The 72089-nt window shown below is 36.8% G+C and overlaps 1 protein-coding gene across 1 annotated transcript; it reads left to right on the top strand.

The window, feature by feature from the left end:
- The first annotated feature begins 35708 nt into the window (after positions 1-35708).
- On the top strand, positions 35709-37620 carry LOC114683075 (histone deacetylase 1-like). Its single transcript, XM_037198815.1, has 2 exons — positions 35709-35716; positions 36771-37620. The coding sequence occupies exons 1-2, from the start codon at positions 35709-35711 to the stop codon at positions 37618-37620; spliced, it is 858 nt and encodes a 285-aa protein (XP_037054710.1).
- The last annotated feature ends 34469 nt before the right edge of the window (positions 37621-72089 follow it).

Raw genomic sequence — 72089 nt, 5'->3', positions numbered from 1 at the left:
CTGATATTTGGGCTAGGGTTTTTGATCTTGTTTCCTCAGTCAATTCTATTTCATCTGCATTCTACCATCCTAGATATCCTTGAAATATCTGGTCTATTATTTATTCCCTTTCTGAAATCTCTAGCAACAACATAGATTTCCATCCACTCCAAAACAAATTCAGTAATTATGAGGGGACTTAGGGAAGAAAGACAAATAGATTTGTGTGTTTAATTTTCCTTGTAAAACTGAGACTCCTTCTCCCTATATATAGTCATCTATTAGTGGGTATCTACTTTGTGATTTGCATATTAGACAGAATAATGCCAACTTTGTTAACTATTCTAGTTCAAGGAGCTTTCTCAGCACAACACAATGATCTTCAAACCTATTTGATTGCATAATCAAATGAGTGCATGGCTTTTTTCCCTTTGTCCAATCATCTAATCTACATCAGTCCATTTATACTTTTATTTATGAATGGTACAAAATAATGAATTTTGGTATAGCACATTCTTACATGTATATAAGTACTATGACCATATTAATTCCCAGTATAGTTTCTTATCCCCAATTCTCTCCTTCTTATCCCTTCCTTTTTCCAGGTAACTCTCCTTCTACTTTATATTCCTTTATAGTCCTTTGATTTAATCTAGATTATTCATATGAATTAAATATGTACTATGTGTCATGATTCTGACTATTTTTTTAAAGATTTATTTATTTATTATATATACAATATTCTATCTGGATGTATGTCTGCACACCAGAAGAGGGCACCAGATCTCATTACAGGTGGTTGTGAGCCACCATATGGTTGCTGGGAATTGAACTCAGGGCCTCTAGAAGAGCAGTCAGTGCTCTTAACCTCTGAGCCATCTCTCCAGCCCCGATTCTGACTAATTTGAATTAGCATTATGTTCCTTAATGCTATCCATTTTCCTGCAAATACAAGATTATGTTTCTAATTTGAGGCTTTTGTGATTTTTTTCCCCTGGTCCCCTAGGCTTTTACCTCTATATTTTTTTTTCTAGAGATTTTGCTGTTTCTGGGAAGCTTTGTCTTCTATTATGCTGTGTTTCTCATGGTGTATTTTTATTTCCCTTTTGATTTCTTCATTAATTTGTCAGATTATCAAACGTGTGTTTTTATATCTGTACATATTTGTGAATTTTGGCATTTTATTTTAGTTGTTGATTGTTAGTGCTATATCATTGTGGTTGCAAAAAATACATGTATCATTTCAATCTTCTTAAATTTACAAGACTTGGATTTGCCCAGAACATTATCTCTGTGTGTTTACTTGGGTTGAAGAGGCTGGCTGCAAGGCCACAGGAGCTGAACAAAACCAGGAAAACTTTAGCTACAAATGGCACCCAAAGGCTCAAGTTTCCACCAGACAAAATTAAAAAAAAAAAAGATTCTAAAACAGGGCTAAAACAGCTTCCTAGTTGTCTGTCTCAAGTTAACCACAGCCTACATGCTTGAACTACTATATGGCAGGTTCCTGGTGCACTTGCGCTGCAGTATGGCAGTAATGAGGTGTCTCCAAGCCACACATTATGCTGCTGCTATGTGTTGGATTTAGCCTTTGCTAATACATTTTTTAAAAAGTGGTTTCTGGGCTACACAGTTCTTGGATAGAATCATAGACCCACTATGGCTCCCAGTGCTGGTGGTGAATTATCGCCACCATGTTGAAAAGCTAAATTAGGCAGAACTAGCAGCCAAGACGTCTGCTTCTGTACTAACCACTACATTTTAAAGCAATATTTACACAATAAAACAGATTCAGATGGAACAAGACTTGAAATGGATTAAAACGTGTGTAAAAATGTATGTAGGCTTACAAGAGAAAAGAAAAGGAATATAGACAGTTATATTAAATAAATAGAAACTTTTAAAAAGTAAAGTCTCTAAAGACAAAGTAAAAGTAATATAAAAATAAGTCATGTAAAGATGAATATCACACAGAGAATCTGGATTGTGTTGTTATTGGGATTTTTAACTACAGAGAGACATTTGATTGTAAAGACAGATGAGTTAAACCAATATGTATATTTTAAAGGTACCTTGACTTCAAAATTCGGATTTAAGGATATGTTGCTTTTGAAAGTCAGCTCTGCTTTTGTTTCTACAGAAAGCAAGAGGCTATGAATTTGTTCCAGATTAAGATACATCAGGTTTGACCAGCCAAGACCACCTGAAAGGTCTCCGATGACACCATGGCCCAGATGATCCAACATCCAGAATGGTTTCAAGGCTACTGGCTCAGACAATACAGCCTCACAGACTACTCCATAATCCTAAAATTTTTCTTGGGCTGAGAATTTAGAAGGCCCTGGGTTTGGTCCTCAGCTCCTGGGGGAAAAAAAAAAAAAAAAAAAGACGATATGAACCAATGGTTGAAGGGGCCCCCAACTGGATCAGGCCCTCTGAATAGGTGAGACAGTTGATTGGCTTGATGTGTTTGGGAGGCATCTAGGCAGTGGTTCCAGGTCCTGGGCTCGCTGCATGAGATAGCTGTTTGAAACCTGGGACTTATACAGGGACGATTGGCTCAGTCTGGGAGGAGGGGACTGGACCTGCCTGGACTGAGTCTATCAGGTCGATCTCAGTCCTTGGGGGTGGCCTTGATCTGGAGGTGGTGGGAATGGGGGGTGGGCTGGGGGAAGGGAAGGGGAGCAGGAAGGGGGAGAACAAGGGAATCTGTGGCTGTTATGTAGAACTGAATAGTATTGTAAAATAAAAAAAAAAAATTTTCTGTATGTCCCCATAAGAATACAACACCCTCATCTAACAGGAAGTAGTATAAGAAACAATGTCCAAATTCCCAAATGTAACAAGCTGGCTTTGGAGATGGAATTGGCTCACTCCTTCTCTAAACCCAAGCATATTCCTAAAAGAAAAGGTTGAGAGATTCTTGTGTACCATATCAGAAGAGCCCTCTGGTATAGGACAGAGAAAAACCAATATTTTTATTTAAAGCAGGTTGATTTTATATGTGATCTCTTTCTAAAGAAGAAAAGGGGAGGGGATATGATATAGATATAATAGGATGAAAGGGTAGCTTATTAAACATACTTTTAAAGAACAACTTGTTTAAAAAGTTTTACATTGGTATATATTTTAGTTTATTGATACACATTTAAAGTTGATTTTGTTATACTGTATGTATATTTCTACTCTAATTTGAGGTATGTTTATGTAACTCATTTTAAATGTAATGGATAATTAAGAAATACAGATTAATATTTAGTCTTCGATGATAGTCAAACTGATAGTCATGTTATGTTTTCCAGGTATTCATAGATATAATTAAATTAGGTAGGTAGTCTTCAAACACTTCAAAGACATACAGAATATGGCATTTAAAATGTTTTAAAAATTTAGACATTCTAGACAATGAGACATGTCTGCTCCTGGCAGCACCAATTTACTTCATAGAGGAGGATGGGCATTGAAGACACTCCATATGGAGTTTATCTTCTTGACAAAAATAGCCATTTGGGCAAAAAACTGTTTTTGCCTGGACTGCTTGATTGACTGGAAATGCAGGAACCATGGGAAGGTGACCACTGAACTTTGCTTGGCAAAATGGTCCTTTAGGTTCCTGCTTCACAGAACAGACTGCCAGACATTCTACAGGACACAGAGAGAAGTGACTGAGAGACTCTAGGCCTATGGGCTGAAAACAGATGTCCCAACTTAACAAAGGAACTCTGGATGACTGTCCAGACTGCCAGCTGTCTCTGTCTACTCTCCCAAGACTCCTAAAAGTTGCTTGTGTCCTTCTTCCATTTCTCAGGTAATATTATATCCTTCTGAGGTCTTTGATATAGTTGAAGACTAGATAGTTATAATTTCCTCAGTTATGATAAAAGACAAGTTAGATATGAAACCTTAGACTCATAAATATAGGATAGATAGGATATCTTCTTTAATTTTGCAAAATACAAATAGACTAGGTATTATAAATAGACTATATATTGTAACTGTAATTCTTGCTTGATAATTGTTTTGTTATATGTAATTTTACTATGTTAAGTTAAAAACCTTCCTTTGTGAAAAAAAAAAAAAAAGAAAAGGAGAAGTGCTATGGATGATTAATTGATAAAGTACTGATTGGCCAGTAGCCAGGCAGGAAATATAGGCAGGGCAAGGAAAGAGGAGAATTCTGGGAAGTGGAAGGCTGAGGCAGAGAGAAACTGCCAGCCACTGCCATGAGAAGCATGATGTAAGATACTGGTAAGCCATGAGCCATGTGGCAAGGTATAGATTTATATAAATGTGTTAATTTAAGATATAAGAACTAGATAGCAAGAAACTGGCCACAGCCATACAGTGTATAAGTTATTTAAGTCTCTGTGTGTTTACTTGTGTTCAAGTTGCTGGCTGCAGGGCTGCAGGAGCTGAGCAGAACTAGGAAGACTTTAGCTATAAGTTACCACATACAAATAGTCACTCTGTATTTTTTAGTCTTCATTTGCATAGACTGTCTCTGTGCATCTTTTTACTTTCATCCTATATGGTCATTTTTAATAGTGAAGTGAGTCTCTTATATTCAGTACATTGTTTGATTAAAAATAATTTTATTTTATATATATGGATAATTTTTCTGCATGTATGTATATATGCCATGTGCATGACTGGTGCCTGAGAAGGTTAGAAGAGGATGTGGCATGTCCTAGAAATGGTGTTATTAGTGGTTGTGAGTCTCTTTGTGGGTGCTGAGAATAGAACCTGGTATCTGAAAGAGCAGCCAGTGCTCTTAACAACTGAGCTTTCTCTCCAACACCCTTAATTTTTGTTTTCCCATCCATTCTACTACTCTGTATATTTTTATCAGGGCATTTTTTCATTTAAATTTCATTATTGATCTCTAAAACCTTACTATTCCTATTTTGTTCATTGTTCTCTCTTTTTGTAGTTACATTCATTATTTTATTTTATTTTAAGACAGGGTTTCACTGTGTATCCCTGGCTGTCCTGGAAGGTGTTATTTACCATCTCTCTTTTTTTTGGTTCACTTTTTGGTATTCCACTTGGAATAGTGAGGTTTCACTTCTACATCACAATTTCCCATCAAGTCTCTACTGATATCTTTTTTCTCCTTATCCCTATGGACGAATTAAAGAACAGAAATGCTGTGGGATTTATTCATGTTTATCTGGGTTAAATTTATTAAATTTAAATTATTTTTTTTCAATTTATATTACAGATATTGTTGTGTGTGTGTGTGTGTGTGTGTGTGTGTGTGTGCACGTGCACATGCTCAAATATATAAACTCAAACATCCATGGTGTGTGTGGGGGGAGGTCTGAAGACAACTTGTGAAACTCACTTCTTTCCTTTCACTGTGGGATAAAGGAATAAGTTGAGCTGTCATGCTTGGAGGCAAGCAAGCACCTTTATTGTTTGAAACATCTAATTAGATCTATTTTTTGTTTTTGTTTTGTTCATTTGTTTGTTTGTTTTACTAGAATTTCTCATTTATGTTTAAGGCCCATAAATATCAAATATGGGGTTTTCCCCTAGGTTGTTAAGTTTCATTAAAGAATAAGCTTCTTTGGTTTTGCCTGGAAAGTAAATTCTTGTCTTTCTGTCTTAGTTAGGGTTTCAACTTCTGTGAAAAGTCACCATGACCACAGCAACTCCTATAAAGGAAAACATTCATTGAGGGGGTTCAATTATAATTTCAAAATTCAGTCAATTATAATCATGATGGGGAGCATGGTACATGCGGTGCTAGAACTGATATTGCTACATCTTGCAGGCAACAGGAAGTTGACTGTCACACTGAGGCAAGTTTGAGCAAAAGAGACCTCAAAGTTTGTCCCCACAGTGACACACTTCTTCCAACAAGGCCACACCTCCTAACAGCTCTACTCCCTGCGGGGGACATTTTCTTTCAAACCAACACACTACCTCTTCTGCATGTGAATAGAAAAGATTTGTGAATTGAACCTGGTTTAAAATCTTCAAAAACAATTGTTGCTCTTTAGAATTTCATATATATCTACAACAAAATATGGCCTTATCTACCCCCTATTTTCCCCAACAATCTCTGATATCCTACTCTCCCTAATTTCATCTTTTTGGTATGATTATTAACTAAGTCCATTTAGTACTGCCCATATGTGCATGATGAGAGGCAATACACGACCTTGGGAATCCTACTAGTGGCTGCACCTTCCAAAACCAAAATGATTATACCTAAGCAGAAAGTAAGAGGGTTTGCATAGAGATTCATCTATTCCATAGATGCTGGAATTTTGGCTAGCTTTATCGTGTGCAGGTAACCTCAGATGCTGTGTGTCCATGGATGTGATAATCATGTCATATATGGAAGACAATACATGTCATATATGGAAGACAATACTTTTGTAGCATTCTTCCCCATTCTCTGGCTCTTATGTTCTTTCTACTTCTTCTTCTGAGATATTCTGTGAGGTTTCATGGGTGACAGATATCTCTTTTAGAGTTTTACTATCAGCATCTTGGCAAATTATGTATCTCTCTCCAATGATGGTTGCTCAATGTAAAAATGAAACTTCTCTACTACACTTCTTGGTGCAGACCTATGGTCCCCTAGACTATCCCCCAAAAAGCCTTTCTAAGTTCCTAACTTGTACTTGTGTTTCAGTTTAAACACATAAATCCAAATGCTTTAAGCTAAGATTCACATGAGTGAGAATTTTCAGCATTTGTTTTTTGGATCCCTGTTAAAATTACACTTAGTTTATTTTTTAGCTTCATCCATTTACCTGAAAATGCCAAAATTTCATTTTTTCTTTACATCTGAATAATATTCTATTGTGTAAATGTACCAAATTTTTATTATCCTTTCATTGGTTGATGGACATCTAGATTGATTTCAGGTTTTAGCTATTATGAAAAGCAGTAATGAATAGAGATTTATACATGTCTCTGTAGTAAGCTATAAACTCTGATGGGTGTATAACCAGGGGTGGTATGGCTGAGATAACATGGCAATCCCATTCATGGATTTTTTGAAAAACCTCCAGAATGATTTTTTTTGAGACTCACTATGTAGTAGTTCTGGATGTCCTGGAACTGACTTTGTAGACCAAACTGTTCACAGAAATCCACCTGCCTCCCAAGTGCTGGGATTAAATGTATGTACTACCATGGCTTGCTCGAGAATGATTTCTAAACTATGGTTTTGAATCTTTTTTCCTGATACTTATTTTTAGTTATGTGCATATGTGTACAGGTGCCTACGGGTGCCAGAAAAGGGATTTAGATGACCGAGAACTAGAGTTATAGGCAACTGTGAGCCTCCTGTGAATGCTTGTAACTGAACTCCGGACCTCTGGAAGAGCAGAAAGAGTTCTTAATCCCTGTACTATCTCTCCAGTCCATTGTTTCAAATCTTTTTATTATTGTTATTATTTTAAACATAAGTATATTTTGATCATATTCTTCCCATTCCCTACATCCTTGTAGATCCTCTCCTCTTCCTCCCCACCCAAATTTAAGTTCATTCCCAAAAAATGACAAAAAAACCAATACAACAAAATCCTCAAACTCAAGAAAACAAAATAAAACAACTCCAACCCCCCAAAAAGAAACCCCAAAATGATCACTGATTTATAACTGAGTCCATTATGTGTTGACCAACTACTCCTGAATATGAGGCCTGCCCTGGAGTGGTTGAGATATCCACTGTCACTCTATTGGAGAAAACTGATTATTCCTCTTCCAGCAGGTATACATAACAGCTCAGTTGTTAACTTTTCCCTACTGCCCAGGTTTTCATTCATTTATTCAATCATTCTAAAAGTATAACAAAATATAAGATAAAAAAATACATGGACAAGACAAACCAACAGAAAGAAAAGAGCTCTAGAGAAGGCACATAAATCAGAGACACACTGGTTCATTGCACACCCAGGAATCCCACAAAAACACTAAACTGGAAGCCATAATATATATGGAGATGACCTGTTATAGATCTGTGCAGGCCCTGTGCATGCTGCTTCAGTTTCTGTAAGTTCATATATGAATCGCTCATGTTGACTTTGAGGCCCTTGTTTTCTTGGTGTCCTTTATTCCCTCTGGCTCTTATACTATTTCCACCTCTTCTTCCATGGGTTTCCCTGAGCTCTGAGGGGAGGGATTTGACAGAGACAATCAATTTAGAGCTGTGTGTTCCAAGGTATCTTACTCTCTTGAGTAATGCCTGGCTGTGGGTGCCTGTATTTGTTCCCATATGTTTCAGGAGGTAGCTTCTCTGATGATGGATGATCAAGGAAGGCACTGGCCTATGAATACCAGAATATCATTAGGAGTCATTTTATCATTATATATTTTTACACCAGTATTATTTGATTTTTGGTGCACGTCCTTAATCTTAGCACTTGAGAAGCAGAGGCAGGTGGATCTCTGTGAATTCACATTCAGCCTCATCTCCATAGCAAGTTCTAGGACAACCAGAGGTACATAATAGAAAGACCCTTTTCTCATTCTTAAGGTAAGCATGTTACTTTCAGTTTTTCTCATCCTTGCCTTCTTTGGTACATTTTTTTTCAAAGGTTGGGGTTTTCTGGCCTTTAGAAGAACAGGACAATTTTCTCATTAGCCACTTCAAACAAATTCTACTTTACACCTTCTCCATCCCTGGCTTTTATTCTCCTAGAAATTTATTACTTTTCCTTTATAGAAAGTGGGAAGTAGCTTTGAATTTATTAGCAGAGAAGACTTTCTGATGAGAAAATGATTAATACAAGCACTAAGATCAATAATTAATAGATGAGACCTCATGAATCTGAAAAGCCTCTGTGTGGTAAAGTACACCATGATCCAGACAAAGTGACAGCTTACAGAATGGGAAAAGGGTTTTTGTTTGCTTGTTTTTATACCATCCAATAGAGGGCTAACATCCAAAATTTATAAAGAACTTAAAAAAACCCTGAACATCAAGAGAACAAATTACCCAATTTGTTTCTCTTCTAAATAAATAAGCCTGTCTTGTTTTTTAAAGAGAGAGAGAGAAAGGTGTGGAGTTGGGTGATTGGTCAGATGGGCAGATCTAGGAGGAGTTTAGGCAGGATAAAATGTGATCAGAATATATTATATAAAAATATTTTAATTAAAAATAAAAGAGAAGGTATTCCAGTCAAATTCTAGAGTAGATTTCTTGAATCTTCCTAGGATAGAAAGATGGATTATTTGGGTTTGTTCTCAACATTTCCACATGGACATTACTTAATTTAAATGTATCCTAAGTAACAATGCCTAACTAAATGATGGAGGGAAACTAGGCAACATGGAACCCTGCATTAACTATTGTAAATAAAGATAAAAAAGAATAGCCAAATCCTGCTATTAATGGCTGATGTACTTCCTGACATAGAAACTTGGGCTACGTTACATTGTCCAAGCCTGTGATTTCTCACATAAATAATAACTACTATAGTTTACTGAGCCTCTATATGGAACCAGCATTTGAATCATTCAATAAAACAATTGTAGGAAGCTAGCTCTACTACTATCATTTCTAAGGCAGGATAATTTAACTGACTTAACCAGGAAGATATAGCTATTACATGGTTTAGTTGTTTTTGGTAATCTTACCCCAGATCCTAGGGTCATTATTAACTGCTTTACTAATTTACCTCCTTTAATAATCCAACTTTAATATTCTATTTCCAACACCATTCATAAACCTATATGTAAACCTAGCACTGTGTATTATAGAATAGGTGAATATGGTAATTTGTTTAATTAGTGACTAATCTCCCCAAATTTTAAGAAAAACACCCTTGTCCACAATGTTGATGTACAATACCTAAACCCAAGTATTTTTTTCTTAACATTATATTTTTCTTTTGTTTTTGAGATTACAATTACATAATTTCTCCCTTCTCCTTTCTCCCTCCAAATCCTCCCATATAGCTCCTTAATGCTCTCTTTCAAATTTATGGCCTCTTCTTTTTTATTAATTATTTTTACATATATATATATATATATATATGTATATGTACATGCATATACACACATATTTCTAAATATAATCTTCTCAGTCTGTATAATGTTACTTGTATATGTTATTTTGTTACAGACCACTTAGTATTGGATAACAAAACTGTTTGCTCTTCCCCAGAGGAGACTATTTTCATACTCTCAGCATTCCTTACTTTCCCATACTTCTTTGTGTAAGGTTGAGGCCCGATGAGTTTTTAAATACAAAATAGTATATCTAATGGTGTTGTGCTTGTTTAACTCATTGAAAACTGCAAGTATTATGAAATTATTTTAAAATAAGATAAGATGTATATTGTTTTGTTCAATAGGTATATGGTTTAAGTTATGAGCAATGAATAAATTCTAGAAATTTTCTGTACACTGTATTTTATACTCAAAAGTTTAACAGGTTAAATCTCATGTAAAGTTCACTAAAAACCAATAGGAATAAATAAAGTTTAGAAGGTCTAAAAATGCTTTAAGATAACATCATAGGGTCTCCTTTTGATAATTGCTTCCATTCTTCAAGCACTGATCAGTGACATTTGCAGTAACTAGAAATGTGTTTTAGGATTATGAGAAAATCATCTTATCTCTGTAAAATGAGTTTAGAATTATAATTATTAGCCACAGACAAGAAAAGGGAAGTGAGTGGAAAGAGAACTTTCAGGGGAAATATCAAAGAAGATTTATATAAGAGGATGTAAGGGGGGAAATGTAGATTCACAAGAAAATATATCCCCAGAAATGAATGGCAAATGAGATCACATTTAGCAATAAGAGTAAATAAGTAAATGGTAAGAAGAATTATAAAAGTCACCAGATGATTTATTCATTGGTTCTTGATGGAGAGCTCCCTCCTGCAATCCCATAATTATGGAGGCTAAGGGAGAGGGTCCCATGCTAGAGTCCATCCTGTGCAGCAAGATGAGTTCATGTGACTCAGTGCTGCATAACAAGACTTTATCTCTAAGAACAAAGAGAAAGCAATTAGAAAACAAAGCAAAATAGTTTCTGAAACAACAAAAAACATCTGGTGCTGCTCCAATATAGTAGAAAACAGCAATCTCTCTTCTGTTTCTTTTAATTTGGGAATATTATAAATTCTGGAATCTGGAAGATGAATCAAACAAGTGTTCAATTTTTTCATTTTTCATATTACTGCCAGTGTATTTCTTCCCATCACTTTCTCACTTAAAAATCAATCTGTCCTTATATATAGTAATATATTTGATAAACAAAAAAAACAGGCCAAATGTGATTAGCCATTGACTAAGCTACATGTAAAAATATTTCAGGACTGTTTAAAATTTATCCAAAATACAATTGAAGAAAATAATCTTTTATATGATACCAGGATCCTCCTCATTTTCAGTGTGCTCAGCAAGAAATTTCTTTTCGTTGTTGTATTTGGGGGTGGTATTTTACAAAATCCATAGTGAATTTTAATTATTGTTTTTAAGGAATTTCAGAAAGCTTAAGATGGTAAGGCTTGTGCTCCCAAACTATTTTGTGTACCAATTCAAATACCTATCACATTTTCTTTGCTGTTTTTATAAAATAAAAACTACTCGGAGATTAATTACATATTGAATGGTTAACTCTTCAGTGTGGGACTAATGAGTACAATTAATACCTCAGAAAATTGAGTTACAAAATAAGACAAACTTGAGAAGTACTTTAGAACACAGGCAAAACAAAAGGATTAGAAATGAGAGTAAGAATGGCAATTGCAGAGCTTGCATGGGTCTGAGCTAGGTACTCTGCATACATGCTGTGGTTGTTGGCTTAGTAATTTTGTGGAACTCCTGGCAATGGGAGTGTGGTTGTCTCTGATTCTTGCCTGCTCTTGAGATCCCTATCCTCTCACTTGGTTCCCTCACGAAATCTTGATGTGAGGGTTTGTGCCTATTCTTTTTATTTCTTCTTGCGCCTTGTTTGGTTGATGTCCCTGGGAGGCCTATTCTTTTCTGGAGAAAAGGAGAGGTGGGAGGAGTAGATGGAGGGGTAACTGTGGTCAGGATGTAGTGTGAGAGAATTTTTTTTTCATTTTTTAAATTTATTTATTAAATTTAATTTTACATATCAGCTAAGGATTCCCTTGTTCTCCCCCCTTCAGCCCCCTACCCTCCCAACCCCACCTCCACCTTTCCCCCAGCCCACCCCATTCCCATCTTCTCCAGGGCAGAGACTTTCCCAAGGATTGAGTTCAACCTGGTAGATTCAGTCCAGGCAGGTCCAGTCCCCTCCTCCCAGGCTGAGCCAAGTGTCCCTGTATAAGCCCCAGATTACAAACTGCCAGTTCATGCACTGAGGACAGGACCCGGTCCCGCTGTCTGGATGCCTCCCAAGCAGATCAAGCTAATCAACTGTCTTATTTATCTGGAGGGCCTGATCCATTTGGGGGCTACTCAGCTATTGGTTCATAGTTCATGTGTTTCCTTTTGTTTGTATATTTGTCCCTGTTATTTTCCCAACCTTGGTCTCAACAATTCTCACTCATACAAACCCTCCTCTTTCTCACCAATTGGACTCCTGGAGCTCCACCTGGGACCTGACCATGGGTCTCTGTATCCGGTTCCCTCAATCATTGGATGGGGTTTCTAGCACGACAATTGGGATGTTTGGCCAGGTGGCCTTCAAATGCTTCAGAGATCTATTTACAGGGCCTGATCCAATTGGGGGCCCCTCAGCCTTTGGTTCATAGTTCATGTGTTTCCATTCTTTGGCTATTTGTCTCTGTGCTTTATCCAACCTTGGTTTCAACAATTCTCACTCATATAAACCCTCCTCTTTCTCGCTAATTGGACTCCCAGAGCTCCACCTGGGGCCTACCCGTGGATCTCTACATCCAGATTCTTCAGTCCTTGGATGGGGATTCTGGCATGACTATTAGGGTGTTTGGCCATCCCATCACCAGAGTAGGTCAGTTCCAGCTGTCTCTCGACCATTGCCAGCAGTCTATTGTGGAGGTATCTTCGTGGATTTCTGTGGGCCTCTCTAGCACTTTGTTTCTTCATTTTCTCATGTGGTATTCATTTACCATGGTTTCCTATTCCTTGTTCTCCCTCTCTGTTCTTGATCCAGCTGGGATCTCCCGCTCCCAGAGGCTCTCTTTCCCTTGACCCTCACCCTTCATTACTCCAACTCGTGTCCAGGTTGTTCATGTAGATCTCAACCATTTCTCCGTCATTGAGCGATCCTCTTGTCATTCTTGGGGTCCTGTTTTCCAGGTAGCCTCTTCTCCCTGGTGTTGTGAGTAGCAGTCAAGTCATCCTTGTTCCACCTCTAGTATCCTCCTATGAGTGAGTACATACCATATTTGTCTTTCTGATTCTGGGTTACCTCACTCAGGATGATGTGGTGGTAATCTAATTGTACTGAAATGTGATTTTGATTGTATGTTAATAAATAAAGTTGCCCGGGGGTCAGAGCTATTAGAGCCATATCAAGAGTGTGGTGGTGGTGGCACATGCCTTTAATCCCATAGATCTCTGTGTGTTCAGGGATACAGCCAGCATTGGAGACATATGCCTTTAAGACCTAAGGGGCTGTACATTCAGACAGTGACGAGGCAGTCATGTGTTTGGGTTTACAACCAATGAGAAGGCAGAATGACTGGAAAATCGACTTACAGACAGGAAGTAGCTCTCTTTTGCGAAGCTGGGACAGCAGGAGGAAGGGTCAGATTTTAGCTCTGAGCTCTGACCTCTCGGCTTTCTCTTTTACATTGTTTCTGTGTTTCTTATTTAATAAGACGGTTGATTACATCAACAAATGGCACCCAACGTGTTGGCAAGAGTTTCTACCTAAAACCTGAGAAAAGATTCTAAAATGGAGCTAAAAACAGCTTCCTAATTGTCTCTCTCAAATGAGCAGCAGCTGCCGGTTTGAGTTCCTGGCGGGTTCCTGGCGTGTGTGCTCGATCTGCAGTATGGCGGGAATGAGGTCTCTGCAAGTGACACATTAAGCTGCGTGGTGGATTTAGCCTTTGCTAGTACAAAACAAAAAAAGAGGTTTCTGGGCTACACGCTACTTGGATAAAAGCATAGACCCACGATGGCTCCCAGAGCTGGCAGAAAACATACCACCGCCAGGTTGGGAAGCTGAAGTGGGTGGAGCCAGCAGCCACAGCACCATTTCAGGCTTAAAAGGCTGCAGTTTAAAGCAATAGGCTAAAGGTAATATAAAAAATAAGCCACATAAAGATGGCTACCACACAGAGAATCTGGATTATGTTCTCTTTGATATTTGTAACTGAAGAAAAACATTTGATTGCAAAAGCTGTTGAGTTATGCCAAAATGTATATTTTAAAGGTACCTTGACTTCAAAATTTAGCTATAAGGATATGTTGCTTTGGAAAAGAGGCTCTACTTTTGTTTCTACAGAAAGCCAGAGGCTATGGATTTGTTCCAGATTAAGATACATCAGGTTTGACCAGCCAAGACCACCTGAAAGGACTCCAATGACACCATGGCCCAGATGATCCAACATCCAGAATCATTTCAAGGCAACTGGCTCAGACGATACAGTCTCATGGACTACTCCATGATCCTAAAATTTTCTTTGTGTCCCCATAAGATACAGCGCCCCTCTCCAGCAGGAAGTAGTAAGAGAAGCTACGCCCAAATTCCCAAATATACCAAGCTGGCTTTGGAGATGTTTAAAAGTTAAAACCTCCCTTTTTAAAAAAAGAAAAGGGGAAGTGCTGTGGGATGGTCTGTATGTCAAATCTGTTGCTCTGATTGGTCAATAAATAAAACACTGATTGGCCAGTGGCCAGGCAGGAAGTAGGAGAGACAAGGAGAAAGGAGAATTCTGGGAAGCAGAAGGCTGAGGCGGAGACACTGCCAGCTGCCACCATGACCAGCAGCATGTGAAGATGCCGGTAAGCCACCAGCCACGTGGCAAGGCATAGATTTATGGAAATGGATTATTTAAGCTATAAGAACAGTTAGCAAGAAGCCTGCCACGGCCATACAGTTTGTATGCAATATAAGTCTCTGTGTTTACTTGGTTGGGTCTGAGCGGCTGTGGGACTGGCGGTTGACAAAGATTTGTCCTGACTGTGGGCAAGGCAGGAAAACTCTAGCTACAGGATGATTTTTTCTAGATCTATCCATTTGCCTGCAAACCTCATGATGTCATTGTTTTTCTCTGCTGAGTAGTATTCCATTGTGTATATGTGCCAAAATTTATTTATCCATTCTTCAGGTGAAGGGCATCTAGGTTGTTTCCAGGTTTTGGCTGTTACAAACAATGCTGATATGAACATAGCTGAGCAAGTGCTCTTGTGGTATGATTGAGCATTTCTTGGGTATATGCCCAAGAGTGGTATAGCTGAATCTTGGGGGAGATTGATTCCCAATTTTCTAAGAAAGCGCCATATTGATTTCCAAAGGGGTTGTACAAGCTTGCATTCCCACCAGCAGTGGGGGAGAGTTCTCCTAGTTCCACATCCTCTCCAGCATAAAGTGTTTTCAGTGTTTTTGATCTTAGCCATTCTGACAGACATCAGGTGGTATCTCAGAGTTGTTTTGATTTGCATTTCCCTGATGATTAGGGATGTTGAGCAATTCCTTAAATGTCTTTCAGCCCTCTGTTGAGAATTCTCTGTTATATTCTATAGCCCATTTTTCAATTGGACTGTTGAGCATTTCGATGTCTAATTTCTTGAGTTCCTTATATATTCTGGATATCATATTCTGTCAGATGTGGGGTTGGTGAAGACCTTTTCCCGTTCAGTAGGCTGTCGCTGTGCCTTGTTGACCATATCCTTTGCTGTACAAAAGCTTCTCAGTTTCAAGAGGTCCCATTGATTGATTGTTTCTCTCAGTGTCTGTGCTACTGGTGTTATATTTAGGAAGTGATCTCCTATGCCAGTGCATTCAAGACTACTTCCTACCTTCTCTTCTAGCAGGTTCAGAGTAGCTGGATTTATGTTGAGGTCCTTGATCCACTTGGACTTAAGTTTTGTGCACAGTGACAGATATGGATCTATGTGCAGCCTTCTACACGTTGATATCCAGTTACGCCAGCACCATTTGTTGAAGATGCTTTCTTTTTTCCATTGTACAGTTTTGGCTTCTTTGTCAAAAATTATATGTTCATAGGTATGTGGATTAATGTCAGGGTCTTCAATTCGATTCCATTGGTCCACATGTCGTTTTTTTGCCAATACCAAGCTGTTTTTATTACTGTAGCTCTATAGTAGAGCTTGAAGTCAGGGATTGTGATGCCGCCAAATGTTGTTTTATTGTACAGGATTCGTTTGGCTATCTTGGTTTTTTTGTATTTCCATATGAAGTTGAGTATTATTCTTTCCAGGTCTGTGAAGAATTTTGTTGGTATTTTGATGGGGATTGCATTGAATCTGTAGATTGCTTTTGGTAAAATTGCCACTTTTACTATGTTGGTCCTGCCTATTCATGAGCATGGGAGATCTTTCCATTTTCTGACATCTTCTTCAATTTCTTTTTTCAGGGACTTAAAGTTCTTGTCATATAGGTCCTTCACTTGCTTGGTTAGTGTTACCCCAAGGTATTTTATGTCATTTGTGGCTATTGTAAAGGGTGATGTATCTCTGATTTCCTTCTCAGCTTCTTTTTCTATTGTGCATAGGAGGGCTACTGATTTTTTTGAGTTGATCTTGTATCCTGCTATGTTGCTGAAGTTGTTTATAAGATTTATCAGTTCCTGGGTGGAATCTTTGGGGTCACTCAAGTATACTATCATGTCATCTGCAAATAGGGAAAGCTTGACTTCTTCCTTTCCAATTTGTATCCCCTAATCTCCTTATGTTGTCTTATTGCTCTGGCTAGAACTTCAAGTACTATATTGAATGCGTATGGGGAGAGCAGACAACCTTGCCTCGTTCCTGATTTTAGTGGAATTGCTTTGAGTTTCTCTCCATTTAATTTGATGTTGGTTGTTGGCTTGCTGTAAATTGCCTTTATTATGTTTGGTATGTTCCCTGTATTCCTGATCACTCTAAGACTTTTATCATGAAGGGGTGTTTGATTTTGTCGAATGCCTTTTAGCATCTAGTGAGATGATCATGTGGTTTTTTTCTTTGACTTTGTTTATATGGTGTATTACATTGATGGACTTTCGTATGTTGAACCACCCTTGCATCCCTGGGATGAAGCCTACTTGATCATGGTGGATAATTGTTTTGATGTGTTCTTGGAGTCTGTTTGCCAGTATTTTATTGAGTATTTTTGCATCAATGTTCATGAGGGAGATCAGACTGTAGATCTCCTTCTTTGTTGTAGCCTTGTTTGGTTTAGAAATCAGGGTAATTGTAGCCTCATAGAAGGAGTTTTGTAATGTTACTTCTGTTCCTATTGTGTGGAACAATTTAGAGAGTATTGGTATTAACTCTTCTTTGAAGATCTGGTAGAATTCTGCGATGAAACCATCTGGTCCTGGGCTTTTTTTTTTTTTTTGGTTGGGAGACTTTTAATGACTGTTTCTTTTTCATTAGGGGTTATTGGGTTATTGGACTATTTAAATACTTTATCTGGTCTTGATTTAACTTATGTATGTGGTAACTATCCAGAAAATTGTCCATTTCTTTTAGGTTTTCCAGTTTTGTGGAGTAGAGGTTTTTGAAATATGACCTGATAATTCTCTGGATTTCCTCAATGTCTCTTGTTATTTCCCCATTTTGATTTCTGATTTTGTTGATTTGAATTCTCTCTCTGTGTCTTTTGGTTAGTTTGGATAGGGGCTTGTCTATCTTGTTGATTTCCTCAAAGAACCAACTCTTTGTTTCATTAATATTTTTGTATTGTTCTGTTAGTTTCTATTTTATTGATTTACCTCTCAATTTGATAAGTTCCTCAGAGATTTTGCTTCTTCTTGTTCTAGAGCTTTCAGGTATGCTGTTTAGTCACTGGTGTGGGATTTCTCCAACTTCTTTATGTGGGCACTTAGTGCTATGAATTTCCCTCTTAGCACTGCTTTCATAGTTTCCCATAAGTTTGGGCATGTGGTGTCTTCATTTTCATTGATCTCTAGGAAGACTTTAATTTCTTTTTTTATTTCCTCCTTAACCCATTGGTGATTCAGTTGAGCATTATTCAGTTTCCATGAGATTGTAGGTTTTCTGTAGTTTTTGTTGTTGTTGAAATCTAACCATGGTGGTCTGATAGAACACAGGAGGTTATTCCAATTGTTTTGTATCTGTTGAGATTTGCTTTGTGGCCAAGTATGTGGTCAATTTTAGAGACAGTTCCATGGGGTGCTGAGAAGAAGGTATATTCTTTTTTGTCAGGATGGAATGTTTTGTAGATATCTAGTAGGTTCATTTGGTTCATGACATCAGTTAAGTCCTTTATTTCTCTGTTAAGTTTCGATTTGGGAGATCTGTCCAGTGGTGAAAGTCGGGTGTTGACATCTCCCACTATTAATGTGTGGGGTTTTATATGTGGTTTAAGCTTTAGTAATGTTTCTTTTACATATGTGGGTGCCCTTGTGTTTGGGGCATAAATGTTCAGAATTGAAACTTCATCTTGGTGGATCTTTCCTGTGATGAGTATGTAATGTCCTTCTTGATCTCTTTTGATTGATTTTAGTTTGAAGTCTATTTTGCTGGATATTAGGATGGCTATACCCACTTGTTTCTTAAGACCATTTGATTGGAAAGTCTTTTCCCAGCCTTTTATTGTTAGGTAGTGTCTGTCTTTGAATTTGAGATGTGTTTCTTCTATGCAGCAGAAAGATGGGTCCTGCTTTCGTATCCATTGTGTAAACCCATGTCTTTTTATAGGTGAATTAAGTCCACTGATATTAAGGGATATTAATGACCAGTGATTGTTCATCCCTGTTTTTTTTTTTTTTTTGGTGGTAGTGTGTGTGTACTTCTCTTCTTTTGGGTTTACTGCTATGGCTTTATCTATTGCCTGTGTTTTTGAGGGTGTATCTGACTTCCTTAGGTTGGAATTTTTTCTTCTAGTGCTTTCTGTAGGGCTGGGTTTGTGGATAAGTATTGTTTAAATCTGGCTTTGTCTTGTTCCTTCCGTCTATGATGAATGAAAGTTTTGCTGGATATATTAGTCTGGGCTGGCATTCATGGTCTCTTAGTGTCTGCATTACATCTGTCCAGGTCCTTCTGCATTTCAAAGTCTCCATTGAGAAATTGGGTGTTATTCTGATGGGTTTGCCTTTATAGGTCACTTGGCCGTTTTCCTTTGCTGCTCTTAATATTCCTTCTTTATTCTCTACATTTAGTTGTTTAATTATTATGTGGCGAGGGGCTTTTTGGGGGGGGGGTTCTAATCTGTTTGGTGTTCTATAGGCTTCTTGTATCTTCATAGGCATTTCCTTCTTTAAGTTGGCTAAGTTTTCTTCTATGATTTTGTTGAATATCTTTTCTGTGCCTTTGAGTTGCTATTCTTCTCCTTCTTCTATCCCTATTATTTGTAGTTTTGGTCTTTTCATGGTGTTCCAAATTTCTTGGACATTTTGGTTAATGACTTTGTTGGCTTTAGTGTTTTCTTTGACTGATGAATCTATTTCTTCTGTATCTTCAACGCCAGAGATCCTCTCTTCCATCTCTTGCATTCTGTTGGTTATACTTGCATTTGAAGTTCCTGATTGTTTACTCAGATTTTCTATTTCCAGCATTCCCTCTGTTTGTTTCTTCTTCATTTTTTCTATTTCCCTTCTCAGGTCTTGGACTGTTTCCTTTATTTGTTTCATTGCCTTTTCATGATTTTCTTTCAGTACTTTATTTTTTTCTTCCAGGACTTTATTGTTTTCTTCTAATTTGTTTGCCCTTTCCTCTAGTTGTTTATAGCGTTCTTCCCATTTTTTTGTCTTTTCCTCTATACAAGCCTCTACCTTCTTCATGATGTTATTCATAATTCTTTTTTCTTCTGCTTCTTCCAATTTTTGATGTTCAGGTCTAGATTTTGGAGGTGGGCTAGGTTCTGGTGATGTTGTATTGCTCTTCATTTTGTTGTATGTACTTCTGCCTTGAAGTCTGCCCATCTCCTTGTGGTTCTTTCTTGGTCTTATCAGAGCACTTGGTTCAGATAGAGCTGACAGATTCAGGAAATCTCTCTCTCTTGTTCAGATGGGAGCTCTCTTGTCCAAATGGGAACTTCAGGGCTGTATGGGAGCTCTTGTCCAGACAGGAAGTCCGGGGCAGGATAGGTGCTCTTGTCCAGAAGGGAAGTCTGGGGCAGGATGGGAGCTCTTGTCCAGAAGGGAAGTCCAGGGCAGGGTGGGAGCTCTCTCTCTGGTCCACAAGGGAAGTTCAGGGTAGGATGGGAACTCTTGTCCAGAAGTGAAGTCCAGGGCAGGATGGGAGCCCTCTCTGGTCCAAAAGGGAAGTCCGGGGCAGGATGGGAGTTCTATCTCTCTCTCTCTGGTCCAGAAGGGAAGTCCGGGGCAGGGTGGGAGCTCTCTCTCTGGTCCACATGGGAAGTTCGGGGTAGGATGGGAGCTCTTGTCCAGAAGTGAAGTCCAGGGCAGGATGGGAGCCCTCTCTGGTCCAGAAGGGAAGTCCGGGGCAGGATGGGAGCTGGGGGCTGGTCTCTAAGTCTCAGGAAGTGGCTGGGGTTTCAGGTGGATGGGTGTGGGGGCAGGGCGTGGAGATTGCATGGTCTGCCGGCGGTCTTGGAGAAGGGGATCCTTCCTGGTGGGGCTAGAAGGGAACCTGCCATGTGGCCAGAACCTGGGGCCAAGTTGGGCAGGTCTTCCCCAGAGTGGCTGGTGCCCAGTCATAGGGTCCGGGCTAAGCTAGGACACTGAGCTCTGGTCCAGAAGGGAAGTCCGGGGCAGGATCAAGAGAATAATTTTTTAAATGAATGTGATGGCAGTGAATATGATCAGGAAGGATAATAGATGTTAGGGAGTAGCAATAGAGAAGAAATACAAATGAGATAGTGTTTCCTATCTCAAGGATGTAATTCAGTCTAGAAATAATAGCATTTATTGGGTTCTATGATATTAATAAAGCAGAATCACATCATATATAGAAATTAAATGTCATGCACAAAGAATAGTGTTGTTATATAGCATCTCCATCCTACCAAAATGAAAAAAATCAGAGCTAGTAATAGTTAAGATATATGATAAGATAAGCTACCATCTTCTCTAAAATACTAAATTAAAGAAGAGAATAGATCACAACCATGAATATGAAAAGGAGAAAATGCATATGCCATGTTTTGTTGAAATCCATGGGAGGCCTGCCCTTTCCTGAAGAGAAATGTAGGTGAAATGGGTTGGAGAGTAGAGACAGAGGGGGTCAGGGTTGGGATTTGTCAATATTATTGATTTTCTCAAAGAACCAACTCTTTGTTTCATTGATTTGTTTTTGTATTTATTTTATTTTATTGATTTCAGGCCTGAGTTTTCCACCTTAATTTCATCTCTTAAATTTTAGTATGTTGTGAATTGATTTTCATTCAATTCTAGAAAGTCTTTAATTTCTTTCTTAATTTCCCTCTTGACTCATTTTTCATTGGGTAGTGAATTTTTCAGTATCCACAATTTGTAAGTTTTACATACCTTCTATTGTTGCTGATATTCAGCTTTAATCCATGGTACTTATAATCCTCTTGAGGCACAGGAGTGGCCAGGCTTTCCCCCTGAGGACCTCCAACTTCTAGATTCCACCCATAGAACACTAACTGCCCTAACAGCTAGACCCATCCCCTCCTCTATGGAGTAAAAAGCCCAATCTCTGGAAACCATTCCAATCTCCACCCTGGAAAGCTTTACCCTGAAAAGTTCCATCACCTTCCCCAAGCAATTCTATATGAGCCCTGCCCTATGCTCGAATCCTTGCCATTTCCTGCCCTAGCTTAGGCAGCCACCCTTCTGTTTTTTCCCCCTTAGAATAAATCTCATGTGAGGTTTGTGTGCAGTGTGACTTCATGGTAATATTTGGTTCCTGACTGCACCAAACCACAAGAGTACCCTGGTTCATAAAAGAAACACCACTTTAGCTTAAGTCACATATATTGGCCTTTATACACTGATAGTGAGAGACTTTAATATCCTACTGTCATCAATAGATAGGCTGTCCAGACAGAAACTAAATGGCAAAATGCTGGAGCTAACTGATGTTATAAACCAAATGGACCTAACATATATGTACAACATTTCACTCAAACACAAACTAATATACATTTTTCTCACACCCACCTCTTTCTAATGTTGATGTAAGCTTGTGACTAAGCCTTCAATGCCTCTGAGTGCCATTGAAGATCCAAATCACTAATAGTCCCTGGAATAAATAATTTTGTTCAATTCATTCTGTTATGTGCAATAGGAAGCCTATAACAAAAAAAAAGATAATGGAAGAAAATAAACTGGCTTCAATTTGATCTGTGTCTCAGGTCTTTAATTGTAACTAGCCTACCCACTCCCTTTTTAATGTATTCATAAAATGGGGACAAAACAGATTCTTATGAAGATCAAATTGAAGGAGAATATATAAAGCATCTAGCATATAAAAGATGCCCACTGTGGATGTATCTTTTATCTCCCCAGCTATAGTTGTAATTAATGGAAAATTATTTACATACTCATCAGGTTATAGTTGTTAAAATCACTTACTTTTATAAATGAAGGGAACCAGCCATATATCTTTGGATTATAGGTGTAAGATGGAAGCTGTGATTTCCATAGAACATGCTGGCAGAAAACAAGCTCATGTGAGTAAATTCATAAAATCTAGGATGACTTTTTACAGCAAATTTTTATAAATCAGTAAGCTTTTATTGAACTATGCAATAGATAATATATCACCCTTAAGTTTCAGTAGCTTCCAGTAGTACAAGTTTATTTCTCTCTCATCTTTCTCCCTTTGATTTGCCAAATGCAAGGCTACTCTGTATCTTCTTTCTGAGAAAAAAAAATGAAAGAATAGTCTAAGTTCAGAGAGAGAATGAAAAGAACCATATATATAGCATAATGTCCCTTGAAGTTTCTGCTCAGGAGTAGCTCATGGTACTTTCCCTAATGTTTCATTGGACAAACCATAGTCCCAATGAAAAAAAAACAGTCTTTTTGTGTAATTTGTAGAACCACAGTTGAAAACATTGTTTTCTTTAGTTCTCAGTGTCTTATACTGAGACACCAATATGCTATGATCAGACAATGGCCAGAAAACAGATACACTATATTTCCCTCTTTGTACATTCATTACTAGAAATCTGTTTGCCCAACTTATTGCCAAAGTATAGTCACTACCTTGTGTCTGATGCTCTGGTATAATGTTATGTCTGTCTTGACTTTGAATGGTTCTTGTTCTGCTTTATTCTGTAATTGTCCAGACTTTCATTTTTAGAAGTTTCTTTCTGTGCCAAGGCTTAGAGGAGCAGGAGATCCCAGCTGGATCAAGAACAGAGAGGGAGAACAAGGAAAGAGATACCATGATAAATGAAGAACCGATGCGAATAGGAAGAAGCAAAGTGCTAGAGAGGTCCCCAGAAATCCACAAAGATACCTCCACAATAGACTACTGGCAATGGTCGAGAGAAAGCGCGAACTGACCTACTCTGGTGATCAAATAGCTGAACTCTAACTGTCATGATAGAATTCTTATCCAATGACCAATGGAAGCAGATGCAGAGATCCACAGCCAGGCCCCAGGTGGAGCTCCAGGAATCTAATTGGCAAGAGAGGGGAGGGATTATATGAGCAAGAGATGTTGAGATCATGATTGGAAAAAGCACAGGGACAAATAGCCAAACTAGTGGAAACACATGAACTATGAACCAATAGCTGAGGAGCCCCCATGGAAGTAGATCAGGCCCTCTGGATAAGTAAGACAGTCGATTAGCTTGAACTATTTAGGAGGCCCCTTGGCAGTGGGACTCGGACCTGTCCTTAGTGCTTGAGCTGGCTTTTTGGAACCTGGGGCCTATGCTGGGACACTTTGCTCAGTCTAGGTGAAGGAAGGAGGGCACTGGACCTGCCTCAACTGAATCTACCAGGCTGAGCTGAATCCCCAGGGGAGTTCTTGCCTTGGAGGAGGTAGGAATGGGAGGTGGATTGGGGGAAGGGCAGGGGGGTGGGAGGAGGGAGGACAGGGAAATCCATAGCTGATATGTAAAAATTAATTATAAAACAAAATAAAAAAACAAGGTTACTTTCTTAAGCAGTGTTTTTCATGTTTCTCCATGCTGTGGCAAATGTCAGCATTACCTTTGTCTTTGTAAGAATGAATAGAATTTTATTGTCTTTATATATGTCACATTGTCTTCATCTATTGATTCATTGATGTAAGTAACACAAAAGTGATAACATCTTTTCAGCACAGTGATTTCAATTCCTGTGGAGATGTATACCCCAGAGAAAGAGTGGCAGATCATGTATTATTTTAGTTTTAGGCTTGTGAAAAACGTATATGCTATTTTTTAAAAATTATTCTCTTATATATTACATCTTGACTGCAATTTTCCCTCCCTCCAATCCTCCCTTCCTTACACCTTCCCTCCCCGTCATCCACTTCTCCTCTGTTTATATGGCATAAGTTGCAATAAGACTAGGTACTTACCCTCATATCAAGGCTAGACAAAACAAGCCACTAGGAGGAAAAAGATACCAAGAGCAAAAGAAAGAGTCAAAGACAGCCCTGCTCCAACTGTTAGGATTGCCCCAAGAACACCCTGTTATACAACCATGACATATATGCAGAGGACCTAGGTTAGTCCCATACAGGCTCCCTGATTATAACTTCAGTCGCTGTGAGACTCTTTGAGCCCTGCTTAGTTGATTGTATGGGCCACATTCTATGCAGTTTTTGTAATGGCTATTCAAATATACTTTCCCTTCAGAAAATATACAAATGTTTCCATTTTGCAGATCCTTACTAGTTCTTATGTCTTTTTAATAAAATTCAGTCTTGCTGAAATGAAATGATACGTTATTATGACTTTAATTGACACTTCCATTTTGAATAGTGATTCTGAGTATCTTTTCATATACCACTGGCTATTTGCTTGTCTTCTTTTGATTAAAGTGTGTTTTTGTCATTTGCTCATCTTAATTTGGCTTTCTTGATATTGAATTTGACTTCCTATTTTTTCTATTAACTATATATATATACCCACTATATGGTTGTCAAGTATTTTCCCACTCTGTAGGCTGTTTCTTCACATTGTGATTTTCTTTATTTCTATTGAGAAACATTTTTTAATCACATGGAATTACTGTTTTCCTTTAAGTGTCATAAAAATCACTGTGAAGACCAATTTTGTAGAGATTTTCATCAGTGGCTTTACTTGCCTAATCCATTTTCAATTAATTTTGTATATTATCAGACATGAAGTTTTCCGAGCCCAATTTTTTGAAATGTCATGTTTTCCCATTGTTTGTTATCCACACCTTTACAAAAAAATCAATTGTTCCTAAATGTGTGGGTTTATTTGTAATATTTCTATCTTGTTTCATTGGACAATGTGTCTCTTTTATGCAAGTATCATATTGTTTTGATTATAGTAACTTTATAATATAGTTTGAAATTTAGAAATTTGAGGCTTCTGATTTTGCTCTTTTCTGCTTCAGATTGTTTAGATATTTGAAGTATTTTGTGCTTCCATGAAAATTTAAGTATTATTTCATGAAGTACCCCATTCATATTTTGATAGGAATACTTCCACTCCTTGACAAAGCTAAAATTTGGAAGTATTTCATATACAGTCTGGAACAAAGCAAGGTTGCCCACTTTTATTATTCCTTTTCAACACATTGTTGTACTACTTTTATTCAGAGCAGTTAGGCAAGATAGAGAAATGAAACATATCCTGATAGGACTGGAAGACATATTTTTGCATTTTTTGTTGATGACATAATGTTGTGGTCTAAAAAATGTCAAAATTTTCCACCAAAAAATGCTAGAACTCACAAGTCGCAGGATCAGGATATATGTAAAATCAATAATTATATTTTTATATTCTAACAACTGTTGGAAATGAAGAACCAGTTCTACATATAAGAACATCAAGTGAAAGTATTTACATGTAAATTTAACCAGGAAGATGCAAGGTCTGTGAGATTTAAATTACTGATTAAATAAATTGAAGAATATGTGAATTAATGAGTGTATATCTTATGCTCATGAGTTGCAAGAATCTTTTAATTTTGGAAGTTATACTATTATTTTTATGTGTGGTAAAATATAAAGGACAATATTTCCAATTTAATTAATATTATGTTTCAAAAGGAGCAAAAACTTATTTAAAAGTAAAATTTAACTAGGTACAGGGATACAAAGATCAACACACATATTGTATTCCAAAATTAAGCCTTTGTCAAAGCCTTCAGAGACCCATGCAGTTGGCCACATTTAGTAAAAGAATTAAATGAAAATGTGTGGACCTTTCTGCACACTAATTCTAACCACATATTTTGAAATTCCATTATGATTTTGATTTATCTATTGTGTGTCAGTTTCCCTTTCATTTTAAAATGGAAATTTTGATGTAAGTAAATTTAGCTATGCCTTTTATTCAATCAAAGGTCAATTATATGCTCTGATTATACAGGAAGTTGTCACTGCACTTGTGATACTGGCTTTGAAAACAAGGATGCCAGAGACCCAGATATTAGGTGAATCTGTGCCCTATAAATAGCAAAGATAATAAGGCACTTCAGCTTTCTTCTAGTAAAACTTTACACAGGGTCTCAGTGACTAAAATTATAGGCATTTAAAATGTCAGGAAGGGGGAAAATCTTATTATGGTAAGTTTTGCCTCTCTGTAATAGTTATGAATTTTTTCCCTGCTTAAAATAACGTGATTTTATGAACTTATAATACCTGCTGGAAATTAATAGGAGTGCTGCACATTGCAGCTCATTAAGTGTTGATTATGTAAGTATTTGCTAGTATCAATTGAATTTTCCTCTAAAAGCAGAACTGATGGTTTTTCCCTACTGCTTTTTAAATATTTTCTACACTATGTGTTTATAAAGTACATAATTCCTCTTGGTTATTATCATGAGTATCCATTTTCATATCTGTTAACAATCTTAAGTCTGAGTAAATTAGCAAAAGAAGAAATAGAGAAATAAATGTTGTTTTAACTAGAATTAGCATTTATGAATATTTTAGTTGACTATTCTATAACTAGTACCATGATCATCACATTATTTTCTGTTATATATTAATCTAAATATATATTAGCATGAATGAATTTAGTTTTCAATGGAAAATATTTTAAGTAATGTTTATAGCTCTGTTATTTTTTTCTTCAGATAGAAAGTGAATAAATGATGGTGGAACCCAAGATGGCTTCTTCTTAGACTAAAAACCAATTATTACCATCTACTCCCCAGGGTATAAAGTATTTAGAGTTTGAGATTGTAAGAAGACAGGCTAGCATTTCTTCAACAAGTAGATGTAAATTAGCATAAGTGCATCACTGTATGTTTAATCATGAGACAGATAGCTGGCCAAGTGTCTACCTTGTCCCAGACTCAAACATTTGTTCACAAGGCCTTAAAATTCTGGTGGCAAAACTCAAGTAAATATAAACAAAAGGGAAAATGTAGCAAGTGATACTAGACATTGTAAAGATGACCTGATAGGTGGAGTTGACCAATAATATGCTAATGCCATATTGTAAAGTACAAAGCTTGATAGAGGAATTTACATATTTTTGGACAATATCAACATTTCCTTTAAGTGCAGGTAAGCATAGAATGCCCCCATTTGCACCTTTTCCACTCTGTTTTGGTTTTTGCAGCATTCTCAGATATGCATACAAAATATTTCAGGTGTATTGAATACCTTTCTCCTTCTTGTGCTTCTCTGCCTATTCATTTCCAAGACTAGAACTCCTTTCTGTGCCAACTGCTTTTTCATGCCAAAGCACTTATTAGTTAAATTATGACAATACCATTCTAATTAGTCTCCCCATTTCTCTAATGTCACATTCATACTTATACAAGTTATTCAGATTCTGATATCATGGACTGAAAATTACAATCCACATATTGTTTTTAATAGTTCATCTTTATTATTAGTCCTACTAATGGCATTTTAAGTAGCAGAATAGCAATAGTCTTTATTTAAGGTGCAGAGGGGAGTGCTACACAGGGACAAGTTAGCTAAGTCCCATGATTTTGTACCACTTCATTTTTATCTCTCTTACACTCTCCTAAAACATTATTTTGTAAAATTTGACTTTGGAATCTTGTAATTCAATGATCTCACAATCTAAAAACATCTTACTTCTTCCTAAGAATATGTTTTTATATATTTTTAGTAAAATATAATTATACCACTTTCTTCCTTCACCTTTCTCTCTCCCACTCTCAAGTCCACTCCTTCCAACTTCATCCATGCTCCCCTACTTCCACTTCTTAATTTTGTCCCCCGTTTAATTCTTCCTGGTAATTCATGCTCCAAGTTTACCAGATGATTGCTTCCTTCTAACATTCTAAGGACTGTAAAGCTCCTGTATATTTGCCTATGTTTTCTCTCTGTCTAGAATAAATATTACTCTTTTCCTGTGTATGAAAATGTTTATAAATTATATTTTTTCAGGTTTTAGTTATGTTCTATTTCTATCATTAAACTCCCCAGGTCCTCCTGGAGAGGGTTGAGGACATTTTATTCTATGTTCTCACAAAATCTGATGTGTATTTCTAATATATTTTAGTATGTTTTTGGTCTGTTGTCTAATACAATCATTGATACACTTAGTTTTTCTTTCAAAAGTCTCTATAGTCAGGACTATATATTTTTAATAGTGTTTGCTTATTCTTTGAAAATTTTGTATATGTATATAATATAGTTTGATCATATCCACCCTCAACCAACATGTAATTTTTGTTACCTAATAAGGGGCCTAACATAGAAAGTTTCTTAATGAAAGTATGTTAAATGTGAAATAACTACTAGATTTATTTAAGGTAGTATATCTAAGTTATCAGGTTGATCTTTACCATCTGTAATTAGTATGTAAAGGCAATCACCCCACTCCCAACTCAGGATTATGATCCTACCTTTTAACCTCCTAATATGCATCGTGTACTTTGAACATTGTAGAGTAATCCACCCTTAATTAGTTTAAGTTTCATTTTCCTCATTCCAATTATGTATTAACAACATGGTCCAAAAAGATTAAATATAAAATTCTAGAAATGTAGAATTTATGAGATTTAAATAATATACTATCTTTGTAGTTTTTGGAACCATGTGCCATCTAGACCCATCCCAAATGGAAGGTCTATCACCCTCTTCCTCAGCATATACACATTTTGTAAAATGCTCACCTGTTGGTAACTCATTATTCCTCTCAGTTGATTGGTTCCTATCATATCATGCTATTTATGTATTGGTAACCCTTATTTTATTCAATATTAGTCCAAAAGTACACGAATAATGATGCCAGCAATTCAGATATGCCAAAGAAATGAACTTACTCATGGGTGTTACATTTTAATCATTAACCAAGAAAATGACTCACAAGACAATATGGTAGAGATGATTCCTTAGTTGAGGTTCCTTCTTCCCAGATAACTTTATTTTATGTCACATTGGAAAAAATAAAACAACTAGCCATCTAACACATATATACATAGGATTTGCTACTATTTATAGTTTTAAGCACATATTGTGTTTTTGGAATATAGTCATTGTAGATAAAAGAGTCTAATATAGTTGTGCTGATCTGTTTGTCTATCTTCCTTTTTGATTAGTTTGTCAAGAGAACAGCAAATGTTTGAGAACTCAAAGACTATTATCTGATGAATGCTTTTGGAGTGAGCACATGAAGGTGGAATAGATCTAGACAGTGATTGATCTTCTACCTCCAGTGAAGTGATGTGCTTTATTCAGTGAGATCCTTCTGATACTGCATTCTGGTGCAAATATGTGTCAGTCTACAATCCACTACAGTCTAATTGTGAGAGAAAAGACCAATCATTTTCTGGATGAAAGTTATAACTTCAGACCATAATGATGATTAGAATGACTCCAGAAATTTGTGTCAGTTCCATACCTTTTACACACTACTTGAACAAATGAACTGGGTGTAGATATATAGCCAGCATAGTCACATCTGTGTTAAAGGTAAATGTTAAAATGCATATTTATGCCCACTTGGCAATAAAAGTGACCTAATTTCTAATAGCAAGAATATCAAATTCTGAAGATTAATTTCAATAAGAACAGAAGATTTGATGCTTTACAAGAATAAGTACAATGAGGAAAACTCTTCAGATTCAAAAACATTATGAAGGATGACTTTTGGTATTATCAATATACTGGCTAGATCTTTATATACTGTGACTAAAGTATAGGATACTAGCATGCATAAAGTCTTCAATAGTTAATATATTGCCCTCATTTGATTAAAGAAATCCTGTCTGAGATTTTGTAAGCCTGGTGACTTTTTAATTTTCATGTACATGGCATTTTTTATGAATATGGTATCACTAAAGTAGGCATCAATGGCAATGTATCTAAAACATTTTCTATAAAGCTGTGACCTTTTGTATTTGAGGTAATATCTGAATATTTTTCCTTGTGTTCATAAAACACAGAGAAAAAGTTAAATGGTGTAATCTGAAATGTAAAAGTATGCTTGGTAAAGTTGTTCAAACCTGGATATTTATTCAGGGATTCACCAGTTAGATAGAGCTGCTTAAGGAAAATTGAGCAACTACAAGGTTCTGGATTAGTTTCTTTAAATAGCTAACCAATTAGTAAGGTCCACAGAACAGATCAACTGTGTTCAAGAAGAGTACTGAGATAAGTCATCAAGATTCCCTGAGGGGTTATTTTATGATGCGTGGGTTATTCAGAGATCATTTACTATCTTGCTTGTGAGTGAAACATCAGTTCTCAGGATGTCAAGATGCTGTGTCCATGCCTTTAGAGGATAGGCTCAGATGTTCTCTTCTATACTGTTTTTTTTTTTTCTAAATTTTTTAAGAAGATTGAATACATCTGATTTAAGCACTCTTTACTCATGTTTTCTTTTCAACTACAAAAGATTGTGACATGAGAAATAGAAATGCTATACATATATGAACATATATTTTGTCTGCCTTGATTTATCCTAGCATCTACAGAAGTCAGGCATTCGGGTACTGAACTTAATAGAAAGTCTGAAATGATAATATAAAGCAGTTTCTTTCCTTCAATAAAATAGCAAATCATCTTACTTTTTAGCAAATCCTACTGATAAATGAACCAAGTTCACATACTCTGTTTTTCCAGTTACTGTCATAAACATCTCTAGAATTGCCTCTTTCTTCTATATGGAAGGAACTTTATGAGGCAAATCTGAAAGACATGACCTTTATTTTCAAGGATCAAACAGTAAAAAAAAACAGCAAAAAAACAACTGAGAAGTACATAGACATAAATCATTAATGCCATAGCAAAATGCAGGTATAATATCATAATTAACCATGTCTCCTTCTTCTTTAGAAAATATGGACAACTTTTCTGAAGAGACTGATCATCAAAATAAATCTTTATCTTATTTAAGCAAGGAAATATAACTTATTTTTTAAATTCCAGATATAGCTGTGGGTTCAGGCCTATAATCTCAACTACTCAGGAGACTGATTCAGGAGAATCATATATGCTTTTATGAGTTATTTATTTTTATTTATATTTATTGGTATAAGTGTTTTGCCTGTATGTGTGCATTCTATGTGGGTGCCTGGTACCCTCAGAGATCAGAATAGATCATCTGATCTACTGAAACTGGATATAAAGACATTTGTGACCCACCATGTTGATGCTGGGAACTGATGAAGTTCAATTTCATCCTGTCTCATAAAAATAAGATGAAACAGCTTTAAAAAAAAAGAAAAATGAACTAGGGATATAACTTGATGGTAGAGGGCTTGCTTTCATTAGGCTCTAGTCTAAGTTCAAACCCCGTGCAAGAAAACAAAGCAAAGTGAAACAGCAAATATGCTGGTTCTCATAATGCCCCATGTAGGCCCTCAGTTAGTAGAACAGTTTGGGAAGGATTATGAGATATACCTGTGTTGGAGGAGGTGTGTCACTCGGGTCAGCTTTGATGTTTCAAAAGACTCAAGCCTTTCCCAGTGCCTTTTCTTTCTGCCTCTTGCTTGCTTGAGTTGTGAACTCTAATCCTGATATTTCTGTTGTAATGCCTCTGCTCTGTTGTGCTGTGGGGAAGTTTTTCTGTATGCTGTCAATATGTTGCTCCCATTGGTTAATAAATAAAGCTGCTTTGACCTATGGTTAGGCAGGATAAGAGCCAGGCAGGAAATCTACACAGAGAGACAGGGAGAAGAAGAGTAGAGTCAGGGTAGAGACCATCCAGCCTCCCAAAGATAGCAGTCCAGTAACAACACCATGCCCATATGGCAAAATATGGATGAATAGAAATGGGTTTATTTAAGATGTAAGAGTTAGTTAGCTATAAGCCTGAACCATAGACCACACAGTTTGTAATTAATATTAAGCCCCTGAATGACTATTTTAAAAGTGGCTGCAAGACTCTGGGACTGGGGCTGACAGAGAAAAGTGTTAGACTACATTTGGTGCCCACCATCAGGCATTGATCCACATAGACCTGAAAAAGTTTTAAAAAGATTCTATTTTTTTTTTGTATCTGTTGAGATTTGCTTTGTGACTGAGTATGCAGTCAATTTTAGAGAAGATTCCATGAAGTGCTGAGAAGAAGGTATGTTCTTTTTTGTTAGGGTGGAATATTCTGTAGATATCAATTAAGTCCATTTGCATTATAACATCTGTTAGGTCCCTTAATTTTCTGTTAAGTTTTGAGCTGGCAGATCTGTCCAGTGGTGACTTGAGGCAGGGGAAAGTGTTTGTGTAACATGAATCTTAAAAGGTCTTATTAAAAACAAACCTGGAGCCAGGTATTGGGGTGAATGCTGAAAGATCAGAGAAGTAGAACAATCCACAGCTAACCTCACTTTCACAATTTCTCTGTTGATATTGTTTCCTTAAACTGGAAGCCTCTGAGTCCTCTCCTGATCTCAGCTCAACTGCTGCTAAAAGTCTAAAAGCTTAACAAAGCCTCTAGTTCCTGGTCTTCACACCTTATATACCTTTCTGCTTCCTGCCGTCACTTCCTGGGATTAAAGGCATGTGTCTTTCCCAAGAAAGACATGAGATCTCAAGTGCTAGGATTAAAGGTGTATGTCACCATCCCTGGCTATTTCCAGTGTGGCCTTGAACTCACAGAGATCTGAATGGATCTCTGCCTCTGGAATCCTAGGATTAAAGGCTTATGCTACCACTGCCTAACCTCTAGGTTTAATATAGTGGCTGTTCTGTTCTCTGACCCCCAGTAAAGTTTATTGGGGTGTATAATGTATCAACCACAGGCTTGGACTTGCCTCTACTGGATATGTCTCCCCATGGGAAGCCTTGCTTTCTTGTGGGGGGGGAGTGTGGGGTGGGTTCAGGGGAGGCTGTGGGGCAGGAGGAGGGAAGAGGGGCATCTTTGATTGGTGTGTAAAATGAATGAAAAATTTTTCTTAACCAAAAAAAAAAATAAAACCCTAAAAAATTCTAGAAATATGAAATAAAATAAAAACCTGCTACACACACATACACACACACACACACACACACACACACACACAAATCTAAAAGCATAGAAGATTTCAAATGCACAGAAAGGAAACCACACTGGGTTTCCTAGTTTCACAGTCTCATGCCATCAGCATCACAGAGACGGGTGTCCTGACAGCTGCCTATGAGATGGAGCTGGATGCCAGCTGTCATGAGCTAAGCAGCAAGCTCCTGAAGTCTCTCTCATAGAATACAGTACAGAGAGCATTCTCCCAGTTGCTGCCTGCAGGCTTGAGATCACAGCCACAGGCTTAAAAACACAGCTCCATGCTACTTAATACTGCTTTCCAGAATCAGGGAGGTAAGCATGACTTGTTGGTACTTGTGCCATGTTGGAAAGCCTGAGTGGGGAGGAGCCAGTAACCAAAGCCGTGCTTTTGTCCTAGGTGCACAGATTAACAAACTCTCCTGGTCATAAAAGGATTACAGATACATGATAAATCTAGATTCAGATGGGGAAAGAAAAAACCTCTAAATGGGTTACAATGTATTTAGAAATACATGTAGTCTTGGGAAAGAAAAAAAAATGAAGTCCTTAAACAGTAAAAAAAAAAAAAAGCCACATAAAGATGGAAAATACACAGAGACCTGGATAGTGTATATCATTGTATTGTCTTTGAGATTTTTTTTCAACTTCAGAGAGACATTTGATTGTAGGGGCTGCTAAGTTAAACAAAGATATATATTTTAAAGGTAGCTTGACTTCAAAATGTGGGTTTAAAGATATGTTGCTTTGGAAAAGAGGTTCTGCTTTTGTTTCCACAGAAGATAAACTTTGGATTGCCTTCAGGCTAATATGGGTTGATCAACCAAGACCCCCTGAAAGGTCTCCAATGACATCTGTGGCCCAAATGGTCTAATATCCAAAACAGATTGAAGGCAACTAGCTAAGATGATGCAGCCTCACAGACTACTACAGCCAATATTTAACCATAATTCTACATTTTCTCAGGATCCCCATAAGATAACCAGTGCCCCCAATCAGCAGGGAGTAGTATAGAAAACTACACCCAAATTCCCAAAATATTGTTTATAAATGTTTGTTTTACATTAAAAGGTTGGTTACAAATTGTTATTGTTCATAGTCAATGTCTTTCTAAAAGAGAAAAGGGGCATATGATATAGAGATGATGAAAAAGAGGTAGATTATTCAATCAAATTTAATCCAAAAAACAACTGTTAATCTCAAAATACTTTACATTGGAATGGATCTTGGTTTACAAATACAAATTTAAGGTCAATTTTGTTAATACAAATTTAAGGTCAATTTTGTTATACTGTGTGTATGTTTCTACTTTTGTTTAAGGTATTGTGTTTATGCAGCTCAATGAAAAATATAGTATATAATAAAAAAAACACAAAATAATAATCACCTAAAATAGTCAAACTTATAGTCATGTTAGTTGGGTTTTTTAGATACGCAGAAATATATTTCAGTTAGGTAATCTTTGAACACTTCAAAGATCTACAGAATACAGCACTTAAACTGTTTTAAGAACTTAGACTTTTCTGGACAGTGAGACATGTCTGTTCCTGGCAGCACCAATTACTTCAAAGAGGATGATGGACATTGAAGAAACTCATTATGGAGTTTGCTTACAATGTGGAAAAAGGCTAGCCATTTGGGCAAGAAACTGTTCTTGCCTGAAGTGCTTGACAATATGTTGTATAAACTGGACATGCAGGATCCATAGGAAGACCACTTAATTTTGCCAAAACTGTAAGTTTTCTCCAGTCCTGCCAGGCTCCATAGTCCCATGGCTGCTTATAAAGTAATCATTCAGAGGCTTACATTAATTACCAATTGTGTGGCCTATGGCAGGTTTCTTGCTAGCTAGCTCTTATAACTTATCCCATTTCTAATAATTTATAAGTTGACACCTGGCTGTGGCATTACTGGTCTGTTGACATCGTGCTATTCCTTAGGAGGCGGCTGGCATCTCTTCTGCCTCTCTTTCTTCTTTCTTGCCTATCTGCTTAGATTTCCCGCCTACTTGTAAGCTTCCTTACCATAGGCCAATGCAGCTTTATTTTTCAACCAATCAGAGCAACACATATTCACAACATACAGAAAGACATCCCACAAAACCTCCCCTTTTCTGTCTAATCATAGACAATATAGTTTGTAAATAATATAAGCCTCTGTGTTTTTACTTGGGGCCAAGTAACTGCAAGATGCAGATGTGAGAGATTTGTCCCAACTGTTGGGCCAGGCAGAACAAGAGAAACCTGACTACAATGGTTCCTAGACTTGGTGGCAAGAGTTTCCATGTAAAACCTGATAGTACTTAAGAAGAGATTATAAACGTAGCTAAGTGAACTTCATATTTCATGTTGCTCATGGCAGGCCGAGGTACAGTGACATGTCCTCTGGCCATGGTGGGTTCACTGTGTGTGGGCTTGAGCTACAGCATGGTGGATTCCCACCAAGGTACACAGATTCCCTCCAAGCTGTACAGCATACTGTGTGGTGGATTTAGCTTTTAGTCATACAGAAAAAAATAAAAGTTTATGGGCCAGCTGTACTCTACTTGGTGATAGCATGGACCCCAGACTTAGCAGGGCAAGTGTGACTCTCCTGGATATCTCCATCATGTTGGGAAGCTGAAGTGGGTGAGGTCAGCAGGCAAGGCTTCCAATTTTTGTCTTAGCCATGCAATTTAACAGTTTAAAATCGGGTCAGAGATGGATTATAGATTCACAATAAGACAGATTCAGATGGAATAATACTCTAAACAGTTTACAGTGTGTGTAAAAATGTATGTAGGCCTGGAAGAGAGAGCAAAAGGAATATATACAGTTATATAAAGAAATAGATAGTTTTAAAAAAGTCTTTAAAGAGACAGTAAAAGTAATATAAGAAATAAGCCACATGAAGATGGAAATCATACACAGAGTCTGAATTATATTGTCTTTGGGATTTTTAACTAGAGAGACATTTGATTGTAAAGGCTACTAAGTGAAACCAATATGTATATTTTAAAGGTATCTTGACTTCAAAATTTGTGTCTAAGGATACATTGCTTTGAAAAAGAGGTTCTGCTTTTGTTTCCACAGAAGATGAGAACCTGTGGATTGTTTCCAGGCTAATATGATTTGATCAGCCAAGACCCCCTGAAAGGTCTCTGATGACACCATGGCCCAGGTGATCCAACATCCAAAATCAGTTTCAAAGCAATAGACGGAGACAATCCATCCTCACAGACTACAGCCAAGATATAACTATAATTTTCTCAGGATCCCTAAAAGATTACCAGTGGATATCTATCATCCTCACAAAGCTAATGCTGAGGAGATGACCAAGTACCACAGTGATGACTACATTAAGTTCTTGCATTCCATTTGCCCAGATAACATGTCTGAGTATAGCAAGCAGATACAGAGATTCACTGTTGGTGAGGACTGTCCAGTGTTTGATGGCTTGTTTGAGTTCTGCCAGCTGTTTACTGGTGGCTCTGTGGCAAGTGCTGTGAAACTGAATAAGCAGCAGATGAACATCGCTGTGAACTGGGCTGGGGGTCTGCATCATGCAAAGAAGTCTGAAGCATCTGATTTCTGTTATATCAATGATATCATCTTGGCCATGCTGGAACTGTTAAAGTATTACCAGAGGGTGCTGTATATTGACATTGATATTCACCATGGCGATGGTGTGGAAAAGGCCTTCTATACCACAGACCAGGTCATGACTGTGTCCTTTGATAAGTATGGAGAGTACTTCCCAGGAACTGGGGACCTATGGGATATTGGGGCTGGCAAAGGCAAGTACTATGCTGTTAACTACCCCCTCCGAGATGGGACCGATGATGAGTCCTATGAAGCCATTTTCAAGCCAGTCATGTCCAAAGTAATAAAGATGTTCCAGCCCAGTGCAGTGATCTTACAGTGTGGCTCAGATTCCCTATCTGAAGATAGGTTAGGTTGCTTCAATCTGATCATCAAAGGGCATGCCAAGTGCATGGAGTTTGTTAAGAGTTTCAACTTGCCTATGCTAATGCTGGGAGGAGGTGGATATTCCATCCATAATGTTACTCGGTGTTGGACTTACGAAACAGCTGTGGCCCTGGACACAGAGATCCCTAAATGATACTGATACTCAAGCCACATCAGCCCTTCTAATACTAGACTAGACTCAGCGTGTTCTGAGAAATACTAATCAAGAAATTATAACAAAAGACTTGACAACATCCATGCCCCGACCGTTCTAGATTCATGGAAAGAACTAATCCAGGAACAGAATGAAAAGAAAAAGATCTAGAAGAGAAAAAAGAAGTCACGAAGAGGAGAAAACCAAGGAGGAGAAGCCAGAAGTCAAAGGGATCAAAGAAGAGGTCAAGTTAGCCTGAGCAAGATCTGCAACTGTGGCCTCTCCAAGTTCCTCACTTCTCCCCAGTCTCTCAGATTTTATATTTTCTATTCCTCTGTGTATTTATATAAAATATATTAAATATAATGTCCCCAGGGACCAGAGCCCAGGGCAGTGGTGCTGGGGGAATTCTTCCCAAAGACACCTTGCCCATCCTGCTCAGGTCTTAGTTTTGAACCACGTAGGGTCTGAGTGGAAAAAAAAAAAAACAACCAGAATATTATATATATATATATATATATATATATATATATATATATATATATATATATATTTCAATTAGGCAGGTAATCTTCAAATACTTCAAAGACCTACAGAATACTTCATTTAAAATGTTTTAAATTCAGACTTTATGGACAGTGATACACATCTGCTCCTAGCAACACCAATTTCCTTCAAAGAAGATGATGGGCATCAAAGAAACTCCATATGGAGTTTGCTTTCCTTATGGCAAAGTTAGCCATTTAGGCTAGAAACTGTTCTTGCCTGGACTGCTTAATAAAATATTATATCAACTGGATATGCAGGACCCATTGAAAAATGAGCACTAAATTTTGCAAAAAAGAAGGTATGATGGTCGTTCAGGTTCCTGATTTTCATAGAAGACTGCCAGATATTGTGTAGGACACAGGGAGAAGCAACTGACAGACTTTAGGCCTATAGGCTAAAGATGGAAGCCCAATGTTGCAGAGAAACTTTGGGTGACTGTCCAGACAGACAGCTGTGTCTGTCATTCTAGATTTTTGGCAGTTGCTTATAATGCACTTCCTGTTTACTTATATCCTTCTGGGGTCTTTGATGGAGTTGAGGACTGCATAGTTATAATTTTCCTTAGTTATGATAAAAGATAAATTAGATATAAAACTTTAGACTCACAAATATAGGATAGAAGATAAAATATTTTCTTTAATTTTGCCAAATTCAAATAGACTAGATATTATAACTGTAATTCTTGCTTGATAACTGTTTTGTTATGTGTAATTTTACTATGTTAAATTTAAAACCTTTTTTGATTGGACAGTAAAGGAAAAATGCTGTGGAATAATGCTCTTGTAGACTGGTTTAATAGAATGCTGGTTTGCCAGTAGCCAGGCAGGAAGTATAGGTGGGGTAAGCAGACTAGGAGAATGCCTGGAAGAGGAAGAATGGAGTGAGGAGTCACCAGCCAGACACAGAGGAAGCAAGATAACAAGGCAGAACTGAGAAAAGGCCATGTGGCTAAACATAGATAAGAATTATAGGTTAATTTAAATGAAGAGATAGTCAATAAGCCTGAGCTAATGGCTGAGCAGTTATAATTAATATAAACCTCAGAGTGATTATTTTATAAGTGGCATGCTGGACTGCAGGGACAGGGTGGGACCAGGGAAACCTGACTACATGAGATCGTCCTTCAGGTTCCTGCTTCATAGAAGAAACTGCCAGACATTCTACAAGACACTGAGAAAAATGACTGACAAATTTTGACAATAGGTGAGACAGTCCTTCAATTTCCTGCTTCACTAAAAAGTCTTCCAGAGACTCTAGGCCCATAGGCTGAAGATGATGCAATATTCGAGAATTTGGTGACTGTCAGGCAGTCAATGTCTCTTCATTTTGAGTTTTGTTGCTTAAATGCACTTCAGTTTACTTTAATTTATATTTTGATCTTTGATGAATTGAAATAGATATTTTTTATTTTTTTTTTATATTGAATTAGATTTGAAACTTTAAACTCACAAATATAGGATATATGATAGAATATTTTCTTAAATTTTGCCAAATACAAACAGACTAGATATTGTAACTGTAATTCTTGCTTGAAAACTGTTTTGTTAAGTGTAATTTTACTAGTTAAAATTAAAATCTTCCTTTTTGATTAGACAGAAAAGGAGAAGTGCTGTGTTATGGTCTTACTGTACACTGAGGATATGTGTGGCTACCATTGTTTAATACATAAATCTTCCTTGGCCTATGATATGTCAGGAGAGGATCCAGGTAAAAAATCCAAGCAGAGAGATAGGGAGAAGAAGGGTAGAGTCAGGGCAGAGGCCATCTAGCTGCCTAAGGAGCAACATGCCAGCAGACTGATAATGCCATGGCCATGTGGCAATACATAGATTAATAGAAATGGGTTAATTTAAGTGTAAGAGCTAGTGAGTAATAAGCCTGAGTCATAGGTCAAACAGTTTTTAATTAATATTAAACCTCTGAATTATTATCTTATAAGCTGCTGTGGTATAGAGCGGGACAGAGCAAAACATTCATTTACAGTGCTGTCATGGACTCAGCCTCTGAAACAGTAAGCCAAATTAAACATTTCCTTTTATAAATTTTCTTTGTCATGGTGTTTTGTCAGAGTAATAGAAAGATAACAAATACACGGAATAAAATATCTCAAGGCCTCCAAGGAATGAGTGACTGAATTCTGAAATTAAAATGCTACCAGGATTTTTGTGTTTTGCTTCTAATCTCTATTTCTGAAAAATTGCCTTTTGTGTCTCTCTTTCACATCTTTTACTCTGTATCAATTTTATTGTTCAAAAAGCTATCAATATTTTAGCATTTTCAGAGTATGATATGACTGATAACATGTTACAGTTCTAGATTCACTAGAGATTGCTTTCTGGAAAAGTAAATCTGATTGACCCAACTGTGGAGGCCTGCAAAGTTTTCCTAGTGAGATCTGAGCTTATTTTACCCAGCAGGGATGCATTAAAGGATTTCTTGACCATGTGTGTGGTTACAAGGTGATTGAAAAGGGTCTGCACTTCACTGTGTTAGGGGGAGGTCTTTTGCTCTGCCCCTTGGCATTCCTATAAAATGCCTTTAGAAGAGACAGAAGGGCCTGGTGAATAATGATATAGGCCCTCCTGAGGCTATCCTATGTTTTTATCTCTTTCTCTTCACTCTATCCTTCTAACAAATATCTGTTAGCCCTCACTCCTCAAGAGTACCCTATCATAAAATGTGGGAGCCAATCTCCCAGCGGGATCCCACACCCAACTTGGGTCACTGTTGACTGCTAATACCATATACTCTGACAAGGAATCAGAATCCTGTTTCAAAAATATGCTTGGCATATTACAAATCCCTTGTAATTTTAAGAATTCATTTATCTTGAATATGTACAAAATTGCTTTAGTTCAATATAACTAAGACTTAAGCATGAAAACATTTTATTAAATCCTATGATGGTAGAATTGGCAGAATCATTGCCTTCACCAAAGAGAATTTCAGAGTAACTTATCTGTTTCAGTAAGAACAAAGCATTAGCCTGTCTATGGTACACATGGAATTCAAATATACCAACTTATTACCAGGTGACTGACTTACAACCTGACAAATTATTCAGCATTGATTTCTGCTATAACAGAATTGACACCTAGAATTGGTCATGGTCAAATTGGCTTTGGTGAGTGACAATCTATGTTTCTGAACCCATTTGTGGTACTCATTACTGTTTTTGTACCTTCAGTCCTCAAACTCATTCAAAATTCTTATTATTCATGAGCTTGCTAAGTAATAACAGAAATACCTGGGGAAAAATTCTCAATGATAGTCACAAAACACATCATCTTGTTCAATTAATTATTTACATCCTCTTCTGCAAAGAGTATACTCTTGGGTGACAATACAAATATCTTCTTCCACATCTTTCTCATCATTGTTCTCCTCCTCTTCTCTTCCCCTTTCTCCTCCTACTTCTTGTTTTATAGAAACATCTATCCACACAACTTTTGCAAAATTTTCCTTGTTTTTAATTTTCTAACTAATATATTACTTCTAGGCAAAATGCACATCTCTAAGCTGTGCCCATTAGTAGGTTTGCCTTGTAATGTCTTATAACTTTTTGTTAGTCTGTAAATTCAAAGAATTTTCTCTGTTATTTGATCAGTGCATCATCCTTCATTGAAATATTAATAATGGTAGAAGATAAATTGGAGCTGAGCCATAAGCAACTCTATTCTTTTATTTTTTAATTACTTTTATTAAAAATAGATTCTTCTCTCATACAATACATTCCAATCTCAGTTTCCCCCTTTCCACTCCTTCCAGTTTCTCCCACCCCCTTCTCCCTCAGATTGACTTCTTGTTTCCTCTTCAGAATAATTTAAAAAATTTTACTTATTTCAAATTTTACATAAATTTTATTACTACTTATTATGTACTTTTATTTATTTTAACATAGCAATGCAATTTTCTGTAAAATAATCATAATCAAGAGATATTGATAATTTTAATAAATATAGTCTCTAGATTATTTACTACCTACATTAATGAAAAAAGCTGTACCTGGACTCTGTCTTGTAGCTTCACATAGATATGAAAACACTATAATGTTATTCTAAAAGCATTTTGATAGATACCTATCTAAGAAAAATACAGACAAAAATGTTATCCTTTTATCAAAGTATGCAAAGAGATATTGTCTGGAGCATTCCTGAATATCCTTTTAAAATTATTTTATTTATTTATTTATTTGTTTGTTTGTTTATTTATTGATTTATTTTGGTTTTTCGAGACAGGGTCTCTCTGTGTAGCTTTGTGCTTTTCCTGGAACTCACTCTGTAGCCCAAGTTGGCCTTGAACTCACAGAGATGAGCCTACCACTGCCTCCTAAGTGCTGGGATTAAATGTGTGTGCCACCATCACCCAGCTATTTTATTTAATTTTTTAAAGACAATGTCTCTTATATTCCAGACTGGCCTCCAACTCACTATGTAGTGGAGATGGACATAAACTTATGATCCTCTGGTCATTACCTTCAAAGTGCTGGCATTTCAGGCATATGTCATCATGCTTAGTTTATGTGGTGCTAGAAATTTGACTTTGTTCATGATAGGAAAGCACCCTGTTAACAGAGATACATCTCCAGCTTCTGAATATCCTTTATACAAGGGGTGATGCAATTCCTTTGAAGTTTTTACTATGAGTTTAAGGACCAACCAGGTGTCCACACATTTCAATTTGAAGAGTAAAACCTCTTCAAAACAGTTTTTAATTTAGGACAAGCAGATCTAGCATAATTTGGGGAGTAGTGAGGAATGCAAATTCACGAACTTACCCTAGGATGACTGAGCCAGGATGTATGGGGTTGAGACAACATTTGTGCTTTTAAACAAGCCCTCTAGGGGATTCTAAAGTATGCTGGAGTTTAAAAGTCACTACTAGAACAGATGCCTCAGGCTTTTTGCTAAAATTGGGCACAATTAACATTTCCTACAATATGCCCCCTTTGAAAGTGTGCCATTTATTACCTTTACAAGTACCCATTGCTTTTGTTTACATATTCCTGAGTACCATCACTACTACCTCATATCATCCTGCCCTTGGCTCTACTGATCTTTTATTTGATAGAACACATCAAGTTCCTCAGTGTAGTAGAGATATCACATTAATTTCCACTAACTTGTTTGTCCTTTTATATGCAGCATTCTTTATGTATCTTTAAAATGATTGATGCTATCCTGCCATTCTTATTTCATTTTACATATGAAGCACCATTTGCAAGCAGGCATTTGCAAATAGTCAACCAGTCATTCAGTAATGTCATCTACTTTATATTCACCATACATATCGCCATCTCCTACACTAGACATTTATTTATTCGCTTATTGTCTATCTTTGTTTCTGGAAAGCTTAGAAAGGATAAAGTGTTATTTTCTGTTGTAGTTATATTTTTATACTCTGTATGCAGAACAACACTGAGCATTCAGTAGAGGATCAGTAATGGTTTAGTAAATGGATGAGTAATCAACACAATTAGCTTTAACTACAATTAATAACATTAGGTATTAATAAGGAAAAATGTAAATAGCCTAAATAGTTGTATTCACAATTTACACCTTGTGATTTCATGCTCAGAACTGAGTATGAACTGGGAGTCAGGACCCGTTAGTTAACATCAGTGTTACTTGTTTCAAATAGACTCAAAGTATGGTCAATGTTGTATAGTTTTTAGATAGTGTACAAGCCAAATTATTTATTCTCATGATTAATCAAACATTCTTATGTTCTAATACAGGAAAGATAGGACGAGTATTAGCTATGCTCTACAATTGTTTAAAATAACTTCAAAATTAAATTTATGAAATTTTCTTCAGTCTTTCATATTTTAGCCTCTCAGTTTTTCCTTCTTTACCAACAAAGCAAAGAGGAGACTAAGGAGATAACCCCATGGGCAAGAGAGCTTACTATATAAGCACAAGGCCCTGAGTTTGAATCTTACATACCCATATATAGATCTAGCATGTTTTCAGATCTTATGACCTCTGTGCTACAGGGCAGAGGCAGGTGGATCCTGGGAGCTCATTGGCATCTTAGCCTAACTAAAGCAATAACCTCACAGTTCAGTGAAAGATGCCATTTCAAGGGAAAAAGGTGGAGAATGGTAGAAGGAAACTATTGTATGCATACACATTGATGCATGTATCTTCACATTCACATATATGCACCACACATACAGACACCATATTCATACAACACACACACACACACACACACACACACACACACACACACACACACGACATACCTATACTTCTTACCCACACAACATATAGGCAAATGGCTTCCATGTTAAAAGTTACAAACTCAATATAAAGAAATCAATTGCATGTTTCTGTATGTTGACTATTATAAAATAAAAGAATTTAAAATCCCAATTATAAGAGCACTACTGAATAATGATCGTATTTAGGAATAAAATATATTCCTAACAGTATAATATATATCAGGAATATATTTATATACATATGCATGTAACAATTAAGAAGCCATGAATTTGAAAAAGAGAAAGTAGGTATGTATATATGGGAGGGTTTAGATGGAGGAAAGCGAAGGGAGAAATTATACAATTATATTATAATCTCAACAATAAAAATTTTAAAAGGATAAGTTGTGTGTGTGTTGTGTTCATGTGGGGTGCTGTTTTGTGTGTGTGGCTGAGCATACATGTGTATGAACATGCATGTGGAGGTCAGAACACAACCTCAGGTGTCATTCCTAAGGAGCCATCCACCTTGTTTTTTGAGACAGTCTTTTTTGTTAGCTTGGAACTTACAGATTAGGCCAGGTTGGCTAACTAGTAAGCCTCACAGATCTTCCTCTTTCAGCTTCCTGAGTGCTGGAATTGCAAATGCCTGCAACCACTCCTGGCTTTTTTGCTGTGGATGATTGATTGATAAATAAAACACTGATTGGCCAGTAGCCAGGCAGGAAATATAGGCAGGACTAGCAGAGAGGAGAATTGAGAGAACAGGAAAGGGAGATGAGGAGATGCCAGCCTGCCATCCAGGGAGCATCATGTAAAGACAGCAGGTAAAGCCATGGAACATGTGGCGACATATAGACTAACAGAAATGGGCTGAGTATAAGAGTAAGAGCTAGACAATGGTAGGCCTGAGCTAATGGACAAGCAGTTTAAATAATATAAGTGTCTGTATGTTTATTTTATAAGTGGGTTATGGGATTGCCAGAGCTTGGCGGGTCCGGAGAGTAAAACTCTAGCTACAAAAACATGAATTTTAGGAGTTTAACTTAGATTCTCAAACATGTTTATATAACAAGCACTTGAAAATTGAGATATGTCCAAGAATAAAATATTTAAGAAAAGTTTTCCAAGGGAGAAAAAGAAATGGACACTTAAAACTAGTAAACATTGCTAACAGATAACAAACAAGATCCAGCAGAATGTATTGGTGAAATTATTAAGGCCACTCCACGTAGTCAAAAGGAAAGTTTATTAGTGGCATAACTTACAAATGAAGGGATATGTAGATCGCAGGGTCTGGGGAAGGTGTGTCACAGTCCAACAGTGTTATCTGGAACTCTGCTCGGTCAACCTCCAGCATCCAGGGTCCAGGAACAGAGAGAGCTGGCCCATCAAGATTTTGGGTCTTCAAGGTCCTCTCTTGGCCCTGCCTTATAGGCATGACAGTTACCAAAGCCTCACTGGGGGTTGGAACTTCCAGATCAAAGCTGGAATGGCTACCCACTGCATCTCCTCCTTTTTGTCTAAATAAGAAGATTCTAACGTAATACAAGACTATATACAAAGGAATGGTTATCAAATATTGCCCAGGAATAATGAGGGGTAATGACCTAGATAAGATGGAACTACAACCAATGTGAACAATATCAAGCAAGAAACACATACTAAAATCCAGAGAAGTCTAGAGTATAGGTAAATGGCATGTTACAATGATCATTCCAAAAGGTGTCCTATCCTAAAGAACCTGAATCTAATACTTAATATGTTCTATCTAAGATATATATGATATCTATCTATCTATCTATCTATCTATCTATCTATCTATCTATCTCTATCTCTAATCTATCTATCTATCTATATGTACAACAAAGTTGTAAATATAACTGCTAGTCTTCAATCCCACCAAAGGCCTGAGAAGGAATATAATGGTACCTGAGAAATGGTAGATGGATGCAAGCAACTTTCCAGAATCTTGCAAGAGTAGACTGAGACAGCTGGCAGCCTGAACAGTCACCAAATATTTCTCAGCATTGTTGGTTCATTCAAATTGGCTACAGCCCTGGAGTATCTGACAGACCATTTTCAGAAGCAGGAATTCTGAAAGACCATCTTACACTGTCTTGGCAAAGTACGGTGTTCGCTTACCTTGTGTCCTGCTTGTCCAGAAAGGACAGCATTCGTACTGTCAGCAGTCGAGGCAAGGGCAGTTCTTTGCCCAGTTGGCCATTTTGTGCCAAGAAGACAAATTTCCAAATGGAAATGACTTAGAAGCCCAACATTCTGGGATCAAATTGGTGCTGCTAGGAGCAATTGTGTCTCATGTCAACAGAATTCTAAGTTATTTAAAGGCCATATTCTCTAGGTCTATAAAGTGCTTGAAGATTATCTGTCCATCTGACCTATGTATCTGTATAATCTGGATAACCTAACTAATGTAACTATAGAGATGACAACCATAGGTGACTAGAAATCTGTATGTCTTATCTACTGAAATAACCTAAGGACTAAAGCTTCATGTAAACAAGGTAAACAGTCTATAAGCAAATGTATGGTAAAGAACAATGACTTCAAAATTGTGACAATACTTAAGATATTTATAACAGATGTAGGAATATATAGTGCAATATACAATATGACAATAATCTTAAATATATATCAATATACACAATATACTAAACAGAAGTAGAACATACATAAAGTTTGACAGATATAAATTTATATTTGCATCAATATACAAATATTTCAAATAAGAGTAGAAATATATGTACATTATAATAAATATAGTTCTGTATTTGTATCAATATACAAATTATCTTAAACAGGAATATAAAAATAGTTTATATTAGTATCAACATATAAGAATCCATAACAGTGATTGTGGAAAATTTACACGAATTATCTCTAATGGTTTTTGCACAAATTATTGGCACAAGGTAGGGCTATTTAACATTCCCTGTGGGAGGACCTTCCATTGATACCTCTTGACTGGCTGGGATTTGTTATAATTAGGTACTGGGTGGGCAAATTTTTCTCTATCATTTTCTTGTAAGGGTATGGTAAAGAAACAGTCTTTTAAGTCAATAACTGTTATAGGCCATTCTTTTGGCAGCAGAGAGGGCAAGGGCAGCCCTGTCTGTAGGGAGACCATTGGCTGAATTATTTTATTAATAGCTCTCAGATCTGTCAGCATTCTCCAATTACCAGATCTTTTTTTTTTTTAATTACAAATACAGGAGAATTCCAAGGGCTGGTAGATTCTTCGATGTGTTGAGCATTTAACTGCTCTTGAACCAGCTGTTCTAAAGCTTGTAGCTTCTCTTTTGTCAAAGGCCATTGTCCAACTCAGACAGGTTTATTAGTTAGCCATTTTAAAGGTAAGGCAGTTGGTACTTCTGACAGTTCAGTAGCAGTTGTGTTCTGTTTGTATACAACCTGAATGGTTGGTGACTGTTTATTTATAGCATGTTATGATATTATTCCTAGAAACATGCATTGGTCTTTATTCCTTTTCTGAGAGTGTAGGAATTTAATCTGGGTATTCCATTGTTGTAACAGATCTCAGCCCCAAAAATTTACTGCTACATATGGCTTCAGCCTTCTTCTCTGTCCTTCTGGACCTATGCATTCCACCCATCTTGAACTCTGTTTTATCTGAGATAGGGTGCCAATCCCTAAATGTTGGACATCTACCTCTTGAAGAGGCCAATTCCGATGGCATGATTTTGGTGTAATTGAACCTGTGTCTACGAGGCCCTCCAGGACCAGGCCATTAATTCAAATTCTAAGCTTTGGTCTTTGTTCATTTATGGAAGTCTGCCAAAATATTTGTTTTATTATGTTCTTTGTAAACTGTGATCCATCTATCAGAGCTGTTTTATCATCCATTGCAGTATCGGTTTTTACATTAGGCATTGGTTTATTCACTTGTCCTGGAGAGGAATTTCTTCCACAGTGGCTGGAAATGTTCATATTATGTTTGATTTGGGGGCCTGCAAGAGGCCCCCTGAGGCGTTTCCCATCAGTAAAGGGTTGCCTCATATATCTATTTTTTATCTGCACTCATCGGTCCAATGTTGGACTTTGCCATACCTTCTACATAATCCAGGAGGTGGTTGGGGTCTCCTGTTTAGTCTATTCCTAAAAGGAGTATTACTTCTAGAAGTACCCCACATACAGTTTTTACTTATATGACCTGGTGTACCACATTTAAAACATTTGGTACCATGGGGCCTTCTTTCACCTCTGGGATTTGTCTCTCCTTTCCAAGCCTCATTACTGTAGTTAAGAGACTCAACACCATTAGTATACTGAATCCATTCTTCCAAAGGAGCTGATCTGATCCTTAATGGTGTAAGTATTCTTCTGTATTCTGCATTAGCATTGTCGAACACCAATGACTCAGTTAATACTTTTCTTAATTCTTTATCTGATACAGCTTTTGTTATAGCTGTGTTCATCCTTTGTATAAAATCAGTGAAGGGTTCATGCGGTCCCTGAAATATCTCTGTGTATACCTCAGTTGGTTTCCAGATTCTGGAATTTTTTCCCAAGCATTTAGAGCTGCTGTATGGCATAGGAATATTGTATGCTCATCATAAGTGGCTTGTACATTCCTGTCAGCAAAACATCCCTCACCAAGTATTTGATCTTGGGAGATCACAAAACCTCTGAGTTTACCTTGTTGTTCTAAATTTTTTGCCTCTTCTCTCAACCAGCTTTTCCACTGTAACTGCTGGGTATATTCTAGAACAGCTGAAATTAACTGATGCCAGTCATCTGGAAAGATTCTATGTGAGGTAGACCACGAATTTAACATCTGTCTTACGTATGTGGAGTGTATCACACATGTAACTACTGCTTCCTTTATATTTTTAAAGTCCCTTGTTGAAATTGGTTGTAATGTATATGTATTATATGGCTCAGGGTGTGTGTCATCTGCTGGCTTCTCATGGATGATGACAGGATAAGCCATTGTTTGAGAACCATTTGGAGATATTACAACCTTTATGGTCTTGCCCTTCTGCTTATTAGGTCCCTTGTCATGTTTACTGAGAGTCTCTTCTAGGGCTTGCAAAGAAGCACCTAGGGTCTGTTCTAGGGAGTGAACCTCCTCTCTTGCAAGAGACTCCAGATTTCTCATGCAATCATAGAAGTTTTTATGTTCCTCAAAAACACATGTTTCCATGGACCTTATCTTATCAATTAATGATAATCTTTCCTTTTTATAAGTGTCTGGAGAGTTAGTGTTTTGTCCATTAAATATTCACATTTATTATCAATAAGATCAATTTTGGGTACAAGCCTGTTTTGTAAATCCTGATCAGCGGATTCCAGAGAAGGAATCTTTTTCTGTAAGCCTTCATTGCTATCTTTGAAAGCCTGTATCAGTCCCAATAATGACTCATCTTTGTTTTTATTATTAAACCAGTGCTTGAACACTGTGTGAATTATTACGATGAATGCCAAAATGGTACAGGCCAAATATGCCTGAGGAAGGTCATATATTTCCTGGAGAATATCATTCATCATACAGACAAAAAAGTTTTTAAATTCTTGTGAGGTGATGTTGTTAGCCATATACAAGAATTACTCAAAATTTGTCAGTCAATTTTAAGGTATAAAATTATCAAGTACTTTTACTTGAAATAAGACACTGCTTTGCCTATCTTACCTTTCTGAGGTTCTGGGGGTGTAGTAGGATTTTCAGCAAGAAGGAGGTATTGGTATAGCACTAAAGCAGGTCCTGTTGAATGCCTTGCCTGGCAGCTGAGTGAGCCCAGGCAGCAGGCAATTTTTCTGGTGACCCCCTGGAGCTTCAGGAAGTGGAGACTTCCAGGCCACTCTAAGCCCCTCTCTGCCTCTACAGACAATAGGTCTGCCAGCAGGCCCAGCTCCAAACCCCCACTGGGGACAGGGGACAGTGCCCTGTCTATTTTAACTAGGTGAAACTGTAGAAGCCTTGGCCTAGGGTGGGGAGCCACCACTCAGGGAGCCCCACTCACAGCGATTTTGCTGCTCTGAGGCTAAACTTGCCCCAGGATTAGTTCCTTTTAAGGAATGGAACTATGTAAATTTTTCCTGGTTTTACAGAATTCTGCAGGTGGTAACCTGCAGCTTTAAGCACCCACCAGCTGGGGAGGAAGCTGAGGGTGGGAGCCACCAAGGCCTTTGGAATTTGCCCCACATAAGCGCCAGATATTGGTGAAATTATTTGTTTTTGTTTTGGGTTTTTTTTGTTTGTTTTTGTTTTTGTTTTGTTTTGTTTTGTTTTGAGACAGGGTTTCTCTGTGTAGCTTTGTGCCTTTTCCTGGAACTCACTTTGGAGACCAGGCTGGCCTCGAACTCACAAAGATCCGCCTGGCTCTGACTCCTGAGTGCTGGGATTAAAGGTATGTGCCACCACCGCCCGGCTATTGGTGAAATTATTAAGGCCACTCCACGTAGTTAAAAGGGAGAATTATTTAATGGCATAACTTACAAATGAAGGGATAGGTAGGTTGGGGGTTCTGTGAAAGATGCAGTGCAGTCCCCCAGTGTTCTCTGGAGAACTCTTCTCAGTCTACCTCTAGCATCCATGGTCCAAGAAGGAAAAGAGCACAGCGCATCCTGATCTTGGGTCTTCAGGGCCCTCCCTTCGCCCTGCCTTGTAGGCTTGATAGTTACTGAAGCCTCAGTCGGGGTTGGAACTTCCAGACCAAAGCTGGAATGGCTACCCACTACACATAATTAAATACTTGCTCCTGACAGAGCTATCAAGTGATGAATACTTAAAAGTAAGCATTACGGCTATGTCTCCACTGATGTTACCATACTGTTTTTTAACTATTGAAGGAGAGAAACTCTCATATCCCTTTTTTCATGTTCCAATTATTTGTTCTAGACAAGAGTACTCCTGTGACATATTTGTTCCATTTAGTAACAGTGTGTATATACTGCATGCATCTTCTGAGATCATGTAGGTCAAAGCAGTTCAATATGTGGTTTATGGAATAAGATAGGGTCTGATTGTTAACTGTCCACTCTGTATTAGGTGTAGTGTAAGACTAAGTATTTATGGATTGTTATTTTGACTTTAATGATACCCACCAATGTGATTCTGTGCTTCGAAATGTATCAATCTATGATATCATAGGATATAATTCTTTTATTATGGATAGTTTGAGCAAAATGATTACCCAGGAGAGTAAAATTCTGAATGGCAAATTACTTGCTCAAGGACTCCTTATTCTTGGTTCAGACCTTTTGCCTAATGTATTCAAAAATTGTTCTCTGAACTCATCAGAGACAGAATGTTGTACTAGCTATTCATGGCTACTATTCATAAAATATCACCTCTATGTCAAACACTGAATGAGACTGTGCATAACACCTCCACATTATATGTGATATTATTTTGCAGATGGGGAAACTGAAACTCAGAAGAGTAAGTAAATCATCCCCCCACAATATCAGATAGCTGTAAGTGCTGGAAACAGGATTAAAATACAGTTTTGTGTAGATTTAAGCTCTTGTCTGTGAAACTACACACATCATCTCAGTGACTCCTCGAACCATTCTATCATAGATACTATTATTCATTACGCAATTAGAGAAACTAAAGCCCAAAGAAACTAAATGACTTACCTATAGTTATATATTTATTGAATAATAGAGCCAGATTTAATTTGTCCTTTTACTTTAAACTGCATATTTTCCCACTAATCTACACTGCTTTAAAATGCTCCAGTGAGAAATGAGCAAGATAATAGAATATTGTACTCTTGGTATTGAGGCATATCAGTTTCATGGGAAAGGTCACAAAGCTGGGAGAGCTCAAAAGTCTAATCTGGGACTTATGCCAAGCTCTGAGTCTTGTCTTGTTGGCACATACTTAGATTTGCCATATATCACTGTGTTACCAGTGTGGGCTATAACTCATGTTGTCTGTTTAATTCCTTTTCTGTAGCCAAGTTTCAAAGGGTTCTCGAAGGGTTTTTCTGCACTGTCTCATTCTAGGCAGATGCCAACAATCTTTCCTTTTCTTAAAATTATCTTTTTTCCTCTTTTTCATAATCTAACTGATACCTATTTATAATTGAAATACTAGTTTCAGTTATACATCTTTTTATAACCTCCAGGTATCAGCTCTAGTCATTATGCAACTTCACAGCACACTAAAAATGCTCTATAGCATTCCACATAATTGTGAAGAACTGATTGTATAATTTTACTTTCTCTTAGGAAGTAAGCTTTGGGAAATCAGAGCCTTTGTCCTGCTTCACTTTCATTTCCAGTTTCTAATCTAAAGCCAGGCATGTAAATTATTCCATTAATACTTTTATTTTTAATAAAAGAATAAATGCATAGATGCTGAATTTTGTATTCTTATCCAACCAGTCTTATATTCAGTTAGACCAGTTCCCTAAACTTTTCTAGAAAGAATGCTTAAAATACAGGTTATCAGGTTGGTCTGGTGCTGGCCAAAAGTTTCTATTTTTTTAAACCAGTACACTAGGTAATTCTTTAGCTAGGAAAGTTTAGGAAACACTCATTTTAAGCAGTTGTGTCTTCTAGGGGTATAATATTAAAGTGAGTTCTGTCATAATAATGTAGCTAATCTCAGTCTTAAACTATTGTAGTATTATCTATTGAAAAATTTTATATTGGAGAAGATGCTATGAGCAATGTTGAACACACAGTTCTGATCAAAAAGCTCCCTGCTCAGTTGCCTGTCATAGATCAGCACTGATGAAAGAATGAAATCTTTATCTGTACACTGGCATAATAGATTTTCATCATCTGACCCAAACCAAACTTTTTTACTTTTATAGTTTTCATGTCTACTTATTCATGTACATTTAACCATCTCCTATTCCTCTATGCATTTCAATTATTTCAAATTTGTGATTTCAGTTTTGATATTTTTATGTATTAAAGCATCATTCTGTATTTCTTCAAATAGTGCTTTGTAGATTCAGTTGTCTGTCATGTGTAGCATTCTGAACTCTCCTTTCTCATGATCTATCTTCTTGTTATAAAATTAACTCTTATGTGACTCTTGTACTATCACAGTTTTTTAGTATATGACCTTCTTGAAGGTTAGATCCATACCCACACTCATATCCATTTAGCTTTGAACTCCCTGTAAACTCTCTCTCTCTCTCCCTCTGTTGTTTTCTGTGTCTCTGTCTGTTAGTCTGTTAGTCTGTCTGTCTGTCTGTCTGTCTCTCTCTCTCTCTCTCACATACACACACACACACACACACACACACACACACACACACAAACACATTCTTCCCTCAGGAAAAAAAAAAAACGGGTAATAGTTTAAGGCTTCTCTCCACTGGATATGAAACACTGTTAAGAAAATAGAGACAACCCGATAAATATTTTCTCAACTATTATGCTCTTTCTACTTCCAAACCCATCCAGGTCCTCATCTCATCTATCTTCTTTTACCAGAATAATCATGTATACAACTCTTACTTTCCAATGATCTTTCTCACAAAATTGTTCAAATATCTTAATGAATGAATAAATTAATTTATCAAGATAAGCAAAGTTATTATGTGATAAAAACAAAACAAACAAACAAAAAAAAACAAAAACCCACCAGTACCCTAACATATTAAAAGTTTGCTTGTACAGACTCAGTCTACATCCAAAATATCATTTAGCAAGGGCTTCTGCTACTTGAAGTCATTCACAGTTCCAGAGTGATTTAGACTTTATCTAAACATGTGCATCCAAGTTCACTGAAGCAGAAGAGAGAAAGAACAATGAATTACACATTAATTTTCAGAGCTCCCATGTGGAACTGACATGCATGTGAAGGGAAAAAATCAGTAGCCCTCTTGAGAGTCAGCCCCCATCTGAAAGTATCTGCTGATCTATAAATGAGTCCAGAAGCTGACCAGCAATTTAGAGCTGACCGGAGATTGAACTCATGTGAAAATAGGGCTCGAACAATAAATCTAAATGTATATATCCTAGACTCAACAAAACAGGATATAGGGAGTAATGAACACAGCTGACAAGAGATTAACATCATATGAAAATAGGGCTGGAACAATAAGTCTAAATGCATATATCTAGGACTCAGCAAACAGGATATAGGGAGTAAAAAAATTATGTCTCTGTAGATACCCTGCATCCTGTCAGCCATTAGTAATTTCACACTTATAGTTCAGCCAGTAACTTCAAAGAACTACCTCAACGCTATCTCTTTTGTCCAATCCTGAGATATGTAACCCACTGCATGCAAACTTTTCCTATATAAACCACTTGTAATGAGCGGTAGGGTTTTTTTCCCACACTCATTGTAACGAGGTGTCGGACAAAGTCCCTCTCTGGACTTGGCTTGAATAAAGAAACCTTTTGTTCTTGCATAGGAAATCAGCTTCTCAGTAGTCTTGTTGAGAGGACACTCACAATGCAGGCATAACATATACACATTATTTTTACCACATGCAATTTTCACAAACAATTCATTTCACTGGCCGAAGCAAATCACATGGTAAATTCCTAATTTAAGAATGGGAAGGAGGTATATCATAGCAAAACAGACACCCAGAATACTTGAAACCATCCGTGATGATATACAAAGTTATGGAGATAAACATATTTAAGTGACACTAAGTTGCTTGACTTTTATTACCACCCTATACTGGTTGAAAGTTATAACAGTCTTTAATTTCTTTGGCTCACCTAGAGACTAAATTCATTAGACAAAAAAAAAAAAAAAATGAATCATCCAGGCTCTGAGTGGATTTTTCTTTAGTAGACAATGCTGGCAGTTACAAAGAACTAGGAAACCTAGAGAGTCAGAGTCAGAGAAGGATGAGTTTGAGAAATGTCACACTCTGTTACTTTAGAGGACACTTAATTACATTTAATAATTTGCAATTTAATGATTAGCGTTCCATGAAAATAACATCTGCTACCTTATAAAGGATATATAGGAAAAAATACACCCAAAGACATTTGTGGAAGGTGAATTTAATGATCATGAAAGTACGCTGATAAATCATTTTTGATACAGCAAGCATTTAGAGTTCATTTCCTGACTCTATACAGATTAGTTTCCCTAGGTAAAACAATGTCACTGAGCCTTTTCCACATTATTTGTCTCCCATGAAAAGGAAATAATACTTGTGTTTGAAGCTTTTTTGAAATATTAAAGAAAGGCCATGCAGTTAAAAAAAAAAAAAAAAAAAAAAAAAAAAAAAAAACCATTGGGAAAGAGAAATTAAATGGATGAATATTAGCATAATTGAAAAATGCTGTGCCTTTGGAAAGATTGCTGCATTGTTTATATTTCTGTTGCTGTGGTAGAATACCATGACATTGGCAACTTAGAAAGAGTTCATTTTGGCTTATATTTTCAGAGGGCTAGAGCCCTTATGGCAGAGAATGCATAACATGGCAACAGGAACAGGAACTGGGCAGATTACATTATATTCACATGTTTCTAAGAAAAAATGAGACTTCAGGAAGTGGTATAAGGGTATAAACCCTCAAAGCCCACCCTCATTTATATACTGCCTCCAGCAAGATCCCATCTCCTAAACAACACCCCCAAACAATACCACTAACTGTGGAATAAGTATTCAGATGCATAAGCTGATGAAGGAACTTTCTCATTAAGACCATCACATTCAGTGCCATGGTTCCTATATGCTCACTACTATTTCGTAATATATAATGTACTTAGTTCAACGTCAAAAGTTCTCATAGTCTTTAGAAGTCTCAACAGTGTTCCAAAGTCCAAAGTCCCCTGAGACTCTCTTAATTATGACTCCCCTCAAATCAAAACGCCAATTACATACATACTTTCAACTTAGAATAATATACATTATCAGTCAAAAAGGGAAAAGTGTGGTCACAGTAAGGAAACACTGGACCAAATTAGGACTGAAATTTCGAATGATAAACAATAAATGATATAGTTACAGGTCAGATATCACAAGGCTTAGATCACCCTTTCCTTCCATCTTTGCTGCCTGAAATATACAACTTTCTTTTGGGCTGGTTACACTGCCTGTATACAGCTCTCCTTGGCAAACATCTCATAGCTTTGGTATCTCCACCATGTTGGGGTCTTTATCACAACCCAGGCTTCACCTCCACAGCTTCAAACAATGGCCTTTCAAATCCTCCTTCCTGGGATCCTGACCCTACTGTGGGAGCCCACAACTAACTCAGTTTCTACGTTTGAATCTGAAGCCTATTCTGAGTCAATAGAGTTGAGGCTTGCTTGCTCCAGAACCATGAGAAAGTCCTGACTACCCTGTAGAGTCTCCTGTAGCTAGAGTTTTTAGAGACGATAAGATAAAAGGGTAGATTAATGAACCTACTTTTAAAGAACAACTTGTTTAAAATGTTTTACATTGGTATAGATTTTAGTTTATGTTTAAAATGTTTTACATTGGTATAAATTTTAGTTTATTAATACAAACTTGAAGTTAATTTTGTTAATATATATATATATATATATATATTTCTATTCTTGTTTGAGGTATTATGTTTAACTCATTTAAAATTGTAATGGATAATTAAAAATAGATTAATAATTAGTCATCTATGATAATCATATTTGTAGCCATGTTAGTTAAGTCTTCTAGGTATACATAGATATATTTCAGATAGATAGGTAATCTTCAAACACTTCATAGACCTAGAGAATATGGCATTTAAATAACTTAGAATTCTGTTGACATGAGACACAATTGCTACTGGCTGCACCAATTGATCCTGAGAGAATGTTGGGCTTCTAAGACATTTCCATTTGGAAGCTTGTCTTCTTGGCACAAAATGGCCTACTGGGCAAAGAACTGCCCTTGCCTTGACGGCTGACAGTACAAATACAATGCTGCCCTTTCTGTACAAGAAGGACACAAGGAAAGTGACCACTGTACTCTGCGAAGACAGGGTAAGATGGTCTTTCAGAATTCCTGCTTATGAAAATGGTCTGTCAGATACTCTAGGCCTGTAGCCAATTTGAATGCACCAACAATACTGAGAAACATTAGGTGACGGTCCAGGCTGCCAGCTGTCTTGGTCTACTCTTGCAAGATTCCCGAAAGTTGCTTACATCCATCTACCATTTCTCAGGTACCATTATGTTCCTTCTGAGGTCTTTGATGTGGTTAAAGACTAGATAGTTGTAATTTTCTCAGTTATGATAAAAGATAAGGTAGATATAAAACCTTAAACTCACAAATATAAGATAGATAGGACATCTTCTTTAATATTGTAACTGCAATTCTTGCTCGATAATTGTTTTGTTATATGTAATTTTACCATGTTAAAATTAAAACCTTCCTTTAAAAAAAATGAAGAAAAGGGGAAGTGCTGTGGATATCACTCTATATAAATAAAACACTGATGGCCAGTGACCAGACAGGAAGTATAGGCAGGACAAGGAGAGAGGAGAATTGGGGAAACAGGAAGAATGAGGAGAGACACTGCAGCCACCACCAGGACAAGCAACATGTAAAGATGCCTGTAAGCCACCAGCCATGTGTCTAGGTATAGATTTATAGAAATGGGTTAATTTAAGATATAAGAACAGTTAGCAAGAAGCCTGCCATGGCTATACAGTTTATAAGTAATATAAATGTCTGAATGATTATTTTATATGTGGATTGTGGGACTGCGGGGCTTAATGGAACCTAGAGAGAAGCTCTCCAGCAATAATCTCCTTGAAGGACTGTGAGAAAGTTCTGATTAGCCCATAGGAAGGAACACATTATCTAGCTAGATGCAGGCTGCTGATGCCAGTTGGAGGTACATTGAGATAGAAAATGAAACTGCCTACTCCTTGACTCAAGGAAAGGATAGATAGTGGTTGAATGTTTGTGCCATTCATTGTTCTACTTCTCTCCTTCAAGACTATATATATGCTGGCTATGAAACAAACTCAGGAACTGTTTGGCATTGACTGACAGTTCTCTCCACACTTTTCTTTCTTTTTCATTGTCTCTACAATCTGCAGGCCTCCACCCAGATCCCCAGTCGACTGGACAGCAGGATCTGACACCCTACCATGCCTTACCTGGCCTTAGCATTTTTCCTAAACCACAGCAGAGAAACCTAAAACTGCCCCAATCTTTCATCTGTTATACTTTCAAGGGCAATACCATGTAGATGACACTGTCAAATTTACTTGCCAGGCTGGGATAGACCCTTGCCCCCTTAGACCACATTAGCAACAGCTTTTGTATGTAACTAACTTTTAGGGACAGGAAACCTGTTAGGCTGTTTTCTTTAAAATTGCAGCTTTAGCTGAGTGCGGTCTTGCCCTGAAGGTGCATTTTTATCTTTCCATTACAGAGCCAAAGGCTTTTCTTTAATGGCATTCATCTCCTTAACATTTGTAGCCTCCTATTTAGTAAATAACTTGGTTCCTACATTAAGCGTCCTAGTGCTCTTTTCATCTCCAGACAGTATATTTAAAACTTTTCCCATTTATTAAAATTTAGACCTCTATAATATACACAATAGTAATCAGAAATAATCATGTCATTGACTTGACTTTATTCTGTCTTGAAATTTCCTTCACTAAAGAAATGCACCATTAGTTTTTAATTGAGCCTTAGGCAAGTTCTCAGTATGTGGGCAGAATGCAACTAAATAATTTGCCCAAATATCACAGAAATGGCCTCTAGCGCAGTTGTTAATAAAATAATTGTTTCCCTTGGAATTTTCTATTGTCTACTTACTTTAAGCACTTCTGTTTTCTGGATCCCTATTAATATATGCTTATAGCACTCAGCCACTTTGTAACAAAGACATTCTTATAAAAATAAGCAAGCAAGCAAACAAACAAACAATTATCATGGTAGCATTCATCATAGCAACAACCCCACTCTTAAGACCAATATATGAGTTAGTTACTTTTTATTGTTGTGATAAACTATCATGACCCAAAGCAACGTTAAAAATGGTTTACTTTTGCTTATGATTTTAGAAAGATAGAGTCCCCTGGTTGGAAAAAGAACATGGTGGCTGAAGCAGAAAACTGGTAATCAAATTTTCTCCACACACAGAAATTGGAAAGGGGATACACAGGAATCAGGGTGAAACTCTAAATCATCTACCCCCACTGACTTCTCTTAGTTAAAATATACCATTGCCTCCCAATGAGTGACAAAAGATACCAATTTTTGATATTTGTGGATATATTTGCTTAAACAAAAGCAATACAAATAATAATGAAAATTGATATGGTTATTTTCTTATCATATTTTAATATTTTAAAATCAAATCTAAGAACAAAAGCAGAAATATACTGGTATGACTTTTACTAAGACAGTGAACAAGAAAATCCAATTATTTACTAATTACATAGATTTTTAAGAGTAAAGGAAGATGACCAACACAAGTTCATTAGACACATTTTTATAAAAAAAATATCTATATGGGACCTTTGCCCACATGCATGCCTGGTGCTCACAGAGATCAGAAATGGGCATCAGTTACTCTGGAACTAGAATTACAGATGGTTATGAAATGTGGTATTGTATTCCCCCAAATATTGTGCATGCTAATAAACTTATCTGGGGTCAGAGACAGAGCAGCTACAATATTAAACATAAAGGATAGGCAGTGGTAGCACATGTGTTTAATCCTAACATTCCAGAGGCAGAAATCCATGTGTTCAAGGATAAAGCCAGGCATGGTGACTCATCATGCCTTTAATCCCAGAAAGCAAGCCTTTACTACCAGGGAGTGTTGGTAGAAAGCGGAAAGGTATATAAGACATGAGGACCAGAAACTAGAAGAATTTGGCTGGTTAAGCATTTGGCCTGGTTAAGCATTCAGGCTTCTGATCAGCAACTCAGCTGAGACCCATGATCTCATGAGGTCTGGATAAGGACTCAGAGGCTTCTAGCCTGAGGAAACAAGACCTGCTGAGAAGTTGGCCAGGTAAAGTTAGCTGTGGCTTGTTCTGTCTCTCTGACCATCCAGCACTTCACCCCAATACCTGGCCCTGATTTGTTTTATTAATAAGAACTTTTAAGATTCATGCTACAGTTATGAGATACAATGTGGATGCTGATAGTCAAACCTTGTTCCTATGGAAAAACAGCAAAAGCTCTTAGCAATGGCACCATGTTTCCAGCCCTTAAACACATGTATTTCTTGGCAATAACAGTTATCAGCAGTGCAATACCTGGCCTACTTATTTTATCCACTATGATATGATCCATATATTCAGTTAAATCTTTTTATAAGTCAATTTTCTCTTTCAAAAATTTTGACAAAGGCATCATTAATAAAGGGTATTTATTTTGTAAATATCTTTTATAAAATATCATCAGAACATCAATTGGTAAACTGTGTTGCTAACTTTCAAAATAGTTTTATAAAGAGAAAAAAAGCCTGATGGTAAGTACAGAAATAGGATAATATGAATGTGAATTTATGCAGAAGCAAGAAACAAATCAAGAATTTCGATGCCTTACTGCACTATCACTCTTCATAGACACTCTTGAACTACCATTTCACGGGGTCACCTAAGCCATTGGTGAAGCATAGATATTTACATTATAATTCATAACAGTAGCAAAATTTAGTCATGAAATAGCAACAAAAGTAATTTTATGGTTTTGTGTTACCACAACATTAGGAACAGCATTAAATGGTTACAGAATTAGAAAGGTTGAGAAACAATGCTCTATAGTATACTTGAGAACTGGACAAACCAAGCACAATTCAAAATCATTTAGAGAGGTACAGAGGACATAGGTTTCCCACTTCCCTATATCATTTTCTTAAATTTATTTGAGAAGTTATGAAGATATCCAGCTTTGCACACAATGTCAGGAATACCAGTACAATAATTCTATTGGCAAAAGACAAAAAGGAACATTTCTTGAAGACTTGATATACATCCTTAAGACAGCCTTCAAAATAAGCAACAATGAGATGGTATAAGCTACTCTATTAGGCATGTTAATATACATTAGATATAAACTTCAACCCCACTAGGTAGTTGTCACTATGACCTTTATTTTCCTTGTGAAAAATCTGAGGCAGACAGAGGTCATGTAATTTTTCTTAGCTAGATGCTAAGTGGCAGAGCTGGACTATTAATGAAATATGTATGAAAAACATAGAGCCCATATTTTTCTCACTACTATATGCTTTCTGTCTGTCTCACTGTTTTTACATTAAAACAAATGCTTTTAACTACTATAAAAAGTTAAGTGTTAAATTAAGCTACATTTATTGAGTTTCAAAGACTATTTGTATGGTACTATAATCTTAACATTTTTACTCCCTAACATTCTTAGTATTCAGTTCCACAGTCAGGCACTGAGGTAAGTCTGCGGATTAATTATTTTTACAGTCATGACTATTTTCAATATTTAACTGCTTTAATAGCTAAATTTCAGCATGTATAAACACACAGAACAGATCAAGAGACATAATGTTATTATAGAAAGCAATCAATATTTATGCTTGATATAAAAATTTTCAATGAAGTATGCATAATATAATAGCAAAGTTAGAAGGAAATCTAAATTAATTTGAATTTCCTAATCATTGTGTTTAATTTCATAGTTAACTAAAGGTTGGAGAAAGAAGTCCCTTCTGCTTCACACTGATGGAACAACATGTCAGTCCTCTTTTCTGTCTTATTGAGCCATAAACTGTTGATTGTGTTACCACTCTAGTCAAGTGTTTGTATCATAAAGATATATTCATATATGATTTTATTAAAACAGAACAAAATGAGAAAAGCGTAATTTGGTGTTATTGGATGGGCCATTCTCAATATTGTTTATTTTCCTTTTTCTTACTGATTTGAATCCTTGTTTCCTCTAATTCCTGACTTTTGGCTTTTACAAAGACTCAACATTCAAGCTAACCTATATTTACAGCATAAAATGATTCCAACACACTATGCTTCCTTTAAATTGACTGAATCATTCCACACAAAGTCATGCTAGTAGCAAATATAAAACTACCACAGTCAATCTGTGGATAAACAAAATCAGGAGTCCAGGCTGTGAGTCAATGTGTTGTTTCAGTGTTGAATCTTTTAGCACATCATTTTCTAGACTTTATCTTTAATCCGGGTACTACTTACTAATTTCTGCTTTTTCATGGTGCTGAACAATGCAGTATTTTGTAAAATATAATTTTATGTAGTTATTGTATAAGGTGTGATCTAAGAATGTGTGAATGTATAGATAATGTTTTTTCAAATTATTGAGCATATATATTACTTTAAATATTATTTTTCTAAATGAAATAAACTATTTGACTAGTACTTTTTAAATTTATCTTCTTTATTGATACTTTGGGAGTTTCACATCATGCACCCCAATTATGTTCACCTCCTAGTCCCCCCAAGTCCTCCCCTCATCCCTGTCATGTCAAAGTAAAAGTAAGCAAACGAACAAAAGCAAAAGCAAAAGCAAAACCAAACCAAAACAAAACCCAAAACAAAACAAAACCAAACCACAAATCACAACAGAAAAATCTCTTTGCTTCTCCTTTTTTGCTTCTCCAACACGACTTCATTTGTTTGATCAGTATTTTACTGTTCCTTCCAAACCCACTTCCTGTTAACTACTATTCTACTCTCAGATTCCATGAATTCAAATGCTTTAAACTATATAAATGAGTGAGAATATACAATATTTCTCTCAGAGTTTCTGGCTTATTTCATTTACTATAATGTCCTCTGAACTTGTCTTGCTGAGTTACTAATTTTCACTCTTCTTTATGGTTGAATGAATTATATAAATATCCAATTTCTTTACCATTCATCTGTTGATAAGCTGATTCCTTCAGTTGGCTATTATGAATAATGATGCAACAAACATATGTATGCAAATCTCTCTCTTGCTTTCTATCTATTTATCTATCATCTAGATATAGATATAGACATATATATATATAGATATTCACACATATTACTGGAGGTATCTGCCCAGGAGTGTTAGTGATGGACCATATGATAGATTTAATTTTTGCCTTTTTAGGCACCAAGATGATTATTTTCTATGATGACTATGCTAATTAATATTCTCACCCACAAGGTATAAGTTTTCTCTTTTATTAGCATCCACTCTAACACTTATTATAAGTGGGAGGTAATCTCCTTATGGTCTCATTTTTTTATGCATCCTTATTGGACAATTTTAATCCATTGATTCACCTATGTTTTAAATGCTTGTTTTGTTGTTTAGTTGTTTGAGTATTTATGTATTTTAGGTAACCAACACCATTTCAGATGTAGACATTGAAAATATTTACTATCATTCTATAGGTTGTCATCTCCTTTTGTTGGTTGTCTAATGTGGTGTGTTGAAGATTTTTCATTTTCTGCACACTTCTTTGTCTATGCTTGCTTTTGTCACTTGTGCTTATGAGATTTTATATAAAAAGATTGCCTGAAATTGAGGTCATGTGGTATTTCTTGTATGTTTTCTGTAGTGATAGTGTGTCCCCCAATATACTGTGTGCCCCAATAAACTTATCTGGGGTCATAGAGCAGAACAGCCACTACATAGACATAGAGGCCAGAAAATGGTGACACACATACCTTTAATCCTAGCATTCCAGAGGCAGAGATCCATCTGGATCTCTGTGAGTTAAAGCCACACTAGAAACAGACAGGCATGGTGAGGCATGTCTTTAATCCCAGGAAGTGCTGGCAGAAAGCAGAAAGGTATATAAGGCATGAAAACCAGGAAACTAGAGCTGGTGGTTAAGCTTCTAGGCTTTTAGCAGTTGAGCTAAGATCCATTCGGATGAGGACACAGAAGCTTCCAGTTTGAGGAATCTGTGAGGTGAGGTTGGCTGTGGCTTGTTCTGTTTCTCTGATCTTTCAGCATTCACCCTAATATATGGCTCCTGAGTTTTTTTTTAATATTCGTGTTACAGTTTTTTTTGTATGGGTTTCTCAGATTTTATTTCATATTTAGCTACTTAATTCATTTTGAATTGTTTTTTGCATTTTATAATTTTCTATTATCTTGAACAATGTCAATTGTCAATGTTGATTGGGAGTACATTTAATTTGTATAATATTCTTGAGTAGTATGAACATTTTACAGTATTCATTATTCCAGTCCATAGAACAATAAACAAAATATTTTAAAGTATTTTTGGCAATGATTGTAAATGAAATTATTTTTTATATCTTTTTAATAGTTCATTGATATTGTTTGAAAATATTGTTGATTTCTGTATGAATGTTGTATTCTAAAATGTCTCTATATTTCATTATTAGTTCTATCATTTTTTTAGATTGAAAATTCCTTTCTTATTTGAATACTTTTAAAATTTTTTTATTTCATTTTTAAAATTTTACTTTATTCCTGAGAACTCCATACATGCATACAATGAAATGTTCATAAATATCTCTAGTTTCCACCCCCAGCTTCTCCCATAACATCCCCAGCATGCCGCCTTCTAACTTCATGTATTCTTACAAAAATACAAATGAACAACTAAGTCCAATTTGTGCTGGCCATATGTATAAGAGTGTGGACCCATCCATCAGACCACAGGAATTTATCAAGGGGCCACATCTTCAGAAGCAAACAACAACAAAACACCCACTCCATGTCTTGATTATTTTTTCTACTGTTGTGATAAAGTACCAAAAGTAACTTGGGTAGGAGAGAATTTAATCACGTGTATGTTTATAGTCTATCATGTAGGGAAGTCAGTGGAGGAACTTGGAGGTAGTAGCTAAAGCAGAGTTCATGGAGAAATGCTTCTTACTGGCTTGCTCCCTTGGATTACTCAACCTGCTTTCTTATGCCACCCAGGACCATTTGTCCAGGGCTGTCCCTCCCCCAGTGGGCTGTGCCATTCCATATCAATCATTACTTCAAGAAAATTCCATACAGACTTACTTGCAGGCAAGTTGATAGAGGCATTTCTCAACTGAGGTTCTTCCTAGATATCTCCACCTGGTGTTGGCAAAAAACTCACCAGGACACCCATCAACTATCTATTCCCAATAACTCCTTAGTAAGAGATGGAGATCATTTACCTCATGTATGGTTGGCTTGATTTTGTGTAGTTCTTTCAGAGTTAACCTTCCAAGCAAGTTGTACCCATTGGTACAATAGTGGCATGGCTATTAATGAGATAATCTGTAGTTGTTTTATTTATTTATTTATTCATTCATTCATTCATTCATTCATTCATTTATTATTTATCTTTAGTGGGCTGCCACCCAGCTCCCAAATAAATACATGAAGACTTATTCTTACTTTTTTTTTTATTTTATTTTTTATTTATTTATTTATTTTTTTATTATTATTATTATTTTTTTTTTGGTTTTTCGAGACAGGGTTTCTCTGTGCAGCTTTGCGCCTTTCCTGGATCTCACTTGGTAGCCCAGGCTGGCCTCGAACTCACAGAGATCCGCCTGGCTCTGCCTCCCGAGTGCTGGGATTAAAGGCGTGCGCCACCAACGCCCGGCTTATTCTTACTTTTAAATGCCTGGCCTTTTTTTAGTTTGGCTTGTTTCTAGCTGGGTTATCTAACTTAACTTAAACTATATCTTTTCCCTTAACTACATTTTGCCTCTGAGCTTTTTACCTCTCTTTATTCTATATATCTTGCTTTCCTTCTTACTGTATGGTGGGCTATGTGGCTGGATGGCTAGTCCCTAGCATCCTCCACTCCTCCTTTTCTTGCCCCTTCCTCTCCTATTTATTCTCTCTGTCTGGCATCCCTGCCTATCCCTCTGCTCTTTAGCTATTAGACATTCATTTCTTTATTAGAACAACCAGGGGTTTCAGGCAGGCACAGTAACACAGATTCACAGAGTTAAACAAATGAAACATAAAAAAATTCAACACATACTTGCATCATTACACAATATTCTACAGCATAAATGAATGTAACACATCTTAAACTAACATTCCACAACAATAATCCATGACCATTTTATTAGAATTATGGCCCACTCCAAAGGGGGGGATTTTCATGCCTATTATTGTAATCCTGGTCAAACTCCTTTTATTTTTTCTCTTGTTTAATATTCAGGCTAATTTTGGATTATGGTACCTGATTATGCTAACATTATTTTATGGCATGGATTTAAATCACTATCTGCCCACAGCTTTACTAAAGGAAATCCTGTGGACAAGTCAACTCACCTTTTACTTAGATGCTATTTGATGGAAGAAATCAACAGGATGACTTAGGGCACCTTTCTAATAGCAGCACTTTTATTGTTTTCTATGTGTTCTAGTTTCTCTTTTATTATATCAGGGACCACATGTCTCATATGTTCCACAAACAGAGCATAACCTTGGCTTGCATAATTTTCATTGATTGCTCTACAGATAAAGAATGTATGTACTTACTATTATATTTCTGTTCACATGAATATATCCATATGAGTAGAAGAGGGATTAAGAGAGACTGAAAAGGATTCTGAGTGAAGAGTTTGAGAAGAAGAATGGTAAATGGACAAAATCAATGTGTAATATGTACATGTAAAGAAATATAGTTAATTCCATTAACCTCTGCAATTATTATGTGATAATAATAATGAGCAGTTGTCTTTGTTACTTTTCTATTTCAACGACAAAGTACCATACCCACGAAAACTTATAAAAGAAAGCATTTAATTTGGGTGCTGATGTTTCTAGAGGATTATAGTTTATGACCATCATCATGGGGAACATGGCACTAGATAAACAGGAATGATGCTAGAGCAATACCTGAGAACTTACATCTTACCCATAAGCACCAGGCAGAGGGAAATGACTGGGAATGGCATGGAATTTTTAAACCTCAAAATCCATTCCTAGTGACATATCTCCACGTCCACTATTTCTTAATCCTTCTAAAATAGTTCCACTAACTGGGGACCACACATTCAAATATTTGAACCTGTGGGGACTATTCTCACTCAAACCATCATATTCCACTTCTTGACTCCCATAGGACTGCAGACATATAATAATACAAAATACATTTTGTCCAAATTCAAATTCCTTCTTATTCTTTCATAGTCTCAACAGTTTAAAATTATAAGCCCATTAATAAAAATAAACTACAAGCTTCTGATGTACAATAGAACAGAATATATATTAACATTCCAAACATGATGAAAGAGAACATAGTAAGGAAAATGCTAGACCAAATCAAGACCAATACCCAGAAAGGCAAACTTCAAATCTTGCAATTTCATATCTAATGTCAAACAGCTTATAGATGTCTCTACCATTACAGCTTTGCTGATGGTAAATCACTTCCTTCTCTTGATCTCGTTCCACTCTCTTCATGCAGTTTTCTGGACAAACATCCCTTGGTTCTGGCATCTCCAACAAGTTGGGGGTGTCTAATAAAATACATGCTTCATTTTCACAGTTCCAGAGGGTTTGATTCCATCATAGTGAAGAGCATGGGAAGAGGTAAGCAGCATAAGGCTGGAATTAGAGCTGAGAGTTTACATATTATGATCCATATACATGAGGCATAGAAGCACAAGGAAGAAAGAGCTAACTGGGAGTGGGGTGAACTTTTTAAACCTTAAATCCCACACCTCCAGTGACACTTATTCTCCAACAAGACATACCTCCTACAACAAGGTCACACACTCTAATCCAACTGGGAAATTAGCAGTTAACTATATGAGCCTTTTGGGCTAGTCTCCATCCAATTTGGCATATCCATTAGTGTTTTCTGTACACAAAAACTGTAGGCAATTGAGGAAAACTGGGAGAGGGAGGAGGAGTCCTTTCCAAATGAAGAACAGAACAATCTGTTGTTCACTGCCAAAAGGTCAGTTCTGAAAACATTTGGACTAAACAGGTTATAATTTAGAATGTATATGTATATCTACATATACATATTTATATGCAGTAACAATAAATGAAAAAGGGGGCCATGAATTTGAAGGCGAGTGGAGAAGCATATGTGGGAGTATTTGGAGGGAGGAAATGGAAGAGAGCAATGCTGAAATTATAGTCTCAAAAATAAAAAAATATGAGCCTATGGAGGCTATTGTAATAAACATCTACAACAGCAGTTCAATATTCACTTGCTTTTTCTTAAAATCAAATGTCAGACAGGTCTAGTGATCAAAGAGTTTGACTCAGTCAACTATAGTAAGTAATAAGATACTATTGCATATTTATAACAGGTATGTACTAAAATGAGGATGAATTGACATGGGCTGAATAAATATTAAAGGAAATTAACTATAGCTACAATCCACATCTTTTTTACACTGTAAAGCAATATCTATTTTTCCTTAGATTTTTCTTCTCTTGTTTTTGTGACATCAAATCAATCTTAAGTCTGATCTAGCAGTATATGAAATTGAAAACCTATTAGTAATTATATCCTTGGTTGTTTTATTATTAATCAGCAAGAGATTTAAAAGGAGTTAGCATTAATTACATGACTAAAAAACAATGAAAACTAAAACCACATCAAATTGTGATGGTTATAATTGCTGTGTGCAAGCTGCTCAAGACCTTATTTGAATATGCTGTGATTATACCATCATTTTATCCCACTGATGATATGGCTCCCTGGGGCACCGTGATTCACAGAATAAAGCTCACTATAGCAGTAATACTGCATAAAGAGGGTGAATATGAGAGGTAAAATCAGGTCAATTAAGCATATGTAATTTTTGAACAAGTTAAATTTGTTCATAACAGAGTGCTTGGCTAGTCTAAACCATATGTGCCTAATTCGTGTGACAGAGATTTTATGATGTATTGAATATTGTCCAAATCAGTAGGAGTTAAGCTATGGGGAAAAATATAATAGCCTTATTGTTTTTGGTTGTAAAGTATTGTATGTTAAAAAAAACTATAAGCTTTACCACTGTACCTCAATCAGAAAATACATTTAAGCTAACAGTACATAGTACATTCTCTGACTGAGCCATGCTTCTGGCTCCTTTTCATCAGTACTCTTCTCTGCACTCAACACTGTGGGATATTTTTCTGTTCTATTATTTCTTGCTGCATAGCCTAAAGCCAAAGTTGGGTGACTCTATTGGGTAATCCACATTCACAATCTGTAGTAGACAGTAGACAGGTTCTCAGCATCTCAATTTCCAAATTCCCTGATATCTAAATATGCCATCTCAGGTTACAAGATACTGGCATGGTACACTTGGTCTCTCCCAGTTCCACAATGCTTAACTAGGTATATCTTATAAATTTTAACAAAACATAACAAAATGTAAAGTTACCTTTATACACTTTTGCTTTTGTTTCTGATAAGTGAAAATTGTCATTTATATTAACATAAATATTGTACTGACTCTCTTCTTTGTGCTCCAAATGTGACGAACTTACTTAAACCCTAAGATAACTACTCACCTGATGATAAAATTCAGTTTTAATTCTCACATGAATTTCTCTTCATTGTTTCTTTTATATATATATTTTACAATACTATTCAGTTCTACATAATAGCCACAGATTCCCTTGTTCTCTCCCTTCCTGTCCCACTCTCCTTCCCCCCAGCACACCCCCTATTCCCACCTCCTCCAGATCAAGGTCTCCCCCTAGGACTGGGATCGACCTGATAGACTCAGTCCAGGCAGGTCCAGTCCCCTCCTCCCAGATTGAGCCAAGCATCCCTGCATAAGTCCCAGGTTTCAAACAGCTAACTCATGCAACGAACACAGGACCGGGTACCACTGCCTAGATGCCTCCCAAACAGATCAAGCCAATCGACTGACTCACCTCTTCAGAGGACATGATCCAGTTGGGGGCCCCTCAGCCTTTGGTTCATAGTTCATGTGTCTCCATTCATTTGGTTATTTGTCCCTGTGCTTTATCCAACCTTGGTTTCAACAATTCTCACTCATATAAACCCTCCTCTTTCTTACTAATTAGACTCCCAGTGCTCCACCCGGGGCCTAGCCATGGATGTCTGCATCCAGATTCCTCAGTCCTTGGATGGGGTTTATGGCACAACTATTAGAGTGTTTGGCCATCCCATCACCAGAGTATGTCAGTCCCAGCTGTCTCTCAACCATTGCCAGCAGTCTTTTGTGGGGGTATCTTTGTGGATTTCTGTGGGACTCTTTAGCTCTTTGTTTCTTCCTTTTCTCATGTGGTCTTCATTTACCATGGTCTCCTATTCCTTGTTCTCCCTCTCTTTTCTTAATCCAGCTAGGATCTCCCACTTGCTTTCCCTCGACCCTCACCCTTCATTGCTCCCACTCATGTCCAGGCTGTTCATGTAGATCTCATCCATTTCTCTGTCATTGGGTGGTCCCCATGTCTTTCTTGGGGTCCTGTTTTCCAGGTAGCCTCACTGGTGTTGTGAGTAGCAGTCCAGTCATCCTTGTTCCACATATAGTATCCTACTATGAGTGAGTACATACCATATTGTCTTTGAGTCTGGGTTACCTCACTCAGGATGATGTTTTCTCGATCCATCTATTTGCCTGCAAACCTCATGATGTCATTGTTTTTCTCTGCTGAGTAGTATTCCATTGTGTATATGTGCCACAATTTATTTATCCATTCTTCAGTTGAAGGGCATCTAGGTTGTTTCCAGGTTTTGGCTATTACAAACAATGCTGATATGAACATAGCTGGGCAAGTGCTCTTGTGGTATGATTGAGCATTTCTTGGGTATATGCCCAGGAGTGGTATAGCTGGATCTTGGGGGAGATTGATTCCCAATTTTCTAAGAAAGTGCCATATTGATTTCAAAAGTGGTTGTACAAGCTTGCTTTCCCACTAGCAAACAATCCCTGACTTTAAGCTCTACTATAGAGCTACAGTAATAAAAATAGCTTGGTATTGGTATAAAAACCGACATGTTGAACAATGGAATCAAATTGAAGACCCTGACATTAAACCACACACCTATGAATATATAATTTTTGACAAAGAAGTCAAAAGTGTACAATGGAAAAAAGAAAGCATCTTCAACAAATGGTGCTGACATAACTGGATATCAACATGTAGAAGGCTTCAAAGAGATCCATATCTGTCACCATGCACAAAACTTAAGTCCAAGTGGATCAAAGACCTCAACATAAATCCAGCTACTCTGAACCTGCTAGAAGAGAAAGTAGGAAGGAGTCTTGAACGCATTGGCATAGGAGATCACTTCCTAAATATAACACCAGTAGCACAGACACTGAGACAATCAATCAATGGGACCTCTTGAAACTGAGAAGCTTTTGTAGAGCAAAGGATACAGTCAACAAGGCAAAGCAACAGCCTACAGAATGGGAAAAGATCTTCACCAACCCCATATCTGACAGAGGACTGATATCCAGAATATATAAGGAACTCAAGAAATTAGACATCAAAACGACCAACAGTCCAATTGAGAAATGGGCTTTAGAACTAAACAGAGAATTCTCAACAGAGGAAACTCAAATGGCTGAAAGACATTTAAGGAATTGCTCAACATCCCTAATCATCAGGGAAATGCAAATCAAAACAACTCTGAGATACCACCTTATGCCTGTCAGAATGGCTAAGATCAAAAACACTGAAGACACTTTATGCTGGAGAGGATATGGAACTAGGGAAACTCTTCATTGCTTCTTATGTTGTCACAAATTACTGTTTTCTTATTTATTACACATACCTGATTGTAAACTTCTTGAGGGAAGTAAAAGTGTATTATTTATAACTGAATCGTTAAGTATCTAAAGTAATGCCTGGTATACAAAATATGTTCAGTGTAGTGAGATAGTTGAATACACAACACCTCCCATTTATTGGATACGTTTTCTATGTGGAGA

The sequence above is a fragment of the Peromyscus leucopus genome, chromosome X (genome assembly GCF_004664715.2).
Source record: "Peromyscus leucopus breed LL Stock chromosome X, UCI_PerLeu_2.1, whole genome shotgun sequence".
In the NCBI taxonomy this organism is placed as follows: Eukaryota; Metazoa; Chordata; class Mammalia; order Rodentia; family Cricetidae; genus Peromyscus; species Peromyscus leucopus.
The sequence above is the reverse complement of the archived record's forward strand: the minus strand, read 5'-3'. Positions and strand labels throughout refer to the sequence as shown.